At 43.1% G+C, this 54666-nt stretch overlaps 5 protein-coding genes across 5 annotated transcripts; 4 read left to right on the forward strand and 1 right to left on the reverse strand.

Moving 5' to 3' along the window:
• Window positions 1–3889: 3889 nt before the first annotated feature.
• LOC128425928 (regulator of G-protein signaling 20) lies at window positions 3890–8192 on the forward strand. Its single transcript, XM_053412766.1, has 5 exons — window positions 3890–4003; window positions 5350–5510; window positions 7497–7580; window positions 7668–7902; window positions 8004–8192. The coding sequence occupies exons 2-5, from the start codon at window positions 5353–5355 to the stop codon at window positions 8190–8192; spliced, it is 666 nt and encodes a 221-aa protein (XP_053268741.1). The 5' UTR covers window positions 3890–4003; window positions 5350–5352.
• An 836-nt stretch (window positions 8193–9028) lies between these two features.
• lypla1 (lysophospholipase 1) lies at window positions 9029–13303 on the reverse strand. Its single transcript, XM_053412902.1, has 9 exons — window positions 12929–13303; window positions 12752–12783; window positions 11985–12050; window positions 11776–11823; window positions 11622–11692; window positions 11465–11538; window positions 10440–10541; window positions 10084–10260; window positions 9029–9780 (listed from the first exon to the last, which is right to left on the reverse strand). The coding sequence occupies exons 1-9, from the start codon at window positions 12995–12997 to the stop codon at window positions 9721–9723; spliced, it is 699 nt and encodes a 232-aa protein (XP_053268877.1). The 5' UTR covers window positions 12998–13303; the 3' UTR covers window positions 9029–9720.
• Window positions 13304–14035: 732 nt separating this feature from the next.
• Window positions 14036–16426, forward strand: mrpl15 (mitochondrial ribosomal protein L15). The gene is made up of 5 exons (XM_053412903.1): window positions 14036–14205; window positions 14332–14489; window positions 15375–15540; window positions 15814–15937; window positions 16025–16426. The coding sequence occupies exons 1-5, from the start codon at window positions 14101–14103 to the stop codon at window positions 16360–16362; spliced, it is 891 nt and encodes a 296-aa protein (XP_053268878.1). The 5' UTR covers window positions 14036–14100; the 3' UTR covers window positions 16363–16426.
• A 7242-nt stretch (window positions 16427–23668) lies between these two features.
• sox32 (SRY-box transcription factor 32) lies at window positions 23669–24847 on the forward strand. Its single transcript, XM_053412904.1, has 2 exons — window positions 23669–23975; window positions 24174–24847. Exons 1-2 carry the CDS (start codon window positions 23669–23671, stop codon window positions 24845–24847), a joined length of 981 nt encoding a protein of 326 aa, XP_053268879.1.
• A 19187-nt stretch (window positions 24848–44034) lies between these two features.
• Window positions 44035–46148, forward strand: sox17 (SRY-box transcription factor 17). Its single transcript, XM_053412627.1, has 2 exons — window positions 44035–44543; window positions 44896–46148. The coding sequence occupies exons 1-2, from the start codon at window positions 44246–44248 to the stop codon at window positions 45783–45785; spliced, it is 1188 nt and encodes a 395-aa protein (XP_053268602.1). The 5' UTR covers window positions 44035–44245; the 3' UTR covers window positions 45786–46148.
• The last annotated feature ends 8518 nt before the right edge of the window (window positions 46149–54666 follow it).

A 54666-nucleotide genomic window follows, 5' to 3' on the forward strand; every position in this document is an offset into this window, starting at 1 on the left:
CACATCACATGCACTCTGACTGCAGGGCCATTGTGCTGGATCACATTATGATACTGTTCCTTGTTGCTCCCCGCTGATTGTGTATATAGGTAGAGCACTTTAGATTGAATAGCAATGTGCAGAGCATTTAACATCATACTATATTCATTATTTTCCTTATATATAAACAGTGCAGTAAAATTGGAAAGTATGCAGAGGCCTTAAGTTTTCACATTTTGTGTAGCAGCATCTTATTGTGAAGACCACTGTGCTCTCAGGATTCCTTCAGTGCATCAGATTTGTCTTTTTATCCTGAGCTCTGCAGGCAGCTCTTTGGATTTCGTGGCTTGGTTTTTGCTGTAATGTGCTTTATAAGCGGTGATACATTATGTCCACTCGAGGGTTTCCTTTGAAAATGATGTCCAAACAGTTGGGTTTACCACTCACGGACTCAAATCAAGGTGTAGAAACATCTTGAAGAGAAATAGGAGCCACCAGAGCAAAGCTAAGTTTCTGAAAACGTGTGTCTTTGATATTCCTGCTTTTGAATTTAGCTGTATATGTGTCATTGTTTAATTATTATTTAAACTGTTGAAATGAGAGTCTTTCTTGAATCGTGAGTTATTGAGGTATAAAAGTATAAAAGTTGTAATTTACGCCAAAAAACAATAATCACAGGAAATTCACAAAATAAATTGATTCTAAAAAGATCTTAAATTTTCCTGTTATAATTCTCAGATGCACCTTCTCCGCTGAGGGAACCTCTGCTCAACAGGCTTGTCTCTGTTCCAGCATAATAATTAATCTTTGCACAAACCGAGGCCCATAAATAAACGGTTCACACAGTTCGGTGTTGGAAGAACTTTTTTGGCCACAATCCCACTTGACTCCTGCAGCATGAAGAACGGAGGCTGTCACAGCAGAATATTAATGCCCGAGTATTTGAATAAAAATGTCACATCGGGTTATAATGTTTAGTTATCCTCAGCTAGAACATGAAATATGCATGTGGAAATACACTGAGCTGCCCAGCGTTGGAGCATTATTCACCGTGCATGAAGACAGAGCAGGGGGAAGCCATTTTTAAATTCAAGTCCTGTTCTCCAATGGTCAAACTTGCAAATCCTGCAAAGGTAATATTCATCTTTATGATTCCACCTCCCTGCTGGAAACAATCACAAAGATGATGTTCACTGTGAGGGCGTGTGACAGCGTGTCGCTCTTCACAACCACAGACAAACACGTCTCCGATAACGAAAACTACAACAAACTTTAGTCGTCTGTGAACGGCCTGAAGGGAAACAGATGTATCTCTATCAACACCCGCTCCTGCAAACTCCTCATTTTATCAGAACGACAGAGTGATGGTGCTTCTCTCCGTCGAGCTGAGTGCAGTCGGATGTTCCCTGGTGCCCTCTCTCCTGCAGGCGGTGACATCCCTTATAGCCGCCTGCAGCTGTTACAGTCGTGGCGAGCCAATTTCCTCCAGCCTGAAAGCTTCGGAGTTCATTTGGAAATTAGCTGCAATTCGCTAACTGAGGGGAAATTTTTCCTTTATGTGCATTGACATTTAAATTGGAAAAATAACTGCCCTTGAATAAGTCCACTTACTCGACTTCAACCTATTAAGCATTTAAAATATTCTAGAACATTAAATGAATAAAACATACTCATACGGAGATGTAGGTAAGTATGTCCAATGCATAATGAACTTCAACATTCACCCAATGACTGCAGAATGGTCAAGTGTCATTTTTACATTTGTAGGTTTTTGTACAGATTAAATAAATGAGAAATCATCTTTAGAGGAGATGATGGATTTTGTTATATTTCAACCGAGTAAGGCCTGTTTCCTTCTATTTCCAGTCTTTATAGTTTTTTCAACCACTGGTTAATGATGTGAATTTTCTGAGCCAGACTGGTACAACTGGTTTCCCTACATAAACTCAAATCCGTCGGTGTGGATGTGACACACAAGAGCACAGAAAACAGGCAAAAAGAAAAACTATTAAATCTGAGTCAGATCAAAAAAAAGAAGAGGAGTCATTATATCAGAAACCCACGAGCAGAGGGAAAAGACATGAGTGAAAAACAATCACTTTTCAGCCTCAACTCAGAGAAGGATTTTATTCAAAAGCCATAGATGGAAAAATGACTTGCAAAGAATGAAGCCCCAGACTGGGAGAGCAGGAACCATAATAACCAGAGTGAGTGTAACTGCACATTTAGAGGGTTCCTCTCAGCTGGGATCGGCCTCAGCACACAGCACGTCGGCTGATTTACTCAACCGGTGTGTGTGGAGGCTGGATCCTGGACACTGCATTGGATCTGGAACCGATGCATCTTCGGCGGAGGGGGATCTGCTGACGGCCCGCGTGTCAGAAGGATGGAATGAATCACACATGTGCTTAAACCTGTGTCCCTGCTGTAGATCACGCTAACAGTTTTCTCACCAGAGAGCAGGCTCCATTAAAAAGGCAATTCCTCTCAAAGATTACCACGGCTACAAGACGTGTGATTTATGGCGAGGCTCGGACACAGAGGCTTGTGTATATTAATTTGTTTTATAGCTGTTTCATCGTGGAAGTGGACGGGTATTCACACTCTGTTGCCATCAGCATTTAGCATATCCCCTATGTCATATTTGCAGCTTCAGCTGAAGGAGATAATCTCAAATTTAGATGAGCTTCCCACCACTGTGTGTGTTGAGGGGATAGAATATTTATATATATGTGTGACTGTGCTGTGAGATAAATAAATATTTTCTGATTATGCAGCAGCTGGATATTTAAGAGTACATCAATGAAAAGGAAAGGTGCAAATATATTTTAGTTGGTTTACTGTCATTTACTGATCAAATGGGACTGAACTTGTTCATCTGGCCTGTAAAGTACTTTGTAGAAGTGCCATATTATTACATTTTATTATTACTACAGGGTTTGTAAACCCCTGATGTTTTGTCTTTTTTGTATGCAGTCTTTTTGTGGGTTTTCTGGTCCAACAATATAACATTTGTTTTTTTAAGTTTTACAAACTTAAAGTGTTTTTCCAAAATTTTGTGTTTTGTGAAATATTGTGATTTTGAATTGTTCAGTTTTGTGAAATGTTGCTGTGATTTGAACATAAAAAGTAGCATCAAATGAAAACACATTGATTCATTTAAGGATATATTTTCACTGTATTTACATATAGGAGTCAGACCCTGTTGATGAGAAACAGAATGGATAAACAAATTATGTGAAATTATAATAATAATCACTCATATTTTGTATGGCTATAGACAGACCCGCTTCATTGATGGAGTATATTTGTGAAACCTGAAGGTCAAACTGAAACCATGCAGGGTTGAATTTCATCATTCAGCCACTTGATTATTAAATCTCTCAATCAACCTTTTTGCATTGGTTTCTACTTATTTGTGGTTGGGGGGGGGGGGGATCCTATAATCTGTTAAAATAGATCTTCACCGGCCCCTGGTGGACACAGGAGGTACTGGGCCTCCTGGGCGCACGAGAGGAAGGCGAAGCTGCAGATGTGGGAATTGGCATTTCCAGATGTTTGATTGAATTATTCAGAGAAACACGTCTTCGCCAAACAGTAACAGACACGTCAGTGACATGAGCATTTGTTTTTTAATATTAATACATTTTAAGGATTTATGATAAAACTGTTTTAGGGAAATACTTTTGATAGGGTTGAAAACAAACACGAATTTAACACATATCTGCCTAATTTACTTGGATGGAAATGATCAAAATGGCAGAAAGATTATGCGTCATCAAACAAATAGATCAGTAATAAATAGACATCTCAGAAGCATCCGTCCTGCAGGAGCTGATGTGCGTGTCTCTGTGCACATTGTGTCCTGGTCGTTCGTGCACGGGCGAACAGAAGAAAAAAAATCTCTTCACATTTGCAGGGGACGCATGCGCGCAGGAGAAACCAACTGGTTTGTGTCAAGTCGAGGCAGACGGATGTGATCGAGCCAAAAAATCACCTGTATTCATGCATTCATGGTGACACAGTGAGTACACGGTTTTCTGTGATTTGTGTAGACAACGTAGGTCTCTGGAAGCCATTATTTAAAAGGAGAAAATCCTCACGTGTGTGCGTAATTTGTGGAGAATCAGGCGGATGATTTCAGGATCCAGTGAGGAGCATCTTAATCTGGATTTTTCCAGCGAGCAGAAATATGAGGATTCGTGTTGGACAATTCCTCCACAATATGATCTGTATAATAATATGAATTCATGTTCAAAATGGTGTAGGGATCCACAGATATTCTGCTTTTTGGCCTTAAAGAATAAAAATCCGCCTGTGCTGCAAATTATCAGCTTTACCGATCAAATAATTTCATTATGCGTCTATAAATGGCTGCATGCTGCTTGCTTTAGGGAGAATCGACTGTGTGTGCGCGTGTGCGTGTGCGTGTGTGTGTGTCTGTGTGTGTGTATCCTCCGGAGGATGCGACTGATGGATGCGATGGCTGCGGTGCAACAGTAACGCCTTGTCGCTATCATTGCTGTTCATCCCTCACAGACAGAGAGAGGGATGGAGGATGAGAAAGGAAGAGTGGGGAGGAGAAGATGAGGGAGGAGAGAGGATGTAGGAGGAGAGAGGAGGATAAATTGGCAGAGAGGATAGAGGAGGAGAAGATGGGGAAGGAAGGACGACAGAGAAGTCATTTGGTGAGAGGTGAAGAGAGGATGGATGAAGAGAGAGGAGGAGAAATTTGGAGAGAGGAGGAGAGGGGATGGAGAAGAGAGGTTGGAGGAGAGAAGATGAAGAACAGAGGATCGAGCAGAGAGAAGAAGGAGAGATGAGGAGAGAGGATGGAGGAGGAGAAATTTGGAGAGAGGATGGAGAGGAGAGGAGGAGGAGACAGGAGAGGAGGACACAGGATGGAGGAGAGAGGAGGGAGAGGAGAGGAGGAGAGAGGATGGATAGAAGAGGATGGAGAGGAGAGGAGGAGACAGGAGAGAGGAGGAGAGAGGATGAAGATAGGATGGAGAGGTGGTTTTGTTATGATCTCGAGCTGTTTGCTCTGAGTTATCAGATCCCCTACACACCACACTTTCTATTCTTATTACTATTGATTGCTGAAGTTGACCCCCACGCGTCACGACCCTTCATTCCTCAACACACGACTTCCAACGTTCTCAGCAGATAAGAATTCACAGGATCTCAAAAAGACTCCGGCCTCCTGTCCCATCTTTAATCTGGTGTGATTTCTTGGACTGTGATGTCGAGATGCTCCGGCTTAATGCGGTAATAATCTTCCAGTGAATCCTCCGCCCCCCCCTCTCTCTCTCTCCCTCTCTCTCTCCCTCTGTCTCTCTCTCTCTCTCTCTCTCGTCTTCTCGGTTGCAGTCCATGGGCTCAGAGCGGCAGGAGATGCGAAAGAGACAGATGCAGGTTCATCAGGAAGCAGCTGCCAGTGTCCTCCAAGCCCGCAACAGAATGGGAAACACCCCCACCAACGCCTCAAACGCCTGCTGCTTCTGCTGGTGCTGCTGCTGTAGCTGCTCCTGGTAACCACACACACACACACACACACACACACACACACACACACACACACACACACACACACACACGTACATGCAGCCAGGGCCGGATCTGGGAGACAGGTGGTCCAAATGTGCGAGTCAGTGCAAGGGACACAAAACTGGAAAAATACAAATAAGATGTCAACATGGAAAGGTGACGAGATTCGAGAGCTTTTGGCGATAAGGGCAGACATGTATGTGGAACTTATACGTCATGTCACGCCTCCTGCATGATCCACCGAGGCTCCACCCCTCACCTGAACGCTCCGGACATTTTCCTGTTGCTATGAAAGTGTCTGACCAGGATAATCTCCTGCTGCGTTTTAAATATGTTAAAGAGAAACTCCAGATTATCTCCGGACCCAATTTCCAGGACATTTTTTCCACAGCAAATTGCTGTTTTAATTTATATTTCAATATCAATTATCAATGCATGTAGTCAAGGTTTGTTTTTCTACAAGCATATTGCAGCTTATCAGTGCAGCAAGTGCGTAGATGCAGTGATGCAGACTTTAGACTCTTGCATGTATGCTTTGGAAAATGTTGGCATTAAATTGGAGTGTGGGAATTCTTCCTGTTATTGCGGTTGTCACGTGAGACCGATATCACTCCTGCTCTCATTGGAGGATGCATCTTCCCTTTCGGCCTCCAGCCCCAAACCATGACCCCAGGTAAACCGTTTGCAGGGGTCCAGTGACCCAGCTCAGTGGACGGAGGCCTCGGGGGTCGTAATCTGCTTTGGAGTTATCAACCGTTTACTCGAGCGTCCTCTGAGCTCAGCCAACCTGTTGTGTGCAGAACGCGGTGGAGTTAATTCACTCCACCGGGGATGAGTAAAAGGTTTTGTCTGTACGTCTACGTGGATTCCGGCTAATTGTTGCACAGCTACAACGGCCACATTCCCAGATGGGTCGGCTCACAGCGGACCCTCACCTGAGCCAATTAGGCCACAGCCAGCTGCTACACGACGTGTTGGGAACATTTTAATTACGCAGACGGTTCCCCCACAGGACGAGGTGGACAGTTGACACACTTACCTAAATTTGCAAAACGCTCCCAGTGGATCATCCAAGATCTACTGTAGCTGTTGTGTACATGTAAATGCGGAGCAAAACAACATATAGAACACGCAAGTCTCCGCCAAGCTGGAAGAGAGGAAATCAACGTGAGCGATTGATTCTCAACACAGGGGTGCCACCCTGTGTTGAGAATCAATCGCTCACGTTGTGGTCCACGTTGTGGTCCACTGGTTGGCACTCTCACCTCACAAGGAAGTTCCCAGTTGGAATCCCAGTGTGGAGTTTGCACGTTTTCTCACACAGTCTTCCGACAGGTTGGGGTTAATTGGAAACTCAATTAAAATATGTGAGAGTGAATGGTTACTTGTGTCTGTGTGTTGGGTTAGCGATAAACTTTTAGAGAACTATGTCATTTTCCATTTTGACCTCTTTAACGGGGACGGCATGGTGGTGCAGTGGTCAGCCATGTGTGGGCGGTTCAGCTTTGGTCTTTCTCTGTGGAGTTTGCGTGTTGTCCCGATGTCTGTGTGGGTTTTCTACTCCGGGCTTCCTACCACGGTCCAAGAGAAGCAGTTTGGGGTTAGGTTGATACGTGTTGGCTCTGTAATATGCTTGCGACCTGTCGCTGGTGTACCCATATCAGCTGGGATAGGCCCCAGCTCCCCCCACGGCCCTTCAGAGGATCAGGGGTTTAGATAACTGGTGGATGGATCCCTTCAATGATCATGAGACCCACACGGACCCACGAGGGTGTAGTGTTGTAATGTGTCCACTGATTATCGGCCATGCAGTGAAATACAGATACTGCAAACCACTCAGTTATTTTTAGTTAGAAAATCTGACAGTTAAAGCACTGGGGCTATTTTTAATTGGTGGGAAAATCTAATCTCCTTTTTGACGAGTTACTTTAAATATCTTCAAGAAGCTCTCACTGTGTTCCTTCCTCCAGTTTGACTGTTCGAAGTGAAGATGAGACAGTTCAAAGATCCACTTTTGATCGTAGGACGGAGGGAATAACTAACTGTGAAGAAAGGTAACGGATAAACACTTGAAATCCTCCCTCAGAACTCCAAACTCCATAATCATTTGGAGAAATAACAATGAATCCTTGTGTTTGAAGCCCTAAGCCCACTCTGGAAGATGCCCGATCCTGGACCATGTCCTTTGAGAGGGTGATGAAAAGTGCGGCGGGTCGCGGCAGCTTCAGGCAGTTCCTGCGGACGGAGTTCAGCGAGGAGAACATGATGTTCTGGATCGCGTGTGAGGAACTGAAGAAGGAGACCAACAAGACTGTGGTGGAGGAGAAGGTCCGTCAAATATACGAGGACTTCATCTCCATCCTTTCCCCTAAAGAGGTGAGGGAGGAACACTGTCGATCAACTAATTGATTTCCTTACTTGGCTCTATATAAAAGTTTTTGCATTTAATTGATCACTCATCTCCTCGTGTCCTCCAGGTGAGTTTGGATTCTCGCGTCCGGGAGGTGATCAACCGGAACATGCTGGAGCCGACCTCGCACACGTTCGACGACGCCCAGCAGCAGATCTACACGCTGATGCAGAGAGACTCGTACCCCCGCTTCATAAACTCCACAGAGTACACAGATCTGCTGAAGAGCCTGGAAGAGCCCCCCCCTGAGCCCTAGACCCTCCACTGCCACACACACACACTTAGCTTTTCAAAATGGCGCATGCGTCCCCTCCCCAACCCCAACCCCACCCACCCACCCGAAGGAGTTTTGTGTTCTGCTATTTAAAGAAAGACAGACAGGAAAATGAACACTTCTTTGTCCGGCTGTAACTGCTGTTTATTACACATGATTAGCTTTTCCAAAACCCTCGGAACAAACAAGGACTAATGCTCGGTCCGCTACTTGTTTGAGAACATATCTATATTTTTATATATTCCCTAGCGCTTGTATTGCACTTTTCTACCTTGTTTAATGAGGGAAAGCATGTATCTGTGAGCACTGCATTTGTATTTAGGTATATTGTGAGCCTTAATGCATATCCAGTTCTTGTAGAAGCTAGTAGTTAACAGTAATTGAAGAAGAAGGAAAGTGCCTTGGAATAAGATCCTCTACACTCGCACCTTCGGTCTGACGTGAACGGTGCGACTGAACGACTTCACATGTTGGTGCTTTCAGCTCTTCACAAAGAAAATACATTTTTACGTCTCAACGAGCTGATTAACCCGGAAAAATAGATCGTCTGTGTTTCAATACTGTGATATTAGTCAAAACTATATTTAAATTAAACATAACAGGGAGATATCAACTGAATACGTGACCACGACCACTGATATATTTGTGTATTTAAAAAAATGACTTTGTGTGAAATAGTTATTTGAATTCTCACAACTTCAATAAAGCACAATCGTATGTTGATTTCGCCGTCATGTGATGTGAACATCCACAAAATCTACCACTGTGTCTCTTATTATGGTTTATGTTTATGTTTATACATGGATTGCACATTAAGCTGATTTAATATTACACTTTTATTTGCATATTGGCTGTTTTCAAGTCATGTATTTTGAGATTTGTTCAACTGAGTATTCTGAGTAATATCGTAAGTTTTGTTTTGTTTTGTGTTTTAGAAAATACTGATCGAGTGGCAGAAAGCCAAGCTCATGTCCTCGAGTTGATTGTTCACTAAAAAAATTCAAAAACTGTTAAAGTTACAATAATTAAAAACATGAGAAGACCAGGATCTGAGTAGACGGATTAATGCCATGATTCATTGTGCTTCTTAATCTCCTAACTCACTTCAATAATACTAAAAATACACAAGATTGACTAAAACATTTTAACAACAGGCCATTTATTTTAAGATAGTAAGTAATAAACCATAACGTGTAGCCCTAGTTATTCCAGTTCATGTGTTCTGCAGTTAATGGCTTGTCTCGATGGCGAATAGCGTTGAAATCAGGCAACTAAAGTTACTCTACTGTAACACTGAGATATCGTGAGTGGCTCCAGGTTCAGGAAGCAGCATCGTTTCAGTCGTGCTTCTCCCGAGCGAATGGGCAGCAGCTCCCGGTCTCGTCCGGCTCGATGAGTAGCAGCGTGGTTTTTATTGACAGATAAGTCGGTGGTTCATTAAGTCCTCGAGTCACAATGGACTCCATAGGACTCTGATGGTGTTGTGCTTTGTACAGATTCTCCCCGAGGTTCATTCATCGCTGATGGAAGGAAGCTGCTTCTCGATGAACCGTTTGACATCCACCATTTCCTACAGATACAGAAGGAAACGTTTGTTAAATGGCACATATGAATTCACTGAATCTGGATATTTATTTTGATCATAAATAATCACAATTATTCTCATCAAGATTCAAGAATTATTCTCTGAAAAGTTAATGAAATAAATAAAATCCTATAAAAAAATGTTACACAGAGTGAAAAAAGAAAATCCTGGATGTGGAGATATTTCAATCCTGCTAATTTACAAACAACGCAGACGAAAACCAGAAGTAACAAAACACAGAATGCAAATAGACGTCCAAGGTGAAGACGGGACTCCCCCCCCACCCACCTCGGGACAGGCGCTGTGAGGTAGTCCTCGGTACGACTTGAAGGTGACGTTGGCAGGATTGATGAGACTTTTCATCTTCTCCGCCGTCTGGGCACCGAACATGAAGGGGACCAGGGGGTCGGCATCTCCGTGGCATTGTAACACATGCATGTCCTTGTTAGCACTGCTGGCCGACGCCTGAGAGCAGAAGAGATTAGGATTATGACAGATTATGATTTGGCCAAGAGACACCACTGAAAGGATTACTTTAATATTCTGGTATTATACCTAAATAGCTTCTCAAGTATTTGCATTTAAGAAAATAAACCTCTTAAAAACAGGTGCAGATGCATCATCATGCTTTTATTTTGTTTCACCTGAGGGAAGGAGTTGCGCAGAGGAAGCCAGCAGCTCAGTGCGACCACTCCTGCAAGTTTCTGCTGAGTCGTCAGAGCCGTGTAGAGAGACAACGCTCCACCCTGGAAAAATAAACCAACACAACATGACACAACTCTCCACATCGTTATTATCAACAGTGTCAACGAGTATAAAACATCACAACAGCAAAGAATGGAGATGATTTTAGTTTCATACTGCGTATTTATAAAAAGACCCCCCCCACCCGACTGCTATAATCTATTACTTCATCATCTAAAACTAATTTCAGTTTTGTCCACTTTCACATTTAATTGAATGTGCGTGTTGCTGCACACAAGCGACGCTGCCAACTCGTGTGTTGACCTTGTGGTGGAATCTAAAAGGAATTGCTCGGGGGGGGAGTGTGCCAAAATATTTCTTGGCCAGGCTCATCAACATCATATCTACTGGTTGTCTAGCAACAGCAAAGAAGCAAGAAATAGTCGCACATATATATAATCCACCGCGGAGGCGAAGTGCTGTAAGATTTCTGCACAGATAAAACAATCAAGATGTAGTTTGTTGATTAACGAGCTGTGAGGGGCCGGTAGGTTGATTTTGTGAAAGTTAGGACGGAGCCAGGCCAGATGTTTACCTCTGTTTCCAGAGCAATCCACCCAGATGTCGGCTGTAGCATCATATTTAATGGACAGACATGAGTATGGTTTTTAATCTCCTCATCTAACTCACACTCAAAAAAGGGGATTAAGCATATTACCCAAAATGTTGAACAGTTGTTTGGCTCTTACATGTAATTTCTAGCAGGCCTTTAATTCCACTCATAAAAATTCAGTTTTAAATCACGTGGTTTGATTTAACCCTCACTAACTCTTTCAGATATGCATTTATACTCGAGTCTGCTTGTTGAGAAGTGTATTTATGTATCTGTTTGATATTTAAATACATTATGCACATAAGCGGTGAATCACAGTAAAACAGAAAACGGTGTTATGTAACGCATCATCTGCGCACATGCCACACTCACCTGTGAAAAACCACCCAGGAGAATTCTGTGTGAAGGAATTCCATTCTTCACCTCTTGGTCTATCAAGGCTTTAACTGTGAAAAACACAACTTCTTTAAGCAAAATACTTCACTTCCGTGACACGTACACAAAGTTTCAATGGATTATAAACACGTACCATTCTCTGATGCTCTTTTGATGCCACTCGCATCTTCATCTGCGTCGGGGCTCAACCCGTAGATATCAAACCTGTAAGTGAGAAATCAAACGTGAGGCTCAACGTGTATTTAACAGCTTCACAGTCCAATATGTTTTAATCCCTCGACACTCACCAGGAAGGCATGGACATTCTCATGTTCAGAGAAACAGGCATGTTGGGACTGCAACCATCAGAGACGAGAAACATCACAATTTAGGTTAGATGCACAAAACAAAATGTAAAGACAGCGTCAACAATAAACATTGAATAAAGCAATGAATTAACAATCTTTAAAGACTTTTTCCAAAGACTTGCAGACACCGCGCTGGAGGCAACACTCACGCATGTGGACAGATGTATTTCACATGTGGTATCCTGATGCCTGCGAAAGCCTCTGCCCAGCCATGCCTGTCAGAACGGAGATCAAACCCATTTCAATACAGTTGGTTGAGGAAGAAAATAGCAAAAATGTAAGTGTTCTACGTGTACAATGGGCCATTTCATAATACATTCATTTATTGTGCTATTTCTGTCATGCCAATACATTTAGCCCATCAACTGCTGGTCTCACATCATATTATTGGAATAATATGACTAATTGATTAATGTGAACTTGACTTAAGTGTTGCCGCTGGTTAAGGTTAAGTGGGTGTATTTTAAATACTTGGCTAGCTGTGAATTTCCCTCCTTGAATTATGTCTAAATCTGACACTGCTTATTATTAAATCAACTAATTACTGATTTCTTACACAGCACCGTTACTTTCACACATTTATTTACTTCCTATTTGATCCACTAAATTTGTATCCTCCGTGTAATTCCTCTTAATATATTTTTTAATTATCTTTTTTTGTATGGTGTTGTGTGTTGAGTTATGTTGTATTTAACACAGGAATTTCCTAATTTGGGATCAATAATCTACATCTATCTACCCATCTTATTAAAGACCCTTTGACTTTGAAATCTAAATATCTAATATTGTTAATCTGAATCTGCAAAGAAACTAGTAAACAAAGTATAAATATTGTATAATCACTGTACATTATTGTTCCATGTGTCACTGGCAGGTACAGGTTATTTCTGTGGTGGAAAGAAGTTGAAGTTCTCACCCAGTATCACCGAGGCCATGCAGAAAGATCACCTGTAAGAAGAAACACACACAGCTCTTGACTCAGGTAGGTTCAGCAGTGTGTGTGTGTGTGTGGGTATACATGTAGCATGTGAAGCTAGCAGCTGTTGTGGGATGTGTAAAAACAATGAAAGCACGTGTGCACGCGGGGTCTCACCGCCGCAGTGGCTTTGCGGGCAGCAGGCACGATGGCAGGTAAAGGCGCTGACATGTTGTTGCCGCACATGCAGCGCGCGGGCTGCGGGTGCGTGGAGAGAAGTTAGCCGCTCTTAGCTAACCACGTAAACACCCCCCACCTCCACCTCCACAACCTCCACAGCCTCCACCAAACAACTGTCACCGCGGGTCCGCCTCGCTCGCTCCCACGCTACCCAGACACCGACCAGCTGGAGCGGGGCCCGGAAGTGGAGGTCGAAGTCCTGCCGGCCTCCCTGCGGCTCGGTCGGGTTGAGGGTTGAGGGTTCGAGTCCGTCCGGAGGTTCGGTGCAGAACCACAAGCACACCGTGGATCAGTGGAACCGAGACTCACGAGCGGAGCATACTCACCTCTCAGCCCCACCCCCTGCGCTGCCTGATTGGCTGGCGCCAGAGGTCGTTCGTGAGACGAGGGCAGCAATTGGTTGACATGGACTGTCAATGAGGTGCGCTTTAGTTAAATCCCCAACGATGACAGCAGAGCGCAAAACAATGAGATTATACATCAATACGAGTATTTAACAACAACAACAATAAATATTAAACGTAAGCATTAGACTCTTTAACTTTAGTACGCATTTTAGCATCTAAGTATATTACATTGGGTCTGTTAACTACGGTGGCCGAGAGAGCTCAACGTACCACAAATAGCGATAATGACACCGGAAATGTTTCCAGGGGACACAAAAAAGTGATGAACCTGGCTGTAGTCCGATGCTTTGAGAAGTTTACCCATCACTGACAGGTAGCAGACTGAACAACAGCCAAGCTCATCACTCTTTTGGGTCCCCTAGAAACACATCCGGTGGCATTTCTTTATTTTGTCTGCTTATGTGTCTTGTCAGATTGATTACGTTTTGTTCAAGTGTTTTTTCCTATTTAGGTGTGAATTCTCTGTGTGTTGAGTTTACCCATAAAGTAATTTTATTTGATGTTCTTCTTTTATAACACTAATATTTAATGAAACTCAACAAAAGTCAAATAAATCCGAACAAAAACACTCCACAGTTGATTTGGAGTGTATGCTCTTGTTTTGAAAAGGTCGCCTTGCGGACAACAAGTACTTCCGCTCCCCTCTGTCACGTGACCCCGGTGTCCTTGCATTAGCATCACTGACATGTGAGCAGCACAGACATGTCTGTCCCTAAACTACCCGGAGCCAAAGCTTTAGGTGTTTTACAAACCTTACCGCGGATCAGTCTGGCGAACCTGCGGCCTGAGCCTGGATCCAAAAAGGAGGTAAAGCTTTACGTTCCCACCTGTGTTTTGATTGTCTTTAGCATGCATGCTACTGCTAGCATCGCCTGTTAGCATGTGTCCCCCAGTGAATGGTTAAAAACAACCCGCTCGTGTTGTGGGTTGCAGGACAGACGCAGGGGCAGAGGACAGCATGGAGGCAACAGGAGCGGCAGAGGACACAAGGGAGAGCGGCAGAGAGGGAACCGGCCCCGGCTGGGCTTCGAGGGGGGACAGACCCCCTTCTACCTGGTGATCCCCAAATATGGCTTCAATGAAGGACACAGGTAAACACACCGGCTGCCACACCTCTACCAGTGACGTCTGATTGGGTTCAATGTTATTACCAGTTAAACAAATTAATATCTAAAGTGCTGTCAGATATGTGAAGGCTTCACGTGATTATATGCATCCAACGTTTTGAATCATCAGGAATCAGGCGCAGTTCATGTTATAACATCAAATATCTTATCCTAGACGTGCATTGTCCAAAATGACACATGTCATCGCTCTGAGCTGATGAGGAAGCAACCGTAAAACCCACTTAAATAAACTTCAGACCTAACTCCTGGTAACTGTCATGATGCATCTGTCAGCAACAACCAGACAAGTGCTAAACAAACCTGTGTTTGTGGAGCAGTAATAAAAAGTTATATTCCCCTAAGTGACCTGTTAGACAAAAAGAGGACAGGTTAAGTTCATACCCTGTTTCTAATTCACATTAATACAATATAAACTATATTTCTGCATGAATGCATATGCTGCTGATATTTCTTGCTTATTAGCACACTGGATCTTTCTAAGCTTTATATTATAGCTTGTCTATTTGGATAGTGTTCTCCATTATTTTTCTCATTTTATGCTATTTTCTAAATCTCAGGAAGTACCACAGCATTTGCTAATTTACAGTCTCAAATTTTGTTATTTCTCTGAGTCGGGTTAACTGCCTGTAGGTAAACGAGATAAAGTCATGCAGCAAAGTGCTGTAGTTCAGTACTGCATCACTGGAAGTATATGAAAGAAGATGTTGTTTTGTTTCTTTCTTTCATTGAAGTTCTTTTGAATCCCTTCATGAAATTAAGCTGTCATATATTCCTGATAGGTTTTACAAATTGTTTGCTGCAGTACAAACTCAGCTCATCTAATTACAACACGTTTGTCTTCTTCTTCAGTCGCCGTCCTCAGTACCAGCCTCTGTCTCTGAGACGTCTGCAGTACCTGATTGATTTGGGACGAGTGGACACGACCCAGCCCATAGACCTGACACAGCTGGTCAACGGCCGAGGCGTGACGATACAGCCTCTGAAGAGGGACTATGGAGTCCAGCTTGTTGATGAGGTAAAGGCTGCATGATTGGAGCAAAGTATCAAAACATCTCAAAACCTCTACTCTAATCTCTCAAAGCTGTTAAAGTGCTTTTTGGTTTAGACAAAAGAAACACAGATAGAACAGGTAACTGTAGGGTCTTCTGAACATCTTGGGCCAGAAGGTGGCGCCACACGACAGCATTGTCCCTGTGACGGCCACAGATCAAGCTGTGGTTGTTGACCCCTGTCTTTTTTTACCATGCTCTACCACAAGTTCACCTCACATGTGTTTGTTGTGTTCTAGGGTGCCAGTAAGTTTGCTGCAAAAATCCACATTGAGGTTCAGAGAGCTTCTGAAGGAGCCATCGCTGCCATCGAGAGGAACGGAGGCGTCATCACGACCAGTTTCTACGACCCTATTAGTCTCGGTAATTAATGAAGGATCCGTCTTGTGAACTCACTCATCTTGTTGCATTTTTTAAACAAACGCTTGATATATATTTTCCCTTTTACAGGCATCCTCATCAAGCCGGTGCCGTTCTTCTTGCGTGGGCAGCCTATTCCAAAGCGAATGTTGCCGGGACAGGAAATGGTCCCGTACTACATGAATGCTGAGAACCGTGGTTACATGGCGGACCCGGAGAAAATCCATCAGGCCCGGTTAGCCCTGGCCCAGAAGTATGGATATATTTTGCCAGACATTTCAAAGGATGAACTGTATCACATGCTCTCCATGAGGAAGGATGTACGACAGATCTTCTTTGGCCTCGCTCCCGGCTGGGTCGTTAACATGACGGAGAAGAAGATACTGAAACCCACTGATGAGAAGCTGCTTAAATATTACAGTTCATAGGTGTGAGGGTCAAAGTTGTACATTAAAATCTGAGTTTTGCATATTAAAAAACATGTGAAGTATATGATTTGTTTCCATTTTATATTTAAAAACATGGAAAATCAGCATTCTGTGTTTAAAGTGTTGTCATTAAACTTTATCTTGAACTGCATTTCCCAATATACAAGTGTTTGGATTGGATTTCATTTTAGTGTTTTAAGTTCTTTGTACAATATATCTAATATATGTTTGATCCAACATTCACAAGCATTATTCGAGTGGCCGACATCTGACAACCCCGTGTCGTAGCATGACCCGGGGCCCGTGCTGCATGATGGAAGGAACGTGAACTGTAACAGGTGAGGGGGAAATAAGGAAAATAAGATAACTCAAAGAATGAAAACAGGAAACAGATGCCTGGTGATGTGTGTTACTTGCGAAATGAGTTGCCTAGGCCCGAGAAGGGGAGTTTGAAATTAGTCATAGGCAGCTGTATCCTGGTGTGGACGTTCAAAAGATCCCTCTCCCCCTCCTCTCGGAACACAATCACAGGCAAACACATATATACAAACTTCACCCGGTTATGCTTTAGGAGACATAAATTGACATGAGGAAATGTTGCTGCTTTGATATTGAATGATATCACACAGAAGAAACACTTATTCCTAATGTGTTGTTAATGATACTCACAATATTCACACGATCACTGAGTATAAATATATTAAATCAGAGACAGGCTGGTGAAATACAGAATCTCATTGAGATTTTTTTGCGATATAACACTCAACACTTGGATTTACACCTTCCCTGCATCAGAATATGTTGGTGTGTGTTTTTTGCCTGGATTATGCCCCCCCGCCTGTATCTGAACTCTCCATCATGGCCGTGTTTATTTTGTGAAGTCCAAATGGCACACTCGCTATAAATAACTTGGTATTTTACGCTGATATTGTCTTAAGCAACGCTGCCATAGAATTTGTGCTGGTATAAAAACATTTTATCATAGGAAGCATATGTTTGTGTGTGCGCGTGTGTGTGTGTGTCTGTGCGAGACCACGAGCATTGTGTTTCTATACAAAGTCCCCATGTTTAGCACAAATTAAAAGAGACGTGACAGGAATAAGCTTGTGAGCTAAATATAATGAGTTTAAAATAAATAAGTTCTTCATCCAAAACTGAATTTAAAAGGTTCATTTCTTGGAGCGTTTGCCAATTTTCATAATATTCTGCCGCCGTGTCAAAGGTCACGCTTTGATGACTTTGCTGGAGGTTCCCTGAACGTTTTCCTGATTCTCAAGTATCTAATAAACTACACAAGAGGTGGATACATACACGTCCCTGCCAGGAAAACAAGCCCAAATCCTTACAGCATAATACTTTAAATAAATCACGCCACAGGAAAGAAACAGCACAATCATTGTTTATGGCAGAACTACGGGGCTTATCTTCAAAGCAGCAGATCCTTTTGAATTTGTATCAGGCCTCAGACGAGCAGAAGAGAGAGAGAGAGCGTGTCTGCGGAGGGAGAGGCACATAGGACGGCTCTTTGTGGTCCACAGAGACAGTTTGCATAAAAAGAATCAAAAGAAATTGAATCAAGAAGCAGCTCCTGTCTGGAACACAGTCATTCACTTTGGCTGTTTTGGGCTGGAATTTTATCTCAGGTTTTCTGCTGCAAATAATCTAATGTCTGGGTCTAACCAGTTCACACTATTTAATTAAACATTCAGGCTGCTGCTGCTGCTGGAGCTGAACAGGCCTGGTTGTTCTGGTTATCTGCTGCCTTGAATGAGCCGTTTAAGACAGACACGGATATCATGGAGTCTCACAGGTCTCAGTCTAGTTCCAGTTAATAATTAGGGCTAATTACAGCTAAACGCTGGCCCTCGTTCTCCCCTGTCTGCCGAGGAGAGACGTGTGGCCCAGGTCTGGGATCAAGGTCAGACTCACGCATGACGACTCGCCACCAGAAAGACTAATGTAAGAAAAGTTTCTGTTGCAAAAGCTCGGCTGCCTGGACAATAAAAGATGTGACAGACTTATTCAGTTCCTCAGATAAGACTCTTATCAGCGGCCGGCGTAGAATACAATTCCTTCTCCACAAAGAAGAGCTGCTGTTTTCCAGCTGGAGCGGAGCTTTACCTCATCAGACAGCTGAGATAGAATTAGACCGTGACACAGAGCGTGGTGGAAGAAGTGATTTGCTCTCGCCACTCATTTCATTTCCTTCACTTCTGAGCACAAAGAACATTTAATCAACAGTTCTGCAGATGTGCCAGTTTCCTCCAGCAGGTTAATTTACAACTGCAGTTCAGACCAGGGAAGTGACAGGTAAAGAAATGATTAAAAACACTGAGCTGCATATGACACAGTATTAATAAGATTCCAGGCAAAATCATATTTTAATTTTAATAAATACACATCAGTTGATCTCATTGATAGTTAAAACTGTCAATCACACACGTTGAAAGAGCGATTAATTTTCCATCTTTCTAAAAACCCTCAAATCATTAAATGTAATAACAAACATTAAAATTAGTAACTTTAAATTATTTAATTTAGTAATCCCTTTTCTCACCCTAATTAATTAAACATTTCATGCCATGTTTTATCTATTATGTTATGTCTATAATGTATATACCATATATTTATTTTACATCTTATTTTACATTATTTTCATGACTTTATCTTTCACATTCTCACATTCTCTGTTGTATTTTGATGAACTCGTGTCATATTTTACCTCATGTAAAAGACAAACCAAAGGTCAAAGGTCATATATAATAGCTTGTTTTATCTCTGTAAAATTCCAAAGATGCAGATATTCTTTTTTACAATGAGGAAAGCTGTGAATTAAGGACAAAGACTAATGATGAAAACTGAGAGAATGGATTGACTGACGGACGTGTAGCACCCAAAACAGCTGTTTGTTATTTCTATGTGACTAAAAATATAAATTAAAACTTACTATAAATATAATTATAAAAATAAGGAAAAGCAGGCAATCCTCTCATTTGTATGAAGCAGGAAATAAGACGCGTTAATCATTTTTGATTGACTGATTATCCGATCGATCGATTATCAAAATGTGCAGCTGACAGTAACTGTCTGTTTTATAAGTGACGTAACAAGAACAGAACCACTGCAGATGTGAGACCTTCCGCCTCGTGTCTTTTTGCTGCACCCTGCACGTTGCACCACCTGTGGGCCTGCGTGAGTCTTGAGTGTTGAGCTGTGTTTGAAGTCTGGCTGAGCCGGGGCCCTGTTATCTGCATTCAGAGGTGGGGGCGTCATTGTGTTCCGCTAATGAGGCCACATTAAGCCTGTCTACTCCAGGGGGCATGTAATCCTCTCAGCTGGCCTGACGTAGGTGAGGGCCGGGCAGGGCGCTGTTTACACGGGGAGTGTGGAGGCTAGCACCCTGGACCCGTCGAGCCTCGGCCTATATCTGCTCAAACATGTGATTAAGAAGGAGGGTGGGGGTCGCAGACCACTGCATAGAATGGTGTCTGAGTGATGACAGAGTATATCTTGATGCTGGCCTGCTGTGCCCATACAATACAGCACAATGCAATACAGTCCCTCGCTGCGAAGATCACGGTCACCTGACACAACACTGTTATATCCCCCTCACACCTTCCAGCCATGAAACAATGCAGCTCTTTATGAATGAGCCACTGTAAGGAAAGTCGGTGGGATGGCGCCGGTGGCAGGTTGGCATACAGTGCTTCATTATCAGAGGTCAAGAAGACGCCGACCTCCTGCCTGTACACTCCTGCAGCTCCCTCACGGAAAGTCCATGCACCAAACATCCAAATATAAGATCCGTAAACGACTGAGGTGAAGCGTGGGGCGTCATCTCAGGGAGAAGGAGCTCCATGAAAGCAACACCTTGAAATCCAATCTCAGGTAGAACTTCCAGCATGTGAGGAGCTCGGAATCCAGCCAACGTTCAACCCAGACGTCATCCAGAGCAGCCAGGGATCCAAGAGGGCCCAAGTCGTCCCAGCACGAGGATGACATGTCTGTCGTCCTGCAGGTCCACAGCTCTACCTGTGCCCAGCTCCACCGTCAATGATCCTCAGCGCAGGAGGAGAGGAGTGTCCATATATATGAGTTCTGTCCAATACAATGGCACATTGTGATCACAAAGCTGCAGAGAACAATCCCTATTCAGAAAAGCATAGTGGCCATTCAGGTGCAGCACTCTGCTTGTTTGGCGATGGGACAATGCTATGATACCCTACTGTCCTCTCACAGATTAGGATTCATTAAGAGGAACTGAATAAAGGACCAATCACAGCCAAAATAAAACTTTATAAACATCCTGCTGGTGATTTAAGACACAAAATGAACCAAACGTCCAAACTTTCGGTCCAGATATGAGAATTAAAAACACTGTCTATTATTTACTCAACTCCCAGAGAGGCTCTGTCGAAACTAACGTTATTGTATTCACGCTGTGTCCTTCAGGCTAATTGATTAAATCCATTAGCGCTTGTCACAGCGCATTGGAGCGTGCGTCAAGGTTTAACACCGGGATGTGGATTCAACCTCTAATTCTGACAACCTGCGAAAAAAGAGGGACTCAACCCCCCCACACCCACCGCTCACACAAACCCAGACAGCGATGGTTCATTTAGGATAATTTCCAATATAGAAATAAAGATACTAACGAGGCTGGATTTATTGATTTCCTTTGATTTTTAATTAACTCCCCTTCAAAGCCACACGTCGGTTTATCAGTCCCCAGCGAGGCCGGAGGGTTTAAATCAAAGCTCAGTTTAAAGAACACGCGTTTAATCGCTTCTCTTATTGAATCTGCCACAGTCTTGATTAAGATCACGCTCCATCAAGGCTGCGTGATGTACTCAACACTCCGCCGGGTCAAAGTACAGAAATGCTGCAGAAAAAGAACATTCCTGCAGACTTTAATCAAACACACATGTTTCAACCGGTGTACTGCAACTTTCTGATACTTCAAAAGTTGTGAAATTAAACTTTAAACACTGATTTCCCTCGTGCGTAAACGCAACTCTGCTCCAAACTTCACCACCCTGCACACCGGGTGTTTACAATGGGAAGAGGCCGCATAAGTGACTCTTCTGCCGGGGACAAAGCTGTGCAGGTGCGGGTAAATCACCGAGGCACCGCTCCGGTCCGTGTATATTGCAGATTTAACGTCGCCGCCGTCTGCGTAATGACATCCATTGTTCACACGGTGTTTAGTCATCAGGGCCTAAGGACAAATATTCATTGAAACCATAGAGAGGAAGCGAGCACCTGTAACTGCGTCCTGTCACATTCAGGAGGGATCACACGCCTCAGGAGTTTCTGCAGAGTGGATACACAACTTTTACAATTACCCTGATGTCATTACGGGTCAATATTCATGTGTTATGAGACTGCACGTTAAACTGTGGTGTTTCTGTGACGATGTTACTGCACTGTTTGGTAATAAATACACAGTAAATATGAGTGTTGAATAAATGTGTTCATCATGATTTGATTTTTCATGATTCTGTGAGCTTCATCTATTTTTATATTTATATTATGTTGTGTCAATTGAGGACTAGCCAATGAGTAATGGCAAAGTAAGAGCATATATGACTAAAAACACCTCTCAATCTTTAATTAAAAAAGTTTTCTATAAGCTCCACTAATATTAAATAACCCATGAACTGTTGAAAACTGAAACGTATCCATGTTAGGCTGTATATTGCTGTGTTTAATCTTATTCCTGTGTGTATTCATGTTTCGAGTACTAGCAAAGTGAGCATTTCGAGGGTTTTTCAAAGTAAACATGACAATAAAGACTTGATTCTCGAATATTGAGTTTTCTGTTTTCATTTGTGCAGCATTAATTCCAAATAACTTTGTTTTTGGAGGATTTGCAAATTACTAATTCCACGTTTTTTTCTGTATAAATTATAATAGACTCTTTGGTTTAATCTTTTAAGTTTTTCTTTGTGCTGCACTGATTATAAATAGCACACGAACTGTCAGAATGAAATGGTGCATGTTAGCCTGAGAGAGGGGATCAAAGTGCCAACAGTCATCCTCTATTAGTTTCTGTGAGTCTGAACCTCATTTGAATACACTTTGATCCGGGACCTCTGCTGCAGGGAGACACTGTTATTTCTCCTTCTTCTTCTTCAGAGTAATAACTCCAGCACAGCTAACGAGTCTCTTTCTCTCTCCTTCTCTGTGATGTGCTGAGGATGAAGCGATCACGCCCCTCACCTATCAGTTTTTTTTGTGTGTTGGCCAAATATTTGTGCGCGGTAATCGTGTAATAAACGCGCCTTGATCATGTTTGTTTCAGTCGTGTAAAGTGAACTCTGATAGAGACAGAGGACGGCCGATAAGAGCCGAGAGCCACAATGTAATTACTAACCAGCGTTGTCACAGAAAACTTTGATATTCACCTATCAATACCTGCCTATCAGGGGCTATTGATTAGATTCCTTCTCTCTGATCGGATTTATTCCTAATATGCTTATTTATGCTTTAAGAGGATGAAACATCTAACTCGTACTTTATTCTCCTCAATGAAAGTCCCACGTGTCAGGAACCTGGAGACTGATTGCTCAAAATACAAACTTCATTTGGTATTTGGTAATTTAGACAAGATAAAACATGATCTAACAAGTAAATAATGATACAAAATAATAATAAATGTACATTAATATGGTACCTTTCACAACACAGTTAGTACACGGTGCTTTACGAGTTTAAAATGAAAAAGAAATTGAAGGCAAACTATAGGAAAACAGTTAGAAAGCAAACATCAAGAAACAATTTAATTTAATTCAAGATAATTAACATTCAATTTGAAGAATAAACAGCTAAAGAGCACAGATACAGTTATAAAACATGTATGATTCCAGATTTTACATCCATAAGACTACTCTGGATTTATATAATATAGTAAAACATTGAATATAACTTTGTTTGTTAAAAGTTTGATCAAAAAGAAGACAGTTCCTCTGACTTCTTGTTTATTCAGATCCCTAAATGCGTAAATCTGGTGCCATGAAGTCTGACTCTCAATCAGGAGATTCAATTACTTGTTGATTGTTTAAAATGACATAAGAGTCTGTAGTTGTGGTTTATTACAGACTCTCAACTCCCATCTGAAGTTTCGTGGGATCGTGGGCTGGGGCGTCACTTGGGGCCTATCGCCGCTCCGAGGAGACACCTGGAATTCACACCTAAAATCCACTCCTCCTGGCCTCCTATTGGTGGAGCTGCAGCATATATCCGGGCCCGTGCATCCCAGTAAGGTACGATGACAGCGGCCTGCAGCCAAGACATCATCACCACTATGCGTCTCAGCCAAAACCCCGCTGCCTTCCAGCGCTGCGCAAAGAGCTCCATGTTCGAGAGCGACGACTCCGGCTCCGCAGACGTGGAGCAGATGGGCGAGGTGCGCTCCCCGAGCTCGGGGCCCCCCAGCCCGGTGTCCGTGAACTCGGACTCCAGCTGCCACAGCCCCGAGGCCAAGTCTTCCTCCGCGCAGATGAGGGTGAGGAGGCCGCTGAACGCCTTCATCATTTGGACCAAAGAGGAGCGCAGGCGGCTGGCGCAGCTCAACCCAGACCTGGAGAACACGGACCTCAGCAAAATACTCGGTAAGACTTCGATTTATAACCTGAAAAAATGTGATTGATGTGAGAAGCTGCTTTTTGAGTTCTTCTGAGAGGTAAGCCAATTTAATGTTGGTAGATCTTCAGCCTAGAAATGATCTTAAACGTCACATTTAACTTCTTACTAGCTGTTATTAGTCAGTAGATAATAAACAGATCACTAACTCCACTGTGTCCTTGCAGGAAAGACCTGGAAGGCCATGTCCCTGGCTGAGAAGCGTCCCTACATGCAGGAGGCCGAGCGGCTGAGGGTCCAGCACACCGTCGATTATCCCAACTACAAGTACAGGCCGCGCCGGAGGAAGCAGCTGAAGAAGAACTCCAAGCTGCAGACGGCTGAGGCCACCATGCCCACGCTGTGCAGCCCAGGCCTCGCGGTGCCCTACAACCTCGCCTACCTGCTCCAGAACCAGCAGCCGCACTTCCCAAGCTCGCCCGCTTACCCAGCTAACTTCACCACCCCTCTGTACAGCAGCTACCAGAACACGCTGGTTTACCCGGACTCAGCAGCAGCAGCAGAAGCTTTCTCCAATAAGCCCGTGTCATACTCTAATCCGGCCGCTTACCCTGCAGAGCACCAGCTGTACTTCGGAGGTCAGCAGGGTCACGTGCAGTACGGCTTCCCCGCAGTGCCCCACGCCGAGCAGGGGGAGTCCCGGGTCTACGGGGGCCCGCTGAGTCCGGCCGGGCCCTCCCTGGAGTTCTACCTGGAGCAGGTTCAGATGGACATGCTGTACGACCTGGACCGCAGCGAGTTCGAACAGTACCTGGGTCCCACTCCCAACAGGCCCGAGTCAGTGGATCCCAGCAGCTACCACCAGCAGAGCAGCCACAGAGAGGGACGCTCGGTGTCATGAAGAGACGGACGAACGTCTATTTATTTAAATTATTTCACTCGACAAAGACTGCTGACGGTGTAAATTGTGCATTTGTGTTGTTGAAAAAGTGTGTTAAACGATAAGTGTAATGTCTTCAATTGTAAATATGATGCATCAATAAATAAGTTTAATTCAACTTCCAACCATCTGCTGCAGATTAATACACAAAACCTCATTATGGGTCCCGGCCACGAAAACAATGGATTCACTTCCCAGAATGCAACTTGGTTAAAAGCATTATATCTCTCTGTTAGCTCAATCAGTGATGTAACCCATGATGACATCACTGGGGGGTTATCTCAGGTGGTGGTCAAGACTTATTTAGATGTTTGTGACTCCATTAGTTTTCTATCTCTTGTTCCTACGGCTCTGACAAACAATATTTGATTTAAGTCTCAGTATAAACACATTTAATAAATGGTCTCTAAGATACAATTTTAACTCAGATCAGAAGAGAAAATAAGTATAAATATAATAAAACATAGTTGTAATAGAATAGTTATCATCTGTAGGAGAAGTGTTGACAAAACATTAATAAAGTACTTATAAGTGCATAAGTAAAAGTAGATTACAGTGTCTTATAAATCTTTAATTGAATGTTTTTATCCTGTTAAATCATGTTAAATAGAAGACCTGAAGAAAAGTGTCACCCTCTGTGTTTAGGTGTTTCTCCTGCCGACCACATGATGTTGTGATGATATTATTGCAGCTGTACACAAACAAACCCGGTGGCAGAAGCAAATCTGTTGACTCGCTGTTTTATCTCCATCCACACGTCTTTCTTGGCTCACAGAGGGAAACAGGGCGGGCGTCAGGGACATAAACTTCCCAACTTCCTGTTTCATTTTAAAACATGTCACAAAGGCTCTAAAAATACGTCCGCAAAATCGACATATCTCCAAACTCTCTGCCAAGTGTTTATCCATTTCCAAAAAATGTTTACTTCCCCGGCCTCGTGTTCTCTGAGTTCGAGCCTTGAGCTTGAACTTTGTCCTGAGGAGCCATGAGAGAGGGGACGCTCCGACACGTCAGGTGGGATGAAACTCTTCAAAGGTCTCACTCAGGGAAAAGCAAAGACAAAATAAATCTGATTTATTGTGTGTCATCAAAACAGTTGAGATCTTCATTCACATTAAAAGTACAAATGTAAAATCATACATAATATCCCACATATAATATTGTAATCTCCTTATAAAAAGATTTTCTGACATGTCTGGAGTTTATGGTGACTGTTACAGATGATCAAAATAAAAAATAAAAAATGTAATCATTATAAAAAGACAACAAACTTATCTTTATTATTATTATTATTATCTTAATAATGCAGTTACATAAAACTTGATCAGCCACAATGTCCACAGCAAAGATTTTGGCCTTTATTGAAAATGATAATGTACATTTGAAATATGATCCTTGATTTATCACATTAATCATTTTCATTGAAAAGGCCAAAATGTACATGCTAATACAATTTTGTTGAATCACACTGAAAACAACTGATCATCATCAAGTTTGTATTTATGGCATTTTCTGTAAAGAGAAATGTTCTCAACACAACCTTTACCAACATTTAACATCTTAACCATGTTTTTGAAAATCATGCATTTACAAAATTATGTCCAGGAAACACTCACACACAGAAATGACACTAGATTAAAAGATATATTTACATACAGAGTGAAAACAGCTTGTAAACACAACCCAATCTTCACTTGACTGCCCGAGATGGATCCATCAGGCTCAGAAGAACTAAATCAACTAGTTTAACATGTGCTCCACTAAACAGTTTGCGTTCTTTATATATCAGGGGGGGAAATGTTGTGATGGAAATCAGATCTTAACGCGCTGGAAGGAAGTGGACGGGCACGGCGTCGGAGGGAAGGATGACCTCGCTCTGGAGGAGCCAGCAGAAGAGCTGATTAGGAAAGTGAAGACCTGCTGCCGAGTCCGACGCCACCTGAATGAGCGGAAGAAACCTGACGTCAGAGCAACTCCCAGGACGGTGTTACACAACACGCCGTGAAATGCAGAATGTGCTGAAAAACGTTTGACACGAAAGAGAGAAAATGTAACGACATCAAAAAAGCTTGTGTCTGTCCTTATTTTCCCCCTCTGATTTATGAACTTGAACTTGAAGCCGTTGGTCCGACTTGTTTTTCTCAGACTTTGGCCCCCGAGCAACAATTAATGAGCAGTCGCAGGAACTTCCTGAAGGAAAAACAACTGGATGATATCAGAGGTTCAGGTGAAAATATCATCAACAGTAAACAGTGGTGGAAATGGCAGCTGGACACATCAGATAACTTCTGTTTCGCTTATGAAACTTGAGGTTTTTTAAATATTTACAAGGCCGTGTTTTCAAACAGGCTTCTGGTTCATGAAATGATACAACACAACTGAGAGTGAATGTGGAAGAGCCGACGTTACCATTTCAAACAAATCCATATACTCTCAGTTTGCTCCTCGGTTATCTTAAGGGCAAAACACAATGTTCATAGATTAAATTAAGGTTTTGAAACATCCTCACAAATAGTTTTTGATCTAAATTTACTTATTTCTCTATTGAAGAATTCAAAGAATTGATGCTCAGGTCAGAAATGTGCCCACAGAGAAATATTTGACCTTATCAGTGGTGAAAAATGTGAAGAATCTCAACACGTCAAACAGGGAAGAGACATTCCTCAACCATTAAATACTTTCCTCTTTACCCGTTGAATAAACAAGTCCAATATTAACTCGACTTTATCCAAACTCAAAAATAGATTTGCATTCTTGACATTTCAGGAGTCGTGATGAGGTTTGTCTTGTGATACCTCCCACACCAGGACTGTCGATAGTTTCCTGTGCCGAGTGCAGTTTGGGTAAATCCCAGGCTGCTCCCTGCAGATAGTGCTCATCCCAGTTTTTATCCTGCAGGGACGTCTGCTCTCTCTGCAGCTGAGGAGGAAACTCAAACAGGAAGACGTCCAAAGTGACACTGGACAGGTTCCTATCCTGGAGAAATCATAAAGTGAGGAGGAGGAAAATTAAAAGGTTATTCCACAACTGTCGGGAGTTCCCTTGAGCTCAGGGGAAACTTCTGTTGGAATTGAAAGTGCCTGTCTGCTCACTTAATTATGAGTCGGTCTAATCGAGCACTATCGGATTATTATAACCTGATCACACCAGAGGCACAAAGGGATTTCTTACAGGTTTGTGTCTGTGTCCCTTCAGATTAAATCAGTTTATACACCAGTTGCATCTTGAATAAAACAGTCTCTTTCCTTTTTATATACTTTTTTATTTCCAGAGGTTAAAAAAGGAAAAGTTTAAATATTTTTTTCCCCATTCATACTGGGATATTTGTCTTAGACTAATTTGAATTGAATTTGGTTTGTGTGTAAAAGGGACACAAGCACACACACACACACACACACACAGACACACACACACACACACACACACAGACACACACACACACACACATACACACACACACGTATATACCTGGGACACTGAAATATTAATTTGTATGAAGAGTTGGCTTTAGAAGTAATTTCTACACAAGTGTGATCATGAAAACTATTCTATTCGATCTGAAATCTTCAAAATGGAAAATAATTTGTCTAAAATAGTTCCAAGTTGTGTGATAAATATTTGATGATAGTTTGAGTCATCACACTGATCGGCGCAGGAGGGCACAGAGAACAGCCCCACGTGGTTATTATGACCTCAGCCGCGTTTTCCAGCCAAGACACAGACAGTCGGTGCAGCGGCAGACAGATGATTACTGTAGCAGCAGAGAATAGAGGAGCTGGGTGTGTCCCAGTGACCTGCTGGGAAGACACAATACTCTATCAGGTTCTCTTAGCAGAGAGACCGTCAACAAACACTCAGGGGATGATTAACACAAACACCTTCCTCAAACTGGCCCCAAGTCTGTGTGTGTGTGTGTGTGTGTGTGTGTGTGTGTCTGGGCCGCTGTTCCACATGTACTTATACATATAGACAAAAAATTAACACAACCTACACATGAGGTTGTTCGGCGTCGCTCGGACCAGATGCCTTTACAGGAAATGACATCACACCTTCTTCCTCACTGACACTGTATGACTCAGTGTGTGAGTATGTCCCTGACCTCGTCCGCAGTGAGTCTGATCTGATGATGATTCCCACTCAGAGCTGGGATGCACCCACCAGAGCTATTTCAGGACATGATCAGATTTTAGTATTAGTTTTGTCGTTTTTCATTTCCCTCATTCCACCATTTGGCCCTTTTCATTGGAAAGTCACAGAACTTTCCTTCCTCACGCAGCTGTTGTGCAGTTTACATTTATACAAGGGGCAGATTTCCAGCTTAGAATTCATAGTAATTTGTGAAACAATTAAAATCTACACTTGATGGCTGCACACATGATGTCATACGAAAAGTCTGAGGCAGAAAATCAGCAACCTCACCTGTAGGTGATTCTCAAAGAAGACATGGAACTAGAGAATCTCTGTTTCACTGCAGGTTAAAGTCCAGTATTTTAACTTTAAAACAGAGAATAAAGATCAGACCATTATTTATTGATTGACTTCTTTACATACTTGGACAAGACTTAAGAAACATGCTTTCTTGCTTCCATCTTGTTTTTATGATGAGGTCAAATCTCAGATATCGAGGCTGAGGTGACCAAAGTGTGAAAAGGGTCAACTTATGTCAGAATAGAGAAACACAAAGTTTGATCCACTGCTCACATTTTATAGCTATTCTGTGTTTGTTGTTTTGTAGATGAAATAAACACTTAAAATGATTAAGTCATTGAGTTTTGATAAGCTGCTAGACCATGTCTGTTTTCCAAGAACTAAAATAATTATGATTTTAAAGTCTTCAGAAGGTAATAATGTCTCATGTAAATATTTAGTTTGTGTGTGTGCGTGTGTGTGTGTGTGTGTCTGTGTGTGTGTGTGTGTGTCTGTGTGTGTGTGGGGGGGGGGGGGGGGCAGTGAAGCTGCAAGAAGTCACTGCAGGTTTGAAATAGAAAGAATCTGCTTTATATTCATGCAACAAAAAGAACACTGCCAGTCTGCAACTGCTTGAAATCTACATGTAATGTGGGCACGTGCATGTCTGCATCTCCGCAGCATTTCCATACAGTGACACTGTATTGAAGCCTCACTCCATCCATCCCCTCAGTCTCTGCCACCACCAGCGTGTCAGTGGGCACCTGTTTGTTTGTGTTGACATGGCGTCTTTCACACCTCTGCTGATTGACTTAGCCGAGTCAAAGCCTGACAGCACACCGGCCTCTCAGCAGGGGGGGCACTGTGTGCATGCAGCAGGCTCGCAGCACCTGAGGGCTAACGTACTATGTGCTAAGCTGCGGCTGTAAAATCACTTTGGTTATAATGCTCTGATATGGTGGTCACAGCGCGACGCGAGAATTGCCACCCTGCAGCCGTGTGTCTCTGAGATCCACTCTCAGTTTCTTCAGGGGCTCCTGGAATATTGCCTTCACAATAATGTGAGGCCACTGAGATCTTATCAGTTCATGTTTGAGTCCAAATGAATGTTTCTACCAAATTTGAAGAAGTTCCCTCGGGGTGTTCCTGAGATGTTTCTTCATGAGGTTGCAGCAAACTTGACCTTTCACCTTTCGACCACCCAAATCTGATCAGTTCATCCCTGATTCCAAATGAACATTTGAACCAAACTTGAAAGAATTCCCTGGAGGTGTTTCTTAAATATCACGTTCAAAGAGGTACTGAGTTCACGAGAATGGGACGTAAAGACAACCTGAATACATAATGCCTCCAAACACTGGCACCAGCAAAGAGCCATAAAAATACAGATTCTAATATCTTGTCCTCGTGGTCAAGCCCCTCACTAATCATATCATACAAGTTAGAGAATCATGTGTTTCCACAGCTTCTAGTGTCCAGAAAACTCAGAGAAAACTCATACATGTTAGAAAAGGGGCCTTGATTTGAGCCGCTGCTGTGGCAGGTAACTCTGAATCAACAGTCTCTGGTTTGACTGGCGGCTTATTGTTGAGTCTGTGGGGGCGTTGAGGAAGGTGAGACCTTCTCTCAGGACGTAGCCTCACTTCCCTCGCTCGCAGGCGCTCAGCAGCAGAGCACTGGGCCTTTTAACTTTTTTTTTTATTTGTGCTGTGTTTGTAAAGGCCACATTCCCTGAGCCTGGCTGCGACTTGTGTTATTCTTCCTGTGCTGTTTGCCCCACTCACAGCTGGAGGGACAGGAAAACAGATCTGGAAAACTACTCCGTGTATGTCATCGGTGATTACAGGACGGCAGCGCGCGCCTTGTACCTGGTAATGGCCGCCTCATGCCCAGGCCTGAATAATGCCGTCCCAAGGGCACCACCCCGCGCACCCCTTCCTCACTCAAGGCCTCGCTGCTGCCTTCATGCAAGGAACAGTGTGAGTCCTTGCAGCCCTGTCAGCCCTCTTCCTGTGGAGAAACTGGAGAGGAAGCTCCACCAGGCAGCCTGAGGAGGCCACAGAACTCAGCTACTTTCAATTTCTTTCTTTAATCACTCCTCGAAGATGACAGATTAAAGTAAACAAGTATTAACGCTTTGCCGCACGATGGGCATACTCGTAATTTCATATTTATTATCTCCTCCAAGGAGGTTATGTTTTCACCCCTGTATTGTTGGTTGGTTGGTTTGTAAGCAAGATTATACAAAACCTGGTGGAGGGAAGCAGTGTGGTTCAGGGAAGAACTTGATGCTTGATAGAAATCAACTTTTTCTTGAACCAACAATCATGAGACTTTTGATAAGACAGAATAATGGCTTTCTACACTGGAATTGAAGAATGAGTCCTTATTGGATCTTATTATAAAACTTCAAGAAACCAGTGGACTTCATTTAAAACAGGTGGAACCACAACAGGAGATGTTTCACCTCACTCTTGAGAAAATAAAACTCAAAAAGTTGTTTGTTTTTAGTGTATGTGCAGCTTTTTCAAAGTTGTCAATAATTCCAGTTTTCAGGTAACTCTTGTGTAAAAGTATAACGTTTCCCAGTGAACTGTGACGGAGAAGAAGTATTAATTATCCGAGTACAAGCACCTCAAAACTGTGCTTGAGTAAACGTACTCAGGTTCTTTGCACCTCAGGAATACGCTGACTTTTTTTCGATGGTGTTTACATCATCACATCAGGTCGTATCTGAGCGGTGCAGACCAAAAGTGAGAAGTTCTCTCAGATGGTCGTCACCTCTGGCATGAGACACAGTCAAATATTCTAATGTCAGATCCTCTTTTCATTGCTTCCTCTTCCCTCGGCCGCGCACTTTCCCAGGCAGAGGACCCGCAAGAGCAATCTGCAGGGATCAGGAATGACAAGGCAGTCCGGCCTCCCATTGTATGTGAGCGTTTACTCAGCATGGGAGAGCAAGGACAGTGAGGCTACAGGAATACAATAGGCTCATATTTATTTACTGCTTAGTGGCAGCCAGGGACGCCCCCCCACTTCTCTTCCAATAGCCGATAGCAGCTTTACAGTAATAGACCTCTAATAAAGACCTCAGAGGGCAAGTGGAGGCTAGACTCCCTGACTCTGTCCTGGGAAGAAGAATTTAGAAAAATGCCATTTCAAACCCCCTGTGAAGATTTACTTCTCTATTGCATCATTAAAGCAAAAGTTTCTCTGCAATATCTTGATATGAGTCATAACTTCATGCTACAGAAGCTTTTTCTTGAACTCGCGTTTTAATTAAATTGAATTGAAGAGTGAGATTTCAAATGAATTCATTAAAAAAAGTTTAGTGTGTCTCTTACTTTGTGAGGATGTACTTTATGTGTGCATACATTGAAGAAGAAAAATGCAGCTTTTATTTTGTAGTTTAGGAGGAAGCTGGTCGTCCTTGTCCTTACGGCTTTGTGGGGGGTAAAAGAAGCAACATCATTTATTTATTGTGGTGGTTAAATGAATAACAACAAAACAAACAGGAACAGGGTTAGGGTTAGGGTTAGGTGGCATCCTCATGATAGTGTGACATGGTTCTTATTACAACTCTTAACAAGCTTGTTTTTAGTGCAGCGTGATGAAACCCTAATAAGATATCTCCTTTTTTAAACCCCTTTTAATTAAATACCACTTTGGAGTTTGCTTATTTTGATAGCTTATCTAGGAAAATAAAAACGTGGAATTTAAAATACTTCAGTTTTTATCTACTTTTACATAAATGGAGCCTCTTCTGCATAATTGTGCATCCGAAACAAATACACACATTTATAACTGAAACATGCACACACAAACATGATTAATACAAAGATTATTATCAAATTTGTATTCTCTGTTATATTTGTCAGACACATTTGTCCAAACAGCTCTTGAGATGTGGACACGTTGAGCAGAGAAGCCTGTCTGGTTTATGGATAGTACCTCCGAGCTCCAGCAGAGGGCTCTATCTGTTGTGCAGTCAGTCCAAATGGGACAGGGTTCATAAAGCATCTGTAAAACACATAAGAGAAGAAACCCTGCAGGTCTGCGACACAGGAAGACATAAATAAACTTTAATTCAGGTGTAATGTCACATTGATTTGAGTGTATTTGCTTTAAAGCTGCACGTGCACATGTGACCCCTGTGGTCAAAGGTCAAACCTCACAGTTTATCTGCAGCTGATCGTTTGTTTTTGAAAGACGAGACACAGGCGTGAGCGTCATTCACACTTGTTTCCGTCACGTGTTATCATCCGACTGAGAAAAGAGAAAATGGCTGGAAATCGAGCGAACCGGCGGCGACTCCATCTGACCTACATGATCGAGCGCCGGGGCCGCGAAAAAATTAATTTTCCGAGAGGCATTACGAGCGTGTGAGTTATTGGTCGTCTTGGTGCCTCGTGGGTGTAATTGTGAGAGCAGGGCTGAGGTTGAGTGGCTTTGATGCCTCGTCCGTCCCCTCCTCCAATCCCTGGAGTTTCAGAGATTAACTCAGACACTGGATTAAAATCTCAAAATAGAGAAATCCTTTTTAGATGAACAGATTGATTAAAAAGGGGGAGTTCTCCAAACGGCTGGAAGTCGACCCCGGGGCTGAGTCGTGAACGGTTGTTTTAAAGCAGACTGTTTCATACTTACAGCTGAGCTAGTGTCGGAACTGACGGCCAATGAGGTGCTTTTAATTTCCCTCTTGTGTACATTGAATGAAAGTTGGATTTCATGAATTGTACTTTAATAAATATAGTTTTAAACAATGAATTGCACGCAGAGGAGTATGTATGTCCGCCAAGGCCAAAAAAAATCCCTTTAATTCAATCAAACTGCACAAGTTCTTTAAATAGGCCTTAAAATATTCACTTTTCATGAATTATTCTCAGAGGGATTCTGTAAAATTGTTGAAAAGTGCCTGATTTTGGAATGTTGAAGAACTAAAAATAAAACATTCCTTGATCTACCCCCTGAAAATTCAATGGGCACTTAACTGACTCATGCACGTATCCTTCCAACAAGTTTCGTGGAAATCCATTAACTTGTTTCTGTGTAATTTTGTTCACAAACATACAAACCAACAACCATCCAACAGACAGGGATGAGATCAGATTGTTATTGGCTGGGGGGGATAACTTAAAATCTGTGTTTGCATGTAAAAATATGCATAAAAAGTGCTGAGTTGCATTTAGGTGATTTTTTGCATGTGCAAGAAATTATTCATGATCCTCCCTCTTATTGCAACAAATCACAACATTAAATAAATGCTCAATGAAGACAAGACAACACAATCAAGATGCACACAGACAAAAAAAAGATCTGGTGCATGCATGAAAGTCGTACTGCACTCGACCTCGTGCACTATCCAGTTTCACAAACCCTGAGTGAAACCTCGGTGGCATTTTAGTTCAACCCCTCAAGTGTTCAACTGGTGCAGCAGAGATTTGGTCGAAGCAGCAGTTGCACGTGTTTCTTCTCAGTCGTCTGCAAACAGACAAAAGCCCGGCGCTCGATATCGTCATGATTGTGTCGCCTGTTTGATTGCGGGAAGCAGGTGTATGCTAGTGTGGCCTTTCAGAGCATATTTAGCCATCTGCTCACTTCCCCTCTGGACCCCAGGTTCCCTCTGCATTTCCCAGCAGCGCTATAACCCCCCTCCCCCTCCACCTGCCTGCATACATAGAGCACAGAGCTGCTTGCACAGAGCAATAACCTCTATATTCTCTAGATTTGGTGCATTTTCTTACTTTTAAATACGTGTTTGCTCTGCTCTACATCTCCTGTTGCCCTCCTCCTCTGTCTCCACAGCTCAGCTCTCTCCTTCCAGACCCTGAGCTCTCTTCCTTCCTGCCCCTCTCACAGCTTCCTGCTCCGGCTCTTATCACTCCAGAAAACGTGACACGGTCTCGGCCCAGTCAGACCAACACTAGCCTATGTGGTCCCTCTTTCTCCCTGGCCTTAAATGGAAGTATCCTGGCCCCGCTGGGATCTAGGTGCCTGCTTGGGGGGGGGCCGAGAGGATATCAAAGAGGGCCCCTGTCACCCACCTGGGCCAAATCTGTTAATGGACTTATTTATTATAAACAATATAACAACTACTTCACAGCCTGCAGAGGAACAATCAATCTGAAGTGGCCAGGCGTGTTTTTATTTATGTATTTATTTATCTGGGAGGAAGTGGTGGGCACACTGGGACAATATCTTTCTCCTCTGAGGGGTTTTCCTCCGAGCTCAGGAAATCGTCTGCTTTGATTTACTCTGTAAATCGGAGCTTTGTAACGCGACCGGAGATCGGGTGAGGTTCAAGCTGAGGCGTCAAACTGATGTGACCTTTGACTTATATTCATCTTTAGCTTCTCAACACCTTTATATGGAGGATTATTATTATTATTTTCATTATTATTTTATTATTTTCAGAATGAAATGGAATTGTCGGGAAAAGAAGTTGAACTAAATCAGAGGATTTTGTATTTTCGCAAATTTGGTCCAAATGTCGAGAAAAAAGATTAAAAAATTGGGAATAAAGTTGGAATGCCAAATAAAAAGGATAAATAATGAGAATTAAGTATTTGATATTCTAAATGTTGAGAAAAATAAGTTTAAATATCAAGAATAAAGTAAAATTAAATCAGGGGAGGATTTTTTGGTACTTCAGAAATGAAGTTGAAAAGTCAGGAAAGATTTGTTTTGTATTTAAACATTTCATTTTTATTCTCAAATTGCAAATTGGAAAATCTCCCTCTCCTTATTCTCTTATTCCCGGATCCAGACTCTTCTGCTCTTTAACCTCATGAATCTTCCTTTGGTTAGATTTTTTTTTGTGCAGATTTCCATCGTAGCTTAACGGTGCATCTTGAGTGACTTCATGTGCGGGCTGTATTTATTGTTGTTCTATGACACTGCTGCCAGATACAGGTCTGCTGAGGCATGATAGAGCCCATGTTATTGTAAGGCCATAAGGCCATCTGATAAGGCCCCAGCTCAACAGCCTGCAGCGATAACACATGTTTTGGATGGTGTGGAGCCAAAAGAGCCCAACCTGCCGCTGCAGCAGGTTACTGCAGAGTTCAGCCTCTGCACCACGGCCACTGATCAGAATTTGTGGATGCCATTTTTCAGCTGCACATAGCGTCCTCCCGGGTCTCCATTGTTTCCCACACTGCAACATGTCAGCGTAGGTAGCAGGCTTTTGTGTGGATGCAGTTAGTGATGATATCAGGAGGGGGGGACTTTCCCCTGAGTTTCCTGATATGAGCTTTTCCCATGTTATCATATAGGAATAATCATGGGAGGGATGCTGGTCATGTGACTCTGTTTGCTGAAATGGGATTGAGAGCTGGGAATCTAATCGAGAGGATCAAAACCACTATTGTTCTGATATAATGATATCTACTATGCAAAGTTTTTAAAGCAACTGCAATTTAATATTTGGGATATATATGCTTTCTTTAGCTATTTTGCTTTCTTGCCATTATTAGACAATAAGTTAATACCTCTCTCATGTCTGTGCTCTGCTAACTATGGTGCGAGAGCAGATGATTATCTTAGCTTAGCTTAGCTGAAAGACTGGAAACAAAGGGAAACAGTTAGCCTGGCTTAGTTCAGGGTGAAACATACTTATCGGTAGTTCACTAGTATTGATTTGTACACAAACTGAATATGTAGTAAGGAGAATGGAACATGCAAGTATCAATATTCTTATCTAACTCTCTGAAAGAAAGGGAATAACCACTTTTCCCGAACTATCCCTTTAAAGCGATGCTGCAGTGAATGAAAGCCTCGGTGCGTTGCAATCCTCAGGTAAAGCAAAGATATTGATGGTCCAGACCATTGTGTGTAAATGAACCGGGGAGATAATCTCCATCAGGAGGTTCAGTCAAACACAGGAACTCCTTGAAGTGGAAGATAGGCCGGATCCGTGAGATAATGTATTGATAAAAGAATCTCCTGGAGCACGTTTCACTCCGAGTCACAGGAGCCAGAAGGTTTGGTCTTATTTTTGGAACATGTTAATATCATTGCTCACTTTTAATTGTCACAGAGAAAATTTCAAAAAAAAAGGTGAAAGCAACGATTTCACACCTGAGATTGATGTTCCTTTCACCTGACACCACTGCTCACGTGACACTGGTGGGTTTAATTTACTGGGGCCGTGATGGGGATGAGCCTCAAGCTTGTTCTGCCTCTTTATCCCGAAGAAAAAAAAAACATTCGACAGAGAAAATGTGAATACGGGTGAAGCTGGGCTGTTTTTTTCTATCAAGTGCTACTTGTTTCTGAACTGCGTTGGTGTAAAGGGAACAACGTACGGAGGAAGCACTCACACACTCAGTGCATTTCCTCCATAAAACCACAGCCGTGTGAAAACAACACAACGTGCATTCCTCAGTCCTGTCCTTCACTTGAGCACAACAGTGTCTGCCGAGCGTTGACGTCCGCACATTTCTGCTCTTTGGATATTTGACCATTGATACGACAGCGACATCACATAAAGTTGTGTTACGCAGCGTAAAGACCAAAGTTGATGAGGCAAAACAGCATTAAGGAGTTTTTAACCCGCAGGCCGTCAAAGCAGAAGTTGCAGCACCTAGAGGAAGTTCCAGAAAATGAGTTTGGAGTATTTGTTCTGCAAGAATAAAAATAAAGATCCCCAAAGATCCCGAATGTTAATTGTGTGCACCACAGCTCAGGATGGGTTTCCCTGATCTTTCCCTCTTATCTCTGCGGCTGCCTCGCTCACCTCTATTGATCCAGATTCTTGCTCGGTGCACTGATCACACACGCTGGTATTGATCAGCGCCGCTCGTCCCGGGCCGACATGGCGTCCCGTTGGCACCCTCGGGGGTATCTGCGTTTTGTTCTGCCGTGACACTTTAGCGCCTCGACAAGGCAAAGGCCACACATGAAAGGATTGGACGTGTTTGAGCAAGCGAAGGATCAATTCACACCCTGACTGTCATTCACAAAGGCCTCACTGTCTCGCCCCTTGTTTCTAAAATTCTAGTCTGGACCGTTTGATTAGTAATTAACTCCGTTTTCGTCCCGAAGGCATCAGATACGGATTTCAAAGTCTAGCTATTCGGATTTCCATTTACTCGGGAGGGAAAGAGTGTTTAATCTCTTCAACCTGCATCATCATCGCGTTGCAAAACAGATTGGATGAACTGAGGGACTTCTTTGAGTGGAGGGTTCATATGTGGGTCAAGTTGTGGAGAGTGGTATTTATGCTGCTGTCAGGAAAACAATAATGCAGCTTGGACATAATCGTTCAGTTGTGTTTTCAGTACAGTTCCTTATTTTACCAAACAAAGCCGTAAGTAAGTAGGTTAGTATGACGTAGTGTTTAGTATGTGGACTGGTTATTGTCAAAAATATGGTTGATTCTATTGCTACAGTTCATTTTATGATTTGTTCTCTTAAAAAAATAGTAAAAAGATATTTCAGGCTCACACTCATATGTCAAGGACAAGAAAAGAAAAAAAAAGACAGACCAAAAATAGACAATTCTTATCAGTTTGGGAATGGTCATTGCACCACTGGAAACAATGCCACGGCGAGATGGGAGCTGAGCTTGACCCCAATAACGCGACTGGTCTGTCAGGGAACCTGGAGAACAGGAAGTGGCCCGTACCTCTGTCTTCATGGATAAAGTCATAAAAATGATAAACACGGGTCTCAATTAGCCTCGGTCAGGACAATGCACCGCTCGGATTAGGGTCGGGCGAAGTAGAAGTGAAGAGATGAAAGTCTGCTCCCCGTTGTGTCTGACCTCCCTGTTGGTTTCACTGAGGAAACCCGGGTTTCCCCTCCCCCCCGCTCACTAATGGTGATTCATCAGTTAATCAAGATGTTGTATTTATAGGGATTTTACTTTAATGATTTGTGGAACTAAATTAAGAGGAGTATTCTAACTTACACATTAATAAACAATGCTATGGCCAATTTTTTACCTAAATTGGAAATGGTTGACTTTGAATAATCTTTATGTTTAAATTCTTTTTCATTGTTAAGAAATGTATTATTATAATAGTGTTCTATACTTTGAAACCAATATTCCTGACATACACATTTTTTATTGCAGTATCCAAGTCGCCCCATTGAAACTCCAGCACCCTGGATGTTCTCAGGAAAGAGACTTTGATTATTTTACTTGATGCTTCCGTTTTATTGTTGGCTGACCCGTGGCGGCGTGCGAACCCAGAGGTCACCGCAGCTCGTGGTGAAATGTTTCCAAACATCCTCAAGCTAGCATGACTAAAGGCATATTTAAGATTTGTCTTGGACTTCAGTTTAGTAAAACAGACAGAGAATGAGGGCGAGCCGAGGAGATAAGGAGGATGCGCTCTTCTCCAAACTGAGCAGCAGATACAAACAAGAAGCGGTTTTATCACCGGGGGGCATCTTCACGAAGCAGGGGGGCAGGATGATGAGGGCGAAGATATCAACTCAAACAGCCAATAAATACCACTGGGTCGAGCAGATTCCCACCTGATTCCCAGCAGATCTCCTACAGATTAATGCCTCCAGAACAATGAGACCAGACAGTTTCCTCTGCTGCTTCACTTGGCTGAAGCAGACGACATCTCGGGGCTGTACCTTCTCCACAGAGCGGGGCTTTCTCACAAATTACACATACATTTCATTTCTGCACTATCAGTTTCTAATTTGTGTCACCGGCCAGAATTTCAAGTCCCCAATTATGCGCGACCAAAAGAGTCAAGCACGTTGACTCGGGGGAAAAAACACGACCGAGCGTAGACTCTCACATCCTTTTTGTGAATGATTTAACCGACTTAACCTGTGGATGATCTCTCATATCTGCAATCCCCCGCATGGGGAGATTTTCAGGATACGGAAGCTCAACGACCAAAACCACATCTTTAAGTGTGACACATTATTATTGATATGTCCTGGAGAATGGTCCTCTGGTTTGACTGTGGTTGTTTGACTGACAGCCGACGGCGGATCAGAGATTCCCTGAGTGACAGTATTAGCGCTGAACCTTCTCATCTTAAGGAAAAGGTGTGATTTCTATTTACAGAAGATGTTTCTTTCTCCTCTCTCCTCTTCTGCACACCTGTTATGTTCTCCCCTCTTGAACCTCCTCGTTCTCCTCACGAGCCCCCCCCCCCCTTCCTGAAACACCTCTCCAGAGCAGGTGTTAGAGGAAGTCATAGTCTAATCAGACAGTCTAAACAATCACTATCTCACCGCTGATAACTACAGATGTCTATACACAAACTGAGAGGCATCCCATTTATACTCCAGCTCTAACAAAGCTACAATAGCCCACAGTGCAGACGACAAAAGATATATTGTGTGGATTTGATGTAGGGTGGCATCGGTGCGGGGGGGGGGGGGGGGGGGGGGGGGTCATTTATTAGGTGGACAAACCTCACTTGATGCTGTTTTCCCTGAGACAAGATAGTTTTAGCATCTGGTTTACACGCCCTCAACTTGACCTTTTTGATGGATACTGATTTCTCTCATGATGAATGATGTTGCAGACGCTTGTTTTCAACCAACAAAGTGTCTGATAATCGAAAACATGCAACCAAGCATCAGTCAGACAAAGGTAGAAGATATCGATGAAGATTCTGCATTTTGAAGAGCCAGATATTTTCTTCAAGCACATTGTACATTAATCAGCTGACCAGAAATATGGTTTCATATTTATTCTGCTGCACCAAAGTTGCCAAAAAGTCAATTAATGCAGTTTAAAAGTTTGAGGTATACATATGTACCATCAAAGCTTAACACTCAAGCAGAGTCAAGCAGGAACAGTCGGTCAAGGTTTGATTAGATCACAACGTTGCCCATAAAGCGTCAGAGAGCCAATCACGATCTCCCAAAGCCCAAAGTTACGTCATTAAGTTTCTTGCTTTAGGTGATCAAAAGTCCAAAACCAATAGAAATTCTATTTTCAAAGAGATTTCAAAGAGCAGTGAGTATCTGGTATTTTTCCTTTCCTCCCAGTTGCTTAATCTGGTAGAGAGAGAGAGAGAGATCTGGAGAAAAGGGCAGAATACCAAAAAAACATGTACTGCTAATTAGCTGGGTATTGTTCAAACTCACAACTCTGCCTTTCTGTGGCTTTGTCCACTTTGGGCCATGTGCAGCTTGAGCGGCTCGGGGGATCAGCGCAGAGTGCTAACATATATATACCTTCCGTCCCTGTGATTTAAACCAACACCGCTGCCTGGCTGCTCGGCACAAAGGAGCCAGCAAACACATTGTGCAATTCCCAAGAAAGCCACCCACAGACAAGACTGGCGACCAGCAGCTCCACTGCGTTTCAGAACTGGCCTGGAAGGCGGACAGTTTGTGCTGCTGCGCCAAGGACAGGAAGTGCTTGCAGAGGGACAGGAAGTGCTCACCGCGGCAGTAGCTGAAGCTGGAACTGAGATAATGCCATTGTGTAAGCAAGCCAAGTGACCTCTCCCTGAGCGTAGAGTCCAGAGGCTGGCGTCGGGAGCCCTGGCCCCCACCCAGCCCCAGACTCCCCAGGCACGGGGCGGGGGACTTGGTGGAGGGACATGGGGGGGGAGGAATGGAAGGCGGCGGTGGAGGGGAGGGGGGTGTACGAGGCGTGTCACCTCCCTTCTCCTCTCCTTTTGGCTGACTCTGAACCTCACCTTGTAGAGGAAATGTGGCTACGACTCCAGACTTTATGACTTCTCCCATCAAAAGACAGGATTTTTCACTCCCACGCAGCGAGAGAGAGCGAGGGAGAGAGGCGTCCAGGGCACACTCACACCCACGCCCATGTCAACACACGCAGTCACACAGACACACAACACGCACAGCCTCCCTCTCTCTCTCTCTCTCTCTCTCTCGATGCAGGGTCGAAGGGGGGAAAACCCTATCAGGTCATCGGCGGTAAAATAGACGATGACAGTGTTATGGCCCAGATCCTGTCCCATGTCGAGTTTGGCTGGACCTCAATCCAAAACACCCTCCCTCCAAGCCCCAGGGGGTCACCTAGTGTGCCCTGGAGTCCGTGCCGGTGTCTGCACGGGGGCACGAAAAGGTTGCGTAAGCATCTCTCATATTTCTGTCAGCCCCTTTTGACGAGTCCGAGGGCCCGCCGACCACAACGAGATGGGAACGCTCCGAGAAAAGATGGAGCTGACAGGTCGAGGCCTGCTGGCTCTGATAAGGACGCCTGCAGGCCGGTAAGGGCCATGTTTGGATTTCTGGCCACAAACAGGGGCTTCACTTCTCTGCTACATAAACACATTGAGTGTGTGTTCGAGGTGCCACAGGTTGCTTTAACCTTTTACCTCGTGTCACCGTGCCGCTCTGAAGCAGCTGCTCCGATAACAAGGAAACACATTCTCACTCACTTCTGTTGGTCACACGTGTGCGACACAAGAGCTGATGCGGTTTGCAGCTGACGACTGGCTCATGTCATCTGCGCATATTCAACAAAGTATGAATCTGAAATTCAAAAGTTTCTCCTTAAGCTCTGTGTGAAACTGCAAATCCTCAAGTCTTAGGGAGGAATATCTTTGCGGAAAATTTCTTCTTTGCGCAGAGAATTAGATTTATTCTGTTTTATCTTTTTCAACTAACACAAAATATGATTCATTGTGTTTTAGGTCTAATTCATTTAGTTTTATCTCTGTTGTGTTTGCATGTGAACTTGTTTACACTGAGGCTCTGGGAGAAACTGCATTTCTATGTTCTTATAGAGATAAGATCAAATTGACTTTGATTTAGACTTTAATCTTGAAAAAGTAGACAATGAACTGAATAGCATCAAATATTTAAATGATTTAATAAACTGGGAAGTAAATCCTTAAACACTTAGTTTAAATATGTAGTTTTTGATTATTCCCATTGAATGAAAACGAGAATAGACAATTATATTTGGGGTTTCTTTGTATCAGTTAATGTGATAAGAAAAATGGCATTAAGAGTATTTAACGCCCTTCGTTTAATCAATCAGCTGTTTATTTGGTTCATTAACATCCCAGACCGACGTCTACGAGGGTGGAAACAGTGTATCAGCATCGGGAGAAACCACGATGACATTTGGACGTCACGGCCTGAGACAACAGTATCACAACATCCATTAAACAACTATGGGATGGTTGTTTATTTAAGCTTTCTCCCTTCTTGTTGATTTCCCCCTTTTAGAAGATTAAAATCTGCCCAATTGACGCCTTTTGTGCAGCTCGTTAAGCTCCAGTCAAAGAACGTCTCAATACGGCCGTGCGTAAAAGTTGCACGCGTGAACCTGATATTCAAGATCCGAACACAGTCGTCCGCCCCAATACACACGCGCATGATGGAGTGTATTGATGTCTGAGCATCGTTAACAGTCTAATGCAGGAGTGAGAATTAAAACTGGACGGGAAGCGGCGGTCTAAATAAACGTTATTGTGGATTACAGAGGGAATCGGTTTCTCCTCTTTACGCACGAAAAGCACAGAACACACGGTGCCATTTTCTAAAAATTAAAGCATTAAAGCCTCCTCATATCGAGTCTTCATTTACTTGCTGTTTAACTAATTCGTGCACATGTTTTAAAGACTCATCGTGGAGAGTTTTGCCTTATTTCTCGGTGTCCTGTCCTCCAGGGGCTCTTCTGTCTCCAAACAAGGGTCGCAGCTCGGAGGCGGGGAACTCTCAACTTTTTTACACCTTTGTAGTAGCGGGCACACCCCCCCACGCGGTGATTGGCTGCCTGTGAGTTTATAGCACACCAACCTCCATGCTCTGCTCTATGTAGTCGCTATCCTTCGGTTCCTAGGCAGCTCTTGGAAGTGGCCCGTGGATGCGACGAGTTGTTTTTCACCCGCAGCTTGAGAGACAGAAAACACTTGTATCCCTAAGTTTTTTTTCTCCTCTTCCTCCTCCTCTTCATCAGCGTGTTCTCGGTGAAGACTGCCGGTGCCTCTGTGCTGCGCGCTGCCCGGTGGCTCCTCGAACCCTCCCAGCTGGACAGAGATGAGCAGTCCCGATGCGGGTTACGCCAGCGACGATCAGACCCAGGCAAGGTGTGCGATGTCAGTCATGATGCCGGGAATGGGACACTGTCAGTGGGCCGACCCCCTCAGTCCTCTCGGGGACGCCAAGGTGAAGAGCGAGCCGTGCGCGTCCGGCTCCGGCAGCCAGAACCGCGGCAAGACCGAGCCGCGGATCCGACGGCCCATGAACGCGTTCATGGTCTGGGCGAAGGATGAGCGCAAGAGGCTGGCGCAGCAGAACCCGGACCTGCACAACGCGGAGCTGAGCAAAATGTTGGGTGAGTCATTTCATATTGTTTTCAGTCCTCGGTGTGTTGCTTCCCTGCATCATAGATCTACACAGGTTATTGTATGGTCACGTGTTTTTCTGTCCAAAGCTGCTTCTGAATTTCAGAGGCTTGTTTTTAAGTTTTTAAATTGCATGGAGCTTTAATCTCGTTCTACGTAAACAACAGTGCGTTTCCAATCACTGGAAGCAGGTGAAAAGTTACAGTGCCCGAGTTGAGCTTAACCTCAAAAAAACTGTCACTGTCCCCTCAAATGGCAACAAGCTATTTTAGTGTACATCACCAGGCTGTGCACTCTCTCTGCTGACATATCACTGATGTGCACTCTCCTCTTGACCTGCAGGGAAATCATGGAAAGCCCTTCCTGTCACAGAAAAGCAGCCCTTTGTGGAGGAGGCCGAGCGGCTGCGGGTTCAGCACATGCAGGATCACCCCAACTACAAGTACAGGCCCCGGCGGCGGAAGCAGGTGAAGAGGATTAAGAGGCTGGACCCCGGCTTTCTGGTCCATGGCGTGGTCGACCACCAGGCCGGGGGGATGCCCGGCGACGGCAGGGTGTGTGTGGACAGCCTGGGCCTGGGCTACCACGAGCACGGCTTCCAGCTTCCTCCACAGCAGCTCAGTCACTACCGGGAGGCCCTCGGGGGCCCCTCTTATGACAACTACAGCCTCCCCACACCTGACACCTCTCCTCTGGACGCCGTGGAGTCAGACTCCATGTTCTTCCCTCAACACTCACAAGAGGACTGCCACATGATACCTGCCTACGCTTACCACTCCCAGGCGGCAGAGTACCAGCACCAGGAGGCCCACTCCAACCACCACGGCAACTCCGTCCTGCACCGACACTCTGCCTCGGCTCCAGAGCAGCCGGCCTCTCTCCCCCCTTCCTACATGGGATGCCCCAACCCTCTGGCCATGTATTACACCCAGCACTGCAGTCCCAGCCACGCGAAACGGCATCCTGGGGGGGCAGGACAGCTCTCCCCTCCTCCTGACTCTCACCCCCACTCGGCAGACAGCGTGGAGCAGATGCACCACTCGGAGCTGCTGGCTGAGGTGGACCGCAGCGAGTTCGAGCAGTATTTGAGTTCCTCCTCAGCGCGTGCGGACATGACAGGCCTGGCCTATGTGCCGCACGAGGCTGGCATGCAGGGGCCTGAGAGCCTCATATCATCGGTGCTGTCAGACGCCAGCACAGCTGTGTATTACTGTAGCTACAACAACTCCTAACCTCCCGGCCGGCCTGTTCCCTGCTGCACGGACACATGATCTGACCTCAAATCTCTGCAGCTAAATTTGAACAAACTTGTTTTTTTATTTTTTTTTAAATTCTTTTTTTTCCACTGCGGACAGAGATGCCCATGAGATTATGAAATGCCGTTTTGTAGAAGACTTTGTACTGTATCTGTGTAAAGACAGTTAATAAAGCCATAAACTATTTTAACACTGGTTTCAATTTCCTCTCCTGAAGGGACATGAACTCACTTTGCGATGACAACTATTGTACAGTCGCTATTTGAAACTTTGTGTATATACTGAAGGTGTTTTTATACTTTTTTGCACTTTTGAGTAAATAAATGTTTTGAAAAGAAACTCTCTCTCTCTTGTATTTATTGTTGTGTATGAACTTTGATGAAACTTTCTACTTCCTCACGCGGAGACATCCAGGGCAACACAATCACTTTATTTTAAGGTCAATTTACGTACGTTTTATTCTCTTTATCAAAGGTTCTGTCATCCAGACGACACACATTGATTTAACAATGAACAAAATGAAAATGCTTCAACACAATTTCACTTTCCAAAGGGTTTTTCCCCGTGGCACGACACTGCTGCTCCTCCCGCGCTGGTTCTGTGTAACACGGCTCTGCCTCTGTTTGTTTTTCCCACTTCCACATGGAGTTGGATGGGCCCCCCCCCCCCCGGCAGCACCGGTTGCTCACCTGGAAGCAGGGCAGCGCAGGGCCGTGACCCGAGCTTCCTGACTCAGACAGAATGGAGGTAATCTCCCTCGTCGGCGTTACACACTCCGCGCCTTGTTTTCGCAGCATGGGAGCCCAGTTTATGCTCTGGACATCCTGTCTGTTAATGGGTTGGTCTCTTCTGATTAATGACAGGGGGCCGTTGGAACTCATTAGGGTTACTACACCTCCATTAAACAATGATGACACTTGATTTTTGTGTCTTTTCACAGCTGACCGTGCAGCTTATACGCACAATAACACAACAATGACCTCCGGTTTATTCACTTCTGCGGCTCTGGTATATTTAACCCGTGATACCGGACGGCCTCTCGCTCGGACATTAATCAAAGTTATCAGATGAAAATCTTTAAGAGACCAAACCTTGAGGATAACTCCCGGTATTTATAGCTGGAAAAGAGTCCCATTTTATAAATAGAGGTTTTTCCCCTGTTTTAGAAGGAAGAGGTTCTTCTCCGAGGGGTCAATCACCGTGACCCCCACAATCCATTTTTAGCTCTTCAGAGGAAACATGTTACAGAGATGTATATATTTATGCGCTTTGTTCACGCTGGATGTTTTTGAAATATTCTCTTATGCTCGAGAAGCAGAGGTCGGACCTCAAGGCAAATATTTCTGGTTCTTCCCACGGTTTTTATAGCGACGTCAGCTCGTTCTGCAATAAAAAGAAAATCACTGCATTGTCTCATGGAAGCCCCACAGCTGTTGTTTTTTTCACCTCACCTCACATTTCTCTGCGTTTTTTACTCCAAACAAACACGTCTGATTCGTGTTTGACTTATTTCCTCCTCGCTCCGGCTCATTCCCCTTCGGGCCGTGCAGCAGAATCCACTGTAATTGGTGTGAATGTGTTTAAATTCAGTCTGCACCTGAGTGGCAGGTTTATCCTCCCAGTTGTTGAGGCTAATGGATGCATAACAACAGGCTCAGGCCCCCCGATCCCCCGAGGCATCAGCCGAGTGGGATCGGGGGTCAGCCTGTGCAGACTGGGCAGAGGCAGACCCCCCATGTCAGCCGTGATATTATCTCCGCGCACTAATTGATCAGGGATTATTGACGAGGAAGAGCTCACTCGAGTGGGTTTGGCATTTTAAAGTTTGTGTCAGAGACAAAGGAAGGTGTTAAAAAATCTAAATGAATTATGCTGTAGATATTAACATGAGAATCTTCCTGATGAGGGAGGGAAATGATTACGGTCGTGTTCCGCTGCTGCTGAATTCAATTAATTAAAATTATGCCTCAAATAGAAGCAGAATATCTAGAGACTAAATTTACCCCCGGTTTTTAGTATGAACGCATCTCGGCTTCATGTCTGGCAATTTAGAATTACAAATAATAAACATTAAAATAAAAAAGGACAGTTTCAAAGAACCATGTATAAAATTCTTGTGTTTGATGTGTTAGAATTTATATAATTTACCATTTCTGAACTCACACATTATATGTAAATATAAACATAAAGTGTTTTTCTTTCAGCGTTATTGCTAATCTCATATTTCATATACATGTATACCCAGTACAGTACTATATGTTCTGTATATGGTAGTTTGGTCATATGTCGTTTGTGATGTGTTCAACAAATGTTTTAATTGTACATATTCATGCCAGATTCTAAACCTAGCGTTAACATCTACAAAGTACATATTGTATATTGTAATATTCAACAAAGTAGGTTATAATCATTTCATAAGCAAACAAACAAATAAAATATAAAGTACAATGACCACATTAAAAAAAATATGACTTACATATTTTCCCTGTATACTGTTTCAGCTCTACCGGGGAAACGAACATCTCTGTAATTAATAAAGCGTGATTTACATATTTCAATGTATTCATAACACATTCCGGAGGTTTCAGGCATTAAGCAGCAGCTCAAAGATGTTTCCAGGTAAAAGCAAGAAATTGAGTCAGAGCAGAGAGTTCACAGCTCAGAGCTCAGGAAGTCAGGGCTTTCAGGGTGTGTGTGTGTGTGTGTGTGTGTCTGTGTGTGTGTGTGTGTGTGTCCCGGGGCCTCGCTGGCAGCAGTCTGCAGAGAGCCACTCAGAGATTACAGCAGGGCCGCCGGCTACATTAACACAGCAGCACTTAATCGTGGCACTGCCCTAATCTCATCTCAGGTAGCTGCTGCCTTTCACAAACACACGGGCGGAGTCACATCATCCATCGATAAATAAATACACCAGAGGAGCTGAATGTGACCAAGATGCAAACGCAGCTCAGTTCAAGGTTTATCTGTCGTCATGATGTCGAGTTATCTTTGGTTTAAATGTCCTTTACAGCCTGAACACACAGTGAACATGCAGATAACACACTTCTTACACATCTTTATTCATTTTTCTTATTTCTTATTTCTAAAGCAACAAGGAGAGCAAATAAAAAGACGTTTATTATGCAGGTAGGTTATGGAAATTGCGGTGAATACTTTTTCTCAAAAGGAAAAATAAACCAAACATTCACCAGCTTCAGCTTCACTTGCTTGTGTTTGTTTTGAAAAACAAGCAAATGGACATTCTTCTGTCGGTCGGTCAAACAAGATTAATTGATCAACTGCAGAAAAACACATCAATAATGATAATAGTGGTTAATTGCAGGTAAAAGCCTGTTATCAGAAACCTTTCAGCTGTTAGAACAGAAAGCACAAACAACGATTATTATTCATGCATCCTTTGAAATAATGTCAACAACAAACAAAACTGACGGGCACATGAGCCGACCTCAAGTCAATCAAAACAACACACACATGCACATAGAACAACCTTCGGAATCTGCATCACACACACACACACACAGACACACACACACACAAGTAACATGAGTGAGTCGAGGTAAAGATTCCCTCGTCCAGTTTCAGAGGGACAGAGACAGAGAGGCTGCGAGGGCCCAAACTGATTAAGTCATTGATAGTAGATTGCAAATACAGCATGTGAGACAGCTGCAGGAGAGGGTGTGTTCCCTGACTAAAGCAGGGCTGGTTGCTCATAATCCCAGGCATATGCTGTCCCTCTCTGGCCTGATCGCTTTTATGGTCTCTGCCTGTCACACCAAGCGTCCAGTTGTGCTCCCACTATATATAGTTCCACGGTTCCAGTCCATCGCCAGTCGGTGCTGTGACTCAAAAATCTATTTTTCTTCCGATTCTGGTGTCGCTGCAGTCACACACGTCACGGTTATAAATAGGGATAGTTGATAAATCGAACAGGTAGAGACCCACGCTTTGTGCCAGGGAATCAGGTGCTGTGTCAAAATTCACAGGATTATTCACATATGGCTTTTATCTGCCAACGTGCAACATCGTCAGAAGGTGCAACACGGCTTTACAGCTTTGCCCTGGTACGCCTATACTTCCACTTATATTCTTTCTTTGAAGACTCTATCATGTGGTGCAGGAGAACATTTGGTTTTATTAAACATTCTGGTCAAGATGTTCAGTTTTAAAATAAACATCCGCATGTTGCTTTGCTTTATAACGTCACCAGGCAAGAAAACAACTTCTCTCTGATGGTTTCCAAATAAAAAGGTTTCTTTCCATAACACAAATTAAAGAATGAATCAGAAACGAGGGACAAAGACACATGAGCTTCATAAAAAGAGCAATGACACATAAAATCCTCATTAGTCTCATTTCAAACAATCAACAAGACAATTTAAACTGTCCTGTATCTAAAGCTAATGGTATAAGAAAGAAAGTAATATTATAAATACATATAATTTAAATTTGAAGCTATTTAAGTGGAAATGTAAAGTTTACAAATGTGGAATAGTTGAATTCATGTTCAAAACAGGATTAAAAAGCGACTTTATGTTGAATAAAAGTGTAAAATTAGACGCTCGTGTGATAAAGCAGCTGCAGCAAAAGTGAGCACAATACACCAGGACCAAAATGGTAATTTGGTGCCAGATGACATTTTTCAAGCTGGCCGGCACATTTGTTTCGCAGTCAGGAATTGACTCAGGGAGCTGAATCAACTCCCGGCCGCTCCTGATCAGCTCAGCTCTCTCCCCGTTCTTTTGTTTGAATCCCCTCGTGGCATTCAGGACAATTTTTAGCTCGTGTCCAGGCGGGCAGTGAGTATAAGATGACTACATCAGCAGTCAGTTTCCTCCCCGCTCTCTGTTTTTCTTTGTGAGGCGAAAAGGTGTTGGCAGAGAACAGCCCCACTTTGCACTCTGTAGGTCCCGTGTCCTCTGGTTACATGATTCCCCCCCGTCGGGTCAACTGGACGCTCTTAGGAAACATGTAGAGGAAGGTGAGCAATGCTGCTCAATCAGGACAACGTGTGACTAACCTCACTCCACTGATGAGGAAAGTGGGTTTATGGGCATTAGCAGAGAAAAAAGGAAAGTAGGAGAGATCTCTCCAATTTGAAGGAAAAAGCAGCTTGTGTCCCAGATGTACAACTTTATTTTCAGTTTATTTATTTCTGCTCGTGTTGGGAAAGACGGTGGAATAGCTCAACACATAAGAAACAATATAAATAATAATGTAAGGGCTAAAACAAAGTTGTAACAACTGGAGGCCACCGAGAAATACATGAAAACTATTAGTGAGAGCAAAGAATGGCTATAAGTGATGTGGGTGAATTAAATGTGTAAGGAAAATTACTTGGGAAAATATATTGTTAACTAATCTAATGGATTATTAGCTATCAACAGAAATCACTTGAGATTGTAAGCTTGCATGACAGACGGCTGAAATAGTTCAGATACAGCAGCTAAAGTGGAAAATCTATTGAAATATTGAATAAATACTTGAAATAGATAAACTGCTGAACTCAGCTAAACATTGTAAAATAGGTGTCGACAGAAATATCTCCAAAGAGTGAATAAATAGCTTAAAGCCATAACAATGCCAGTGATGAGTTACAGGACTCGACATTTTGATGAAAAGGATCAAACTCTTCGATGTTGAACCAAGTAGCAGCTCACGAGATAAATGCGGACCATTGTCTGTGCGTGTTTTTTTCCTTGTGTGGATCTTTGAATCTTCCACAGAGCACCTGTCCTCACTTCCTGGTTCCGATGACTCCTGTTTGCTCCATCCATGAAAGATTGGCTGGGAACATCCTCTGTCCGAGAGGAAGCCCATGCTCTGTGAAATTCACACCACGGCCACCGCTTTGGGAATCACCGGTGAGGACTTCCTAAAAAATAGGAATACATAAAAATATGGTCTAAATAAAGGGGAGAGGGGTCAGGGTGTCGTGACCCGGGTCGGCCTCCTTTGTTGTGTCATTGTGTTTGTGTGAACGAGGGTTTGTGTTTGTGTGCGAGCAGCCGACACATTCTGATGTAATTTACACTCACAACGTACTTCATGTTTATGGGTTTTTCCAAATGAGTAGTTTCACCACATTCGTGTAAAGTGAATTAAATTCAAAATAAGTCATAATTTGGTGGATGCACGTGTGTGTGGGAGATTTGTAAGACTGACTTATTGGTGTTTATTCAATAAAGCCAACTGTATGTGTTTCAACACAATAATAAGTCGAATATAAGTAACTCAAGTAGCCTCAGTAAATTATTATATCTGTGGCATCTTCATCTCTTTGAATATATCTAAAAACTAAAAGAGACATCCTCCAATAATGATGCCGTGAAAAGTTGAATTTCCGCACTGTGTCTAGACATTGTTTGTTATTTTTCTTTTTCATTATCACAATCCGTCTGAGGGCTGTCTCTCACACAGGAAGTGTATTTGTGTTCATGTTATTGGATTATGAACTTCAGACAACTATCAAACACGTTGCCACTGAAACAGCAAACAGTTGACTTCCAGTTCCCCAAAAGCTGCCGGCGTGTTCCTCCCTCTGCGGGCTGTGTCTCCTCCGGGCCGGGCCTCGTCTGACCTGTCAGCTCAGTCAGCCACATGTCACCCAGAGAAATGTAAAGTATATAAAAAGGGTGAGATCATGATGTGATGATTTGAGTGGTGTTGAGAAAAATCGCTTGTACTGCCAGTTGTTGCCACCAGGGGTCAGCTGTGCACAGGACTCCATGGAGCTCCCTGTCAAATTAAGAGATAATCCCACATAATTTAAGAACAGAGAAAGTTTTAATAGCAGGAAATGAATAACTTTTATTTTATTAGTCCCATTAATCAATAATAATAATACTGCACACGTATGGACTTAAAAAAATTGTAAAATAGTAACTAACAAGTTTATTTAGATTTACAGACTATTTAAGGATGTGTCCTTCATTTTATGACTATGACAGAATCAGTAATTATATAATATTGTGTAGATTTCCTGTAATTCTATATTAAACCTATAATAGCAATAATTCCTAAACAAGAACCTGCTTACTCTTGGTTAAATTTAGCTTTAATTAAACCATTAATAGTTAAGAAAACAGGTTTTAGTGTATTTTTAAAACAAATGTCTCTTAATCGAGGAACATTAATACTTAATTCTGCTCTAAATCCATGATTGCAGCCACAAGCATTTGAAATTAAGATAAAGAATCAACCACGGTGCCTTCATGTCGTGGAAGAGGCAGAAGTCTCTAATCAGTAGCTGTGGATTAGCAGTGTGAGGTCACTGCAGAGGCCTAAGACAGCGAGAGGAGCAGGGAGCACGTGATCCTCCTCCAGGTGAGGAGCTGTGGCCCATTTATCCCTCAGAGTCCTGCTGTGGTCACGCACTGCCCAAGTATTTTAAGCTCCAGCTCTGCCTGTCATTATGTGTGACATCACTTCAGGTGGATCAGTGGGTACAGTGGGATGTCCACCGCTCGACCAACTGGTGGGTCAACGCTGGGCTCAAGCAAGTTCACATGTCAAAGATCCAAGGTGGTACGTAGTGGAAGGAGGCTTTGAGTCGTGGAGGCTTTGAAAGTGCAGCGTGTTCACGGTTCTGTGGTTTCTCTGGGAGCAGCAGCAGCACATTGTTTTCACGGCTGTATCATAAAAATGTCAAACTGTCCGTTTAAGAATCGTTGAACAGAAAAGAAGAAATAAGAAATGTTATGACAAACTGTAAAAATAAAAAAATGCCTGAGGGACCATAAATGTTATATTATACTTACTCGCTCTTATATAGTTAAGTCAAGTAATTAATTTCCTCAATAAATCCTCTAGTTTTTAGTTTTATTTTCTTGTTTTGTTATGTACAATGTTTTTTGTGTTCTGGAAAGTATTTTCATTTTGAAATAATTTTATTATTATAACAATATAATATTATAATGGGCCTGTATACAGTTTAAATACATACGATCTCAGACTACATAGGTGCAATAAACAATAATAATTATCTGAAATGAATTGCTTCTCGTTTCTTCCTCCAGTGCCTCTGCTTTATAAATGTAATATTGGACATATGCAGAGTTATTATTGTCTGATGACACGTCTCAATCAGACATCGAGTATAACTCCAGGTTTTGTCCTGTTTCCTTAACAGCTGCAGAGGCCGTGGTCATAAAAAGAGACTGTTGAATTGTGTATTGTTTGATTTTCTATCCACACTGATTAACATTTATGATTTCTCCTGATGGCTGAGCTACGACTTTTTCTGTGATATGATCACGAGTCGATCGCCCAGACCCAGGGATTTTAAATATGTTCCTGCAATAAGAATAACATTTGATTGGAGATTTGCTGCAAGTTACTGTAAACCCAGAGCATCACAGTTATATCACAAGCGTAGTTACTTCAATACGAAACTACAGACCCTTTGGTTTAGATGAGAAGAAAGAAAAACACCAAACTGAACCACAACAAAGGAAACTAGAGAGAAAGACTCAAGATGAGACAAACTGAAATGAATGTATCAATATAAGGAATCCAAGAAATATGAGTCAGATGAGGGTTCGGACAAACAGTGTTTCATAAGGGTTTTAAAAAAATATATATATATATATATAAATGTATATGGCTAAGGTTGGGGTTAGTCAATGTGGGCTGAATAAAGTGTTAGAAACATCTTGTTTACAAACTTATCCTTTTGAGTCTTTTCAGCTTTTGCATCGATTGTCTTACGATGGAGGAAAGTAGAAAAACATTCGAGAGGTGAATCTGTAGCAGCTTGTTTACTCAAAACATTGAGAGTAGGTAAAGAGGCCGAATCCGTGTGCAGCACATGTACAGAGTACAGGGTCTCAGTCTGAATTGATGGAGGTGGTAACCTGCT

This window comes from Pleuronectes platessa, chromosome 20 (assembly GCF_947347685.1).
Source record: "Pleuronectes platessa chromosome 20, fPlePla1.1, whole genome shotgun sequence".
In the NCBI taxonomy this organism is placed as follows: Eukaryota; Metazoa; Chordata; class Actinopteri; order Pleuronectiformes; family Pleuronectidae; genus Pleuronectes; species Pleuronectes platessa.

Excerpts from the sequence above, each read along its gene's own strand:
- LOC128425928 (XM_053412766.1), top strand. The coding sequence starts at position 5,353 with ATGGGCTCAGAGCGGCAGGAGATGCGAAAGAGACAGATGCAGGTTCAT. Across the intron at positions 5,511-7,496 it reads TGCTGCTGTAGCTGCTCCTG|TTTGACTGTTCGAAGTGAAG; the intron begins GTAACCACACAC and ends TCCTTCCTCCAG. Across the intron at positions 7,903-8,003 it reads CCATCCTTTCCCCTAAAGAG|GTGAGTTTGGATTCTCGCGT; the intron begins GTGAGGGAGGAA and ends CGTGTCCTCCAG.
- lypla1 (XM_053412902.1), bottom strand. The coding sequence starts at position 12,997 with ATGTGCGGCAACAACATGTCAGCGCCTTTACCTGCCATCGTGCCTGCT. Across the intron at positions 12,784-12,928 it reads CCCGCAAAGCCACTGCGGCG|GTGATCTTTCTGCATGGCCT; the intron begins GTGAGACCCCGC and ends TTCTTCTTACAG. Across the intron at positions 10,261-10,439 it reads TGCGCAACTCCTTCCCTCAG|GCGTCGGCCAGCAGTGCTAA; the intron begins GTGAAACAAAAT and ends TTCTGCTCTCAG.
- mrpl15 (XM_053412903.1), top strand. The coding sequence starts at position 14,101 with ATGTCTGTCCCTAAACTACCCGGAGCCAAAGCTTTAGGTGTTTTACAA. Across the intron at positions 15,541-15,813 it reads GAGTCCAGCTTGTTGATGAG|GGTGCCAGTAAGTTTGCTGC; the intron begins GTAAAGGCTGCA and ends GTTGTGTTCTAG. Across the intron at positions 15,938-16,024 it reads CTACGACCCTATTAGTCTCG|GCATCCTCATCAAGCCGGTG; the intron begins GTAATTAATGAA and ends TCCCTTTTACAG.
- sox32 (XM_053412904.1), top strand. The coding sequence starts at position 23,669 with ATGCGTCTCAGCCAAAACCCCGCTGCCTTCCAGCGCTGCGCAAAGAGC. Across the intron at positions 23,976-24,173 it reads GGACCTCAGCAAAATACTCG|GAAAGACCTGGAAGGCCATG; the intron begins GTAAGACTTCGA and ends GTGTCCTTGCAG.
- sox17 (XM_053412627.1), top strand. The coding sequence starts at position 44,246 with ATGAGCAGTCCCGATGCGGGTTACGCCAGCGACGATCAGACCCAGGCA. Across the intron at positions 44,544-44,895 it reads GGAGCTGAGCAAAATGTTGG|GGAAATCATGGAAAGCCCTT; the intron begins GTGAGTCATTTC and ends CTTGACCTGCAG.